The sequence below is a fragment of the Silurus aristotelis genome (assembly GCF_946808225.1).
Source record: "Silurus aristotelis genome assembly, chromosome: 6".
NCBI classification, from domain to species: Eukaryota; Metazoa; Chordata; class Actinopteri; order Siluriformes; family Siluridae; genus Silurus; species Silurus aristotelis.
Genome location: NC_139579.1, coordinates 22,929,645 through 23,001,541, shown reverse-complemented (window position 1 = coordinate 23,001,541; position 71,897 = coordinate 22,929,645). Strand labels below are relative to the sequence as shown.

The following is a 71,897-nucleotide window of genomic DNA, read 5'->3' as shown; positions in this document are numbered from 1 at the left end:
TTGTAGCAACAATATATGCTATTACACAAGTACATAATACACAATATAATACATAATACACAATATACTCCTTTTACAAACAAACAGAGATAAGGTTTCAATTAAATTCCTACCCTGTCATCATTAGAGGCTTTCCCATGCTCGTCTTTGCTTTCATCAGATATGGCCATTCGAGCAAGTGTCAAGCCATTAAGGGTCGCCAGCTTTTGCGGACCCGTCTTCTTCATCTCTGAACGTACACCTTTCTTCATGCCCTGTTGTGAGGAAAGTGGTAGTCACAGAGATTGAGAGAACATAATAGAACATGTCTGAGGAATGCAGCTGGTCATACTTTCTAGCCAGCTATACTACATTCTTCACAGGTAGAGAATGTACCTACCATCCCCTCCTATAGCTTAAATATCCTGATACTCCCCATTCAAACAATTAAAAACCTCAACTTCATATGAACTTCCGTATAAAAAAAAAAAAAGCTGCCAAACGATTATAAAATAATCATAAACAAACATTTTAGGTTTTATAACAAGGAACATCGTCACTTTAGAATATTGTAGTTAATATTCTCATCCAATTTTGTGATGCATTCTGCACTTGTTCATTTGCATCATGTTCAGTGTGAATTCTAGGTGGCTAATCACCTACATCTGTCAAATTTCAATCAATCCCCAAATAATTTGATTTATCTACAAAATTGTTACCTGTCCAATTTTGTTTTTTTATATCAAACACAAGTTACAAGATGTACGTACAGGGGGTGGAAGGCCATCAATGTTTCTTCGTGCAGCGGGTACATCAGAGACTGGTCTTTTTTTGATCACGTCTCTTTTGGGCTTCCATCGACACGGATTGCTCAGATCTCCTTCTGAAACCGAAGGCATGATGGCATCTGCCTCATTAAATGGGTACAGAGAACCCGTCTCATCCTGCTCATGAATACGAGGCTGGAGTTGAAAACCCAGAGTGTTGGGAATAACCTGATCCAAATTGGGGCTAAAAGGATAGGCAGGCAGAGTCTCTATTAAAGGGATTTCCAAAAGATTGATATGATCCTTGGGAGAAGCTACTGCATCCTGAGACTGAGGCGTGTGTCGGCCACTGTCATCCTCATATTCCTCTTCTTCACCACTACTGTGGACAAGCATGGTGGCATCAGATAGAGATTTTTTGTGCCCATAGTGCACATCTTTCAGAATCATGTTCTCAGCCTCATTTCTCTCCTGGAAGATGTCAAGGTCAGAGGAAGAAGCAGGGAGAGCAACAGGTTGAGCAAGCTTGGACGGTGTCTCGGCTGCAGAAGCAGTCCTCTCCTTGAGCCTCATGTTTTCCAGACCATACGTCAGACCAGCAAGCTCAATAGAATTGCGCTTGTGTGTGTATGGGCGGCGTGTGGTGGTGGGGATTAGTGGCTCACTCATTTCTTGTAGTGAGTGTGCCACAGGTAGACTATCTTCCTGAAAAGTTTGCACCGAGTGGTGCACACGGCGCGTGATCAGGTCAGGGCTGCTGCTGCTTGCATGAAGGTGACGCGACAGGTCTGGTGTGCTGTTGGCTGGCCGTGGGCGGTGGTAGGGGTAAGGCGGAGGAGGTCTATACACCTGAGCCCCCATGATGTTGGGTGCTGGGTAGGCATGGGCCTGAGCCAGCTGCACATCAGTGAGTTCAGGCACGCTGACTGCTCCCACCACAGGCCTCCTCTCACCTGGGTATGGGTATGGTGATGGGCTGTGAAAGCTGTAATGTAGGTGATATTGAGCTGCAGTTCCTCGAATCTCAGGCTGGCTGTACACTAGTGGATCAGGTCGGCTATAGGCATAAGAGTTTCCGATATTGAGGTTCCTCATTGAATGGCTGTGACGGTCAGGCATGGCTGCCATCGTACTGTGGTTCTTCTGGCGCATGACGCTCTCATAGTCGGGTGTGGCACGGTATGAGGGTGGGATCAGAACACTGTGGCGTTGAGAAGGAACGTATTCAGGCCGTGTAATGTCACTGCCTGTGATGCTTGGATTTGAGGACATAGGGGATGGCTGCATGTAGTGTTGTGGGTTGGTAAGGGAGCTGGTGCTGTGGGCGCTGTACACACTGCCATTTCGAAGTCTTCCATTGTACTCATGTGGTGAATGGTCTAGACTGGTTTGCGAGTGGTAGTAGTAGCCGTTGTGATTGTTTATGTAAAGATTGTCTGTGAATGTGAGAAAATAAATGACCATCGGGCATAACAATCATACACAAACGGTTGATAATAGACACATGGAAAGGTTTTGTTTTACCTTGAGATGATTTGTAAGGCTCCCGGTAATGGCTATTGTAGTGCAACTGATGTGGTGGCATCATGTATGTCTGAGGCTTGGGCTTCAGCAAGAAAAAAAGGCACCACTGTTCAGTTTATGAGCTCACCATATGTTCCAAGAGAAATCACGTGGATTTAACTCAGCCATAACAGCCATTCTATTTCCATAGAAAGATCCAGAAAGGCAAATGACAAGGCAACCATGAAAAAGCTGTCCAAATAGAAAATTACTTAGGTTATGCCTACCATTGAAATTCTTGTGGAGGAGCGTCGTCTAACCGGGTTCACTGGTGTTGGTTCAGCTTGCCTGTCAAAACAGATCAAACTGAGTAAAAGAAACCAGACTGCAGGCCATCAACTCTAATGCTATATGGCAGTTGAGGGAAAGGCAGCGTTTTCCAGAACCATCTCATCAGTACTCATCACGGTTACAGTGTATGTTGTATAGAATGAAACCATTACAAAAACAAATTAACGTTATATAAAAAGAGCTACCTTTTATGAAACATGAAAAGGAAAGAGTGGGTCTCATCTTGAAAATGCAATTGCACATAATTGTGCATATTGGAGTAGCCATGGTGCAATAAAAAAATAAATACGATTTCTTGTTAGCAATTAGTAAAAAAATGCTTTGCTTCTGTCAAATAGCTGATTTTGGAATAGTTTGTCTGTTTTAGAACATGCAGTCAGGATTTTCAGATTCACATAACACCAGGAATTAATGTAATAAAATCTACATAATTTGTGAAAATCGGGGTCTTTGAGCAGAAAGAGCAGTCGACAGCTGAAACAGTCTTGCTCACCCCTTGTTAGAAGGCAGAGAAGGACGAGAGAGCATTGGAAAGCGTGGAAATGAAAGAGTGAGAATGGACTTCTGGGAACTTTCAGAAGGTGGAGCATCAGATTCTTCTCTAGAGACAGGAAAGTAATAAGGATAAAGCAGTGAGGAGCAAAACAAAAAAAAAAAAACACCACACCATCTGGCTAAACAAATAGCTTAGACTACACACTTACAGAGTACTTTTGTTGATTTTATAGAATCTGTGCCGTGCCAAGCACATTCTGCACACATATTTGGAAGTCTCCATGTCCTCCTGGAAGAGGAAGATCATTTACAAAAAAGAGTCAGGAATCACAAGCATGACTATGCCCTATTGTGCTCTAATGAAAACATTGGCCTGTGTATTTTCAATACTAGTTACACCCAGCATTTTATATGCATGCAAGGATTTTAATTTGTGGAGGCACACCTATCTATTAATATACATAGGCATGAGCACATAACTCAAATCACATAACTACTGGCTATTCTGAGAAAAGGAAAGCATTGAACATACCCAGGATAATAGGTAGAAGCAGCATTGACTACAGAACTTACAGTCTGAAATTGAATGGTGTCTTCTTTGTTGGCCAGCTCCAAGGCAAAAAAGGACTTGTTATGAGTCATGTTGTTAATGTCATTCCATCTAAATGGGGAAAAGAAAAATCAGTCATGCAATAACCTTTAAATGAGTGCACAAAATCAGCAACAGAAACACAGACAGTAGACTGACAAAATAACTAATGTTTTAAAATTAAATAAACACAACCTCAGATGAACAACACAATATATTTTTCACTGTGCTATTGTATGTATATATATTTATTTTTTTTTATATATATATATATATATATATATATATATATATATATATGTATGTATGTATGTATGTGTATATATATATATATATATATATATATATATATATATATATATATATATATATATATATATATATATATATATGTGTATATATGTATGTGTGTATTGTTTTTTTTTTTTTTTTTGTGTGTTATTATAATTATTATTCTTTTTTTTTTTTTTTTTTTTTTTTTTTACAAAAGTCAAGCCCGAAATAGAAAATTTTTGGGGGGAAAACTAAGCACACTATATGATTCAATAGTTTCTCACTTCACTAGCTTCAGTCGCTCAGATTATTGTGGAGGAATTTTGACTCACTCTTCTGTACATCGTCGCCTTAGTTAATTAAGGTTTGCAGGAATGTGTTTATTCACAGCTCTCTTAACCACTATAATTCATTTTGATTCTGCTTTTACCAGTCGTTCTGTTGTAGATTTGCTGATGTGCTTAAGATCACTGTCCTTTTGCACAGCCAAGCGTTAGCTGTTAGACAGATGGCCTCTCATTTGACCAAACATCTCCACTTTGGTGTGATCTGTCTAAAGAATATTGTTTCAAAAGTTTTGTGGCTTGTTTAAATTTGCAAACTGTGCTAAAGTTCTTGGATAAAGCTCTTGTCTAGCAGCCCTTCCAAGCAAGCCATACTTGTTCAGTCTTTTTCTAATTGTACCGTCATTAACTTTAACATTTAATATGCAAATTGAGGCCTGTAGAGTCTCAGTCTTCTTAAGTGCTTTGCAATTTCTCAGAGCATCGCATTTCTCAGAGCAACCCTTGAGGGGTAAATTTGCTGGGACAGCCAGTCCTGGAAAGATTGGCAACGCTCTTGAATGTTATCCAGTTGTGAATAAATGTTCCTTACTGTAAAACGTTGTATTTTAAATTGTTTGAAAATGGCTTTACAATCCTTCCCAGATTAATGGGCACCAAAGATTACTGCTAATGTCTTCCCTCCTTGGTGTTATGTCAACACACACCTGAATGCTACAGAACATCTGAACAATTGCTAAAACGTTTTGTAGAGATGGTCATACTTGCATATAATCAAGCAGATTTACTTAGCAGCACCTGGCACCTACTTAGACTCTTACAGTCTAAGGAAGCAATAAAACTGTACTTATTTTTTCTTTTCCATTTTTTTTACTATTTAAAAAGAAATAATAAAAATAATGTCACAGTGTAATATGTTGTGTTTTTCAACTGCGTTTGCAGTGCCAGACATAAAACCATAAAATTCAAAGAGGGCATGTATGTAAGAATTCAACCACTTTTTGTCATACAAAATTGTACACACAGTTGTCTAAAATGTCTTTGAATGCTGTAGATTCATAATTTTTACATGGGCCACTGATCCAGCATAAAAAATGTCCCAGTGCAATAAGTAAGGTCCTTAAAATCATGGTTTGCCTTTGTTGGTATAAAAGAATGGCCTGTAACCCAGTGTAAGTGCTTTAACCTCATTAATTCTCTAGTGGTGGAATGACCATAACCACACAGCCACATTCCAAATGTGTGTTGGAGGCTGTTTAAGCAACAACAACAAAAAAATAAAAAATAAGGGACTAATCTATAATGTGATGCCAAGCATAAACATATGAGTGTTATGGTCAACTGTGCACATGTGTTTTGACTAGATTGTGCATATGCTCATGTTTATGAAGAACATTTTAATGGGAATCCTCCTCAACAATACCGACCGGAATAAAAGAGGTGCTCTGCCATTTTTGTGCTTAACAAAAATCCCTTCCAGACAGGATCCAATGAGTATATCTGCACCCTGGCTGTCCTGTGTAGTGAAAAATACAAAACACAAAAATAAATAAAATAGTTACAAGTAAAAGTACGGAAATATACATACCTGCAATTACTGGTGTAGGAGCATTATGGCATTTGAACACCAACATGAGCCATATATATGTGTGTAATTTCTGCAACATTAACATGAACTTAAATATTAAACTTGTAAACACTTTGGATGCAGAATTGTTTACCTTTGCTTGAAAACTTTCTTGACCATAGCCTTCCATCTTTTCCACTTCTTGCATGTACAACAATTCTGCTTCTGGTACTGGCATACCTCTATAAGAGGAAAATGGGAAGAACAAAAAAAAACAAAACAATTAACAAACTGCTTTTCTAAACACAAATCTATTCATTCTCAGACATGCATGATCAGAAAAACCTATTAAAACCAAAATAATTATGCACAGTTAAAATGCCACAGATTTTCTGCTGTGCAACAATATAACCTTGGCTTAAACACCTAATAAAGTCCTTGATTAATATCAGAGTTCGTATTTTATCTGATTGTCTATAAATCAGTCTTAAAATGCAGATTCTCATCAAATATTTACAAAAGCTAAAAGAAACAAACCATAAAGCGTCTCTGCACTTGCTTTCAATAATGTTTTTTAATATCCAGTGTCTGTCCTGATGTGTCTCTTTTTAGTTTAAAACAAACAATAAACATGGTATGCATGTCCTCACCGATAGCTCTGATAAAGAAGGGCAACTTTTTGAGTTGCTTCTTTAACAACCCTCTCATCTTGAATCCATTCCTATAAAGAAAGAAGAGAAGGGCGGCCGGGGGTGGGGTGGCGGTGGCGGTGTTAGTTTCTATCTGATTACTGGGTAACACATAGAAAGTAAAATAAAACAAACTCACGATGGGGAAAAGAACAAACTTTTGAAGAAATTCTTGCGAGTCATAGCGGTTGAAATCTCCAAAGTCAGCTAGAACCAGACAAAACAAAAACAACACACACAATAACATCTCAATTTTAACCCAGTTTAATATTCAGGATCTATTTATTACACAAAATGCATTTAGCCTCTTTTTCATGTGGTGTGCACATAAATAACCTTAAGCACACAAATCTTTGAGCAATGCCTTCTTAGTGAACATTTCTTAATCACATATAATGTCTTGTCCAGCAGCCCTGGAATTTTTTTGGGGGGGATTTATTACATATTAGGTACAACCAGCTGTGTAGTATTTGGCAACAAGAAAAAAGTTAAAAAATAAGAAACTTGATATGATGGAAACCATTTTAGCCTTTGTAACCATAGCAGTCGGTCATTAACAGCAAGTCCAGTCATCCTGTTAGAAATGTACACAAGCTATGCTGACAATCCAAAGTATTAGCATAGCTACAAGATTCTATGTTCAGCACTGCTCAAACACAAAAATAGCATGTGTTAAACACTTGATCTAACTGACCCAAATCAAACTAAAGGCTTTGACTGTGCAATTGTTAGCCAGTGTATTTTTCTCTGCAAGATGCACATGGGAAAGCAGTTTAGATTTGGCTGCAACTGTTAGTGAGGTCAGTTCACTGCTATGTTAATTTCCAAGCCAGTAACTTGTGCTGCCAGATAGATCTTCACCAGGAGAGTTTAGGATTCTTCCCCTTGGCAAAAACGGATGCCAGAAATCTTAAGCCTACAAGCACAGCTAGCTTAGTCTGGTATTGTACTTTAAGTAACTTAATTATAAGTGGACAAAATAGACAAGGACATAATTAAAATACAGTTTACAGAGTGGAATATCTAGTTATGGCATATGAATTAAATATTACCAGCCAAATCAAAGCATAATCCTAAAAAAGCATACTGCTTGGATACCTTGTACAGCCAAGCCAGCTAACCGGATGGCTTGTTCAATTGAGCAAGGAATCCTGCCCTCCAGAACATCTTTCTTCAGTTGGAGGTAATACTGGTATCTGTTAGAGAGCAATTGAACAATGCAACAAGAAACACTGTTAACTACATCATTTTAATTATGTTTTCCAACCATTCCAGCGGCCATAATAATTAACCATGTTATTTAATAAATAATTCCTAGCATAAAATCAATACAGACCAAGCATCTTAGTCACCTGGTTATTTCTTGCTGTAGTTGGGAAACTGTCGGCAAATAGAAAATGACTCCAAAGTAAACAGTGGGTTCCTGCCCATACTTGTCAAGCTGTTTCTTCAGAGGCTTTTCTAAATCAATCCATCGCTGCTGGTTTTGTTTGTTAAAGTACCAGAGACTGAAATACATTATCTGTAGAATGAGCAGAATGTCATTAAAATGTACAGGTTGGTGGACAAAAAAAAATTGGCTGCTACTTCAAGACACTATTGGCCTTCATGATGGCATAGAAATGTTTTAATAACAATAATTAATGAACTATAACAATTCATGAACCTTCTACAATACAGAACACCTGCTGTATTGCTGTTAATAGTTTTTCGTGGTCATTGAAGCATCTTAAACAAGACTACGATTCTTAATCTAAGTGGCATAAGGTTTAGCCACATATCGAGACAACCTTTTCTCAAAAAACACCAGCTGCATTCCCAAGGCCATTCAGCCACAGAAGGTTTTAGTGTTTATACAGTCTTACCAGTTTAATTTCACTTAGGGGATCACTTGTGTTATACCACATGACTGAAAATTATATATTCTTAAAAGAAGTAAATTTAGTTTTAGTCTTTAAACTGAGAAATTTATACCTATACACTAACTTTTTACACCATCAACTAAATACTACTCACAAAGAAAAAAACAGTTAATGAAATGCAATGACTACAAAAGTAATAACTAGGATCGCTACATTTTAGAGATAAAGCAGAGTGTGTGCAGACAGCAATGGACATATGCAGGTCATTACTGTTTTGCTTAAGTTTAAGAAACAAAAAACAATTATGATGTTTATATCAGTTTAGACAATACACACCTCTCGTAACTCGAGTCTCTGAGCAACTGCTTCCAAACATTCCTGGCCTGTGCTCTCCACAGAAAGTGTAAACTCAACAAATTCGCCATTAAGCAGCTGTATGCGTGTGACCAGACAGCTCTTGCTGGAGACAGTATATCTTCGTGTCCTCTTAAGTTTAAATACAAATGGTAAGGGCATGGTTTACCAGTAACATGGACCTTTATGGGCCAGAATGAGTTCAAAAGATTCACTTTTAAATTTAAGCCATGGGTGAACAAAAAATAATAATTCTGGCTCCAAAAGGCAGTTACATCGATATCTGGGGAAACAGAAGAATCAGAGGACAACAGATTAGAAAGCATTCTTATGGACAAATATACTATCATTTATGCCTGCTATAAGTTTTAGATGAACCCTAAGTCAACAGTTATTTTACAGTTGTGCAAACAGCATACAGAATATGAAAACTGTGTGCTACTAAGAAGGAGGTAGAAATGACAAATTACATGACAGTATTCATTTCGTATTAACCCTGCTGAAAAAACTTTCCATTAGAGAAACTACCGTGCCAGAGAGCACAGATAAAGTAAAAAATAAAAATATTATTAATTAAGAGCCAAAAGAAGTGAACTTGACTACTAAGTCCATCGGATATGAAAAGGAAAACAAAGATGCTAAATCTAACCAATAACCTATACTGAATAATAGAAGTGTTAGCAGTGCCATGCTGCTGCACAAAGTCTGATGCTGATCCACATCCATCTGCAGCGAGTTCTGTAACACAATACCACAAAACCACCAAAACCAGACACACAATTCTGTCTTACCCATGTGTCGTGTGGTGGTTTAGGTGTTAGCCGATTAGGAAGCTAGAAAACAATGTCACTGGGTTGACAGAGAGCCTGATAGATGAGGTATGAGATATGACTTAAATATGACAAACATGATTAAATACGGCTCCCTTTCAAATACAAAACTTAACACCACTACATCTTACCTGTCCTTGAAACACAAACTCCACATGCCGCAAACATCATTCTAAGCAACATGATATGTTATCTTCAAGAAAATGATCCCTAGTAAAGTTAAAATGCCAGGACAAAGAAACAAACTAGGTTCGGGGTCCAGGGTCGGGGGTCAAATAGAGGTAAACCATTTGATCAGCCCAGCTGATTATTGCCATTTTTTTTTTTTATTCAATTGGCACTGGCCGCTTCTTAGACAGGTGCATCTGACACATCAACCCATGCGTGTCCGTTCTGCGCTTGCGTGAGAGAACAGAACTCTCTCAAATAAGTCTGTATTCTGCATTCAAACAGGGACAACGGAAGTGCTACAATTGTAAATATATAAATCAAGCAGCGTTTACACCTGCCTTGATCATTACTAACAGATTTGTGTAGCTTTTGCAATCATGCCTATTTCTAAATATCAGCATTGGCTAGAGAAAAACCCAGATTGGTCAAACCTCTATTGCCAAAGAACAAGAACTTTATTCAACAAAAACTAACAAATCAGGCAATCCATGGAAGCACCCAAAACCAGTCAAAGCACAATCTTTTTTTTTTTTTACCACCTTCTGCACCACCTTTTTTCATTGTCCAAATATTCTCTAATCCACCACAAATATCTCCAAACACTTTTCAATTTAATATACTTTTGGTGGTAAAACCCATCCATGACTATTAAAAAAAAAAAACAAGTATATGTATATACTTATATGTATATGAGACAATGTCTGTTGTGAAAAAGCGCTATAGAAATAAATAAACATGATTCTTTTGTTTATTCACGGTCCAGGCTTTGGCCTGTTCATGACCCTATAGCAGGGGAACTACCTTAACCCTTGACCATGCATTCTTCTGACATATTTAATACTCTGACACATCACCTGTTTAGAAGTTAAAAGCAGGTACACTGGACTCAAATATTGATGCTTTAAAATTTTTAATCACACATTCATCACTTGATATAAACACACTGATTTGTGATACATGGTAAAGACACATAATACTAATGCAAAAGGTTAAAAGGAAGCACCATATTGTGGGAATCTAACTGCATGGCTGCTACAGCAGCAACAAGTTGGCGAACAGCTCACAAACAACTCCCGACGAGCAATGCTCAGGGCGGCGAAAGTTGCTGTTTTGCTGTTAGTTGGTTTTGAAAACAAAATGTGTTTCGGTAACCAATATGCGCAAGAGTAAATCGGTATACGGTTTATTTACCCTGAATACACGGCCAGATAAGGCTAATTTCGAGTTAGCATAGCATAATGGCTGGTTAAAGTAACGACAGTGCGTGGAAGTGTTTGTAGCTAGCTGGAAACTCCGTTACTTACCTTGTGAATAGGCTGCCTCTAAGGATCATTGATTTTTACATGTAGATGACGGACGCTTGGCGATAATACTTGCAAACCGAGGACATTTTTTTTTTTTTTTAGAAAACAAATTTGTGGCGAATCACACGTTCACGCAGACTCAAGGGTCACACTGGAAGTTTGCTCCGAAACTTTACTTCCGGCCAGAACACACACAAGCGAGCGCTTGCGACCGCGTCCGCACGCAATCACACCACGCATGGACGAGTCATCCATGTAGCCATCCGCGGGACTATTTTCCCAGGTTCGATCGGACTTTTCGCCCCAGTGCGTGCTTAACCCATAACCAACGCACACGTGTAGGACTTACCTGTATATCATTACATTATTAAAATGTGACCATGACGGGAGTTAATGCCAGACAACCAAATAAAGAAGTAACAGAGTACTATGATACACACAGGAATGAGGTGTGTTACATCAGACAGCTGTAAAGCCCCACAGTGGGAATGTTAGGAATGAGGCAGCTGCCTTTCACTGGGCGTTTTATCTAAACCGGTTACATTACGACACAGCAAAACAACACGTGTTTACACCTTTTCCACACACACACGCACGCACATGCACGCACCCAAGCAGAAGTTTATCCAGGTAGTAAAACTTTATGGACCCGTTTTCACTTTGTTTCATGTGTCGAGCAGAAGTGAGTTGAGTGCAGAATTCATCCTGCTATATGATTAGGTTTTACAGGTTATCTACTCTATACATACTCAGGCTCATCAACAAAAAGTGTATTCACTTAATCATTTACGATTTAGTTGATCCAGGATTTCCCAATCAAGTCCTTCCCTTTTAGAATCAGAATCAGGTTTATTGGCCAAGTGTGTTGACACACACAAGGCATTTGGTTCCAGCTGTTAGTGACTCTCAAAGTACAGACATAAATAAAAACTATACATTCAGCGTGGACTATACAAGACAAAACAGATAAGACAAGACAATACAGACAATGTAAGACAATTATAGACAGTATGAGTATTAAATAGGGATACAGATTATATGACAAATCAGTAATGTACATAAAATGTGAGTGCATGGTAGTGCAAATGACAGTATTGTGCGTCAGGTATGATAACGAGTTTACTATAAAACATTGTAAAATATATAACAGCAATAGTGTGTGTAACATATACAGATAATGTGATGACTGACAGTTATGTGCGGTACTTTAAGATATGAAGCAGGGAATTCATTTTATTCAATTTATATAATAAAAAATATATTCTGTACCTTCAGAAGTGCAATAACCACTGAAAAAAATAATGTTAAAAAACAAATACTAAATAAAAAACACAATACAATTGTGATTCTTCTTTGAACAAAATAACATGACATTTTGCAACTGTAAACTTACTGTAAACAAACTGTGATTCTCAGATGAAGATGGGGATCAAAATTCCAAAGAAGTCAAACAATTAATGTCATTCTGTTAATTGACTGAGCAGTCTGAAACATGTTTTTGGGGGCATTATTATGTTTCTTGGTTACTTTAAGATTGACCTTGCAGCTGTCATGAGCAGCATTCAGTCATCATTAAGACAGCTTCACTATCAGTCCTATATGTAAAAGTTAATCTGAGGTGATCTTGTTAGTTTTTATTTACCAGGACTTCTTGAAGCCTCTAGTGTGCAATCATCCATTTTATAATTAAAATAAGAAATGAATGAATCATTTATTAGTTAATTAATATTTATTAAATATACATAGGTCAGACTCTAAGAAAAAAAAAAATCATTCCATCAAGCTCGTGTTTAACAAATCTGTGTTCATTTTCAATAATGAAAATATTCTTTAGTTCTCCATGATCTGCTGTCATGATATTAGAATTGACTGCCAATCGCCAGCCGGATGCAGTCATGTGTTGTGGATATTAGGGGTGGAGCACCAGGAAAGATAAATAACATACCTGACTTTTACTTCTATATAATTGTGTCTAATACGTTAATCCCCATCAAAATATGGTGTCAGAGGTAAAAAAATAAAATAAATAAATAATAAAAAATAGTAATTGTGTCATTGAAGGTCTGGAACTGGAGAAGATTTCGGCAGAGATTTGAGCCGTAGAGGAAGCGCTAGAAGTGTATAATACCTTCACTCAGCATAAACTGGATATTGGCATGCTCGTAAGTAAGAGTAATATAACTGCGCATGCTTCACGCAACTGTGCAAGAACTGTTAAAAAAAGTTACTTTGCTAAAATGTGTAGATCGAGAAAAAGTGGACAGGGTGGATGCCGATGACCTCACAGATCAGAGATTTACCTATTTTGTTCGTGGGAGTGGTGCAAACGCAGCCACAGACGGGTGGGACAGCTGAATTGAAAATAGCACGCAAGAGTGTAACATTTAAACTTAAAACTGAAGCCCCAGCCAATGTAATACATTACAGTTTGGTTGAAAGACTTGGTAAAAAGAAAGACTCACCAATGTGAAGATTTCAATTAATGGGCCACAATTTAGCTCTAATGGATTTCAAGCTTTCTTAAAAGAATGGGAGTTTAGTCTCACAACTTCAAGCTCCCACCATGCGAAATCAAAAAGCATAGCTAAAAGACTTGTCAAGCTAATGCTCAAGAAGGCAAAGTCTGAAAGGAAAGGTCCTTATCTCTCTTTGTTGAACTTGAGAAGCACCCCTGTAAAGGATATAGCCCAACTGTTGATGGGTCGATGGGTGAGAACTAGACTTCTGACTACATCTCAGTTGTTGAAACATCAGAAAGCGACAACTGCATTACAGCAGTTGCTGAAAAAGAGGCAAAGGAAGCAGAAGGAATACTTTGACTAAGGATCCAAGCACCTCCAACACACGTTGACGATAACATCAGGATATCGCAAGATGGCACTTGGAATCCAGCTCAAGTAAGAGCACTCTCTGTGCAGCCAAGTTCCTATGTTGTCCAGTTTCTAATGCATTCAAAAGAACAGGGTAACAAGACATCCAAAGACTCAGACAAACAATTAGCCAGCAGAGTGTGACTTACAACACACAGAAAGAACATGAACTGCACACTTAAAACAAAATAATAAGAGAATTGTCTGCAAATTGACAGAATGATGCCCTGTTATGTGTTGTGCGGAGTAGGGGTTGGTAAAATAAAGAACAGGTCTGACATACAGTTCTTTATGCTTGTGTCTGCTATGTTAATCCACATCAAAAAACACCTGCCATTACCTTTTACTAAGATCAAGAGTTTTTATTGCTTCGATCAGTATAACAAATGGTTGATTTAGAAAACACATTTAATGTTTTGTCAGTAGCTCTTCTATACAGTGTAATCCCAGCCTTCAAAATACCTACTTTAGTTTTATTAACACTTACTTGGATCATATGTTGTGCAACAAAAGCAAAGTTCAAGTTCAAATTCAATTCAATATTCATTCATTCATTTATTTATTTACAGTGAGGAAAATAAGTATTTGAACACCCTGCTATTTTGCAAGTTCTCCCACTTAGAAATCATGGAGGGGTCTGAAATTGTCATCGTAGGTGCATGTCCACTGTGAGAGACATAATCTAAAAAAAAAAAACAGAAATCACAATATATGATTTTTAAACTATTTATTTGTATGATACAGCTGCAAATAAGTATTTGAACACCTGTCTATCAGCTAGAATTCTGACCCTCAAAGACCTGTTAGTCTGCCTTTAAAATGTCCACCTCCACTACATTTATTATCCTAAATTAGATGCACCTGTTTGAGGTCGTTAGCTGCATAAAGACACCTGTCCACCCCATACAATCAGTAATAATCCAACTACTAACATGGCCAAGACCAAAGAGCTGTCCAAAGACACTAGAGACAAAATTGTACACCTCCACAAGACTGGAAAGAGCTACGGGGAAATTGCCAAGCAGCTTGGTGAAAAAAGGTCCACTGTTGGAGCAATCGTTAGAAAATGGAAGAAGCTAAACATGACTGTCAATCTCCCTCGGACTGGGGCTCCATGCAGGATCCCACCTCGTGGGGTCTCAATGATCCTAATTAAGGTGAGAAATCAGACCAGAACTACACAGAAGGAGCTGGTCAATGACCTGAACAGAGCTGGGACCACCGTTTCCAAGGTTACTGTTGGTAATACACTAAGATGTCATGGTTTGAAATCATGCATGGCACGGAAGGTTCCCCTGCTTAAACCAGCACATGTCCAGGCACGTCTTAAGTTTGCCAATGACCATATGGATGATCCAGAGGAGTCATGGGAGAAAGTCATGTGGTCAGATGAGACCAAAATAGAACTTTTGGGTCATAATTCCACTAAACATGTTTGGAGAAAAAACAATGATGAGTACTATCCCAAGAACACCATCCCTACTGTGAAGCATGGGGGTGGTAGCATCATGCTTTGGGGGTGTTTCTGCACATGGGACAGGGAGACTGCACTGTATTAAGGAGAGGATGACCGGGGCCATGTATTGCAAGATTTTGGGGAACAACCTCCTTTTCTCAGTTAGAGCATTGAAGATGGGTCAAGGCTGGGTCTTCCAACATGACAATGACCCGAAGCACACAGCCAGGATAACCAAGGAGTGGCTCTGTAAGAAGCATATCAAGGTTCTGGCATGGCCTAGCCAGTCTCCAGACCTAAACCCAATAGAGAATCTTTGGAGGGAGCTCAAACTCTGTGTTTCTCAGCAACAGGCCAGAAACCTGACTGATCTAGAGAAGATCTGTGTGGAGGAGTGGGCCAAAATCCCTCCTGCAGTGTGTGCAAACCTGGTGAAAAACTACAGGAAACGTTTGACCTCTGTAATTTCAAACAAAGGCTACTGTACCAAATATTAACATTGACTTTCTCAGGTGTTCAAATACTTATCTGCAGCTGTATCATACAAATAAATAGTTAAAAAATCATACATTGTGATTTCTGGATTTTTTTTTTTAGATTATGTCTCTCACAGTGGACATGCACCTACGATGACAATTTCAGACCCCTCCATGATTTCTAAGTGGGAGAACTTGCAAAATAGCAGGGTGTTCAAATACTTATTTTCCTCACTGTATATTGTTTCTGTTAACATTCTTAGACATCAAACAGCAAAGCAACAAAACAGACAGACAATGGAATCAGCATTTTGTAATCAGTGTTATTGTCTAAGGGGTGTATATTAAATCCCTTTAAATGCTAAAGAGATTCACAGTAGTGTTCAATGTAAACTGTTTCCTGTATTTATTAAGCAGCGGTAAATAAGTGATGCTATCTGTTTAGGCCCTTCTGTTTATGATGGCTACTTTGGATTGGAACTGCAAAAATGCAGAGAGGTGATGAGGTCTCACATATTTAAAAAATTTGTAAAAATAATTTCGACTGTAAAAGTTCCACCTGAGACCAGAAAACTTTGAAATAAATACATAATGTTTTTATTGTGGTCAGTTGCCTTTTGGAAAGGCAACTGAATACTATGTCAAAACTCATCATCACTAAGGTTCACAAATGAATTTTGTTCCATGACCTCCTGTGAGTTGTGAATCTCAGATACTTTTAAGGACTCTGCCATGTTTCTTCCAAGTTCATCAACTTCATCAAGGCCCTTATTTTCTGCACAGCCATGATGCCTGTCTCCTTCGTTGAACTGATGTTTTTTCAAACCTGGAGATGCTGCATTTCTTTTTTTATGATCTCTCTCCAGGTCTATTATGCACTTTTTATCTTCTTGTCTAACAGATATAGCAGTCAGTGAAATGCTGTCATGCACTGGTGTGGTATCTAAACTAGAAGATGTGACACCACCAAGTTCCCATGTGTCCTTATCCCTTAAGGGTGTAGAAGAAAGAATACTGGTATCTTTCACAGAATTTCCTAACTCTTGCTGAAGACTTGAGTATCCTTCCTTATTCTCAAGAACGGTAACAGACGAAGAAGAAGGCTTTTGCAAATCATTATGCAGCACTTCCAGAAGGTGGCGCATTTTGTCCTAATAATAAATATGAAAATTTAAGTTAGATTAATTAGATTTACAGTATAAATTGTATAACTTTATTAAATATGTATTACACCCAGTGCATTATTTCATTTTAAAAAAGCACAAAATCAGCTCAGATCCAATTAATCTTGTCATATTGTAGAGTTTGACGAAGATCTGGTAAAGTACTATTAATCATGCATAACGAAGATGTTTGAACAATACTCACTTCAGCTAACCGATGTTTATTCATGTCAATGTGACGCTCAAACACCCGTTCAAGTACTCTGTAAAATAAAACACCATGGTTCAGAACTGGGAAAAGCTACTTGCAAATAAACAATCAAAAAACTTTAAACAACCTGTCAGAATAGAAGCCCCGTTGTACAATCTCATCTGTTACATCCGAAATAAACTGTAGATACAGTAGTTCTTCTTCTCTAATGAAAAGCACAAGGGTAAACTTTAACATCTTACTGAAAATCAATGAACAACTTTATATGAACTTTTAGAGATCTATAATAAAATCAGTTATATCAACACTTCATTTGGACTGGTAGCATCAGTTATATATTTATTTTCCATAGACCCTATATTAAAAATCATTAATATTTCAACATGTCTGAAGACAAATAATAAATTATGCTTACTCTGCTGTTACTTTTCTCATAAATGGGGACCTCATTCCCTCTGGTGATACCCTACAAAACAAATCAGTATTTGTGTGTGTACATAACAGCCCCAAAGTGCTTTATTAAACAGAGAATATAACTAATGGAGAAATAATATATATATATATATATATATATATATATATATATATATATATATATATATATATATATATATATATATATATATATATATATATATAAACTAATAAAACCAAGAATATAACTGTTTGCGCTTCCCACCGTGAGGAGCTAAGAAAAAAATCCTTAGCTCTGAATTTATTTTCAGTGCCGTGCTGTCCAAACACATTTGACTCTTCATCAGACCACTCACGGTCAGCACTGCATGGCTGTGGAATACAAGACATTTTTAACCACATAAAATAAAGACATTTTGAAAGGTGATGCTATTTCAAATGATTTCAGCGATTGTACCTGGTGTAAGTCCTGAGCTGTTGCAGATCTTGTCTCTCTACAGAGAAAAAAATAACTTTTCTATATCAAGCACTAGCATATGTATATCTGAATTATTTTGGAATAAAATGACAGTGAGTGTCTATAAAAGGCATATAAAAGGTCTCAGCTTAATAAATAGCAAGATTAATGTATTAGAATACTATATTCTAAATACATTTCCTGAACTCCATTAAAATATAAAAATGGGAACGATGACCATTTAAATGCTATTTATAATATGGTCAGGTAATGACTTAAGTAGATTTTTTAAATAAACACAAGCAGCCAAAATGCACAACTTACATTAAATTGATTAAAAAGAATGTGAATAACATAAAATCACACAAAAAAAAATCTAATAAATCAATACTGTACCTGCTAAGGTGAGGACCTGGATGATTAGATTTAGTTGGTGTTTTTTCTTCGGGCTGTTTCCTATTTGCAGGAGTGTAATACCGATAGGTAGAGAGAGTAGACTTAGTATCTTTTTTCAAAGTTCTGGGTTTGTAAGGCTTTTCTTGTGTGAAACAGTGGGCATGTTTTAGAAGAAGGTCACCACTGTAGGTTTTCTGTGAAGGGTCTTGAAAACTTTTAAACTTCTCCTGACTTGAAGATGTGGCACACGAAAGAGTAAAGCAGTTGCTTTGAGATTTTGGGCTTCTGGAACATAATTCTGAGGACGGCCTGCAGTTCTGAGACTGTGCAGCCATTTGGGAAGAATAAACAATTTGTTTACAATGGAACGAAGTACTAAACCTTGGGGAGGACATGACAGAGACACCCGAGTTAATATAGGGACTCTCAGCACCATGAGCTGAGGGTCTGGCCTGTACAGGAAAGAGAAAGCACTTTCTCAAAGAAATGCATAAAACACAATAATTTCACTAAAAATTAAAACTCAAAAGAAACTCAGTGAAGGATATCTTACATTTCTGGGTGAACAAGAGTTAATATTATCCAGCCTGAGACTCCTCTTTGAAAGGGACCTCGCTGATTGTGTCCTCTCTTTCTTCAGCTGTTCGTGTCGTTTTTGGTCGAGATCTACATGCGTAAGCAAAGAGGTGATCATGAAATGTACTTAAATAAATACTAGGTCATAATGCTTTAGTAGATGTAAGCATATACTTACATTTTACATTAGAGCGCATACTTTTGGGTATGGAACAGTCCACAACGGCTGAATACGGAGAAAAGATAGACAATTTTAAAGAAGCAATGTGTTTATAGTTGTTATCGTGTTAATATTTAATAATTAGAATACTGTTTTTATATACGCTTACTGACTTACCTTTTGCTGAGTACAGCTTTTTGTAATGAGAGATCATGTGGTCTTCGATAATGCGTTGACTAGTTAGCTTTCCAGTCGAGGCAGGGCAGAGTGCTGGAAAGAAACCAAACATATTGGGCTACCACACATATACCTATATATATATACACACACACACACACACACACACACACACACACACACACACGTGTGTATATACAGTACAGACCAAAAGTTTGGACACACCTTCTCATTCAGAGTTTTCTTCATTTTCCTGACTATGAAAATTGTAGAGTCACACTGAAGGCATCAAGGGCTATTTGACCAAGAAGGAGAGTGATGGGGTGCTGCGCCAGATGACCTGGCCTCCACAGTCACCGGACCTGAACCTAATCGAGATGGTTTAGGGGTGAGCTGGACCGCAGAGTGAAGGCAAAAGGGCCAACAAGTGCCAAGCATCTCTCGGGGAACTCCTTCAAGACTGTTGGAAGACCATTTCAGGTGACTACCTCTTGAAGCTCATCAAGAGAATGCCAAGAGTGTGCAAAGCAGTAATCAAAGCAAAAGGTGGCTACTTTGAAGAACCTAGAATATGAAATTTTTCAGTTGTTTCACACTTTTTTGTTATGTATATAATTCCATATATAATTCCACATGTGTTAATTCATAGTTTTGATGCCTTCAGTGTGAATCTACAATTTTCATAGTCATGAAAATAAAGAAAACTCTTTGAATGAGGTGTGTCCAAACTTTTTTTGTCATATAAAGGAGATTTTAATCCTATTAGGCACAGATAAAACAATCTCAAAGGAACGTGCATATTATTATTATTATTTTTTTTTTTTACAGAAACAATGATAGTTATACATCAATTTATAGCAATATATTATATCCAAAAAGGTTAGTAGAACACAATCTGCTTTTAAAATGCAGTCTCTTAAGTGCAGCAGCAGCTAGCAGTGAATACCTCGATTTCCATTCATGATTGGAAACACAGTAGAGTATCCCATGCTCAAAAGAAAACAAGAACATCTACAAACATGTACATTACAGTGTTATCTAAATATCCATCCAAAAAAAATCTCTTGACTGGTTAATTGTATTTATAAAAGCAGCACATGTTAGCTTATCAACTAGCTAAGCAATGTCGTGGAGCAAAGCTTCTTGGTCGCCATGATTGTTGCTAAGCGTGCGTCATAGAGGCACGTAGCAGTCTCGCGCTCATGAAAAATCTACGAGGGGTGGAGCAATCTACAAAACAGACGTTAAAGCAGCAGGAACAAAATCATCATCGAATTGATTGATTTTTTTACATATTTAACATAGACATTTTTTTAATACCGTCTTCTGACGCCCTAACCTAAACCCTAATCTGATTTGCACAGTTAGTTTTAATCGTAATTATGACAGAAGGTGCCCTTGCACTTGGCCGTCTGGATATTTTATGTGCAGAATCATGGCACATGGTTACATGAAATCTTTCTCCACTGCTTGATCATTATTATTATTAATAGACCTTAACAGAAGCAAAGCACAATTTCATGCATTATTAATTGGCTTTGTAAGGACCATTAGGTGGTTCCTATACAGTCAGCTTGCAACACATCATGAAAACCATACACAACCTTTAATATTCTTTTTTAATCTTATTTACCTTCCCATACACTTTTAAAACACAGAAAGAAATAACAAAAGCAATACAGAAAGCTCACGTTAATGTGCATTCATATAAGATCTAATTAGAATATTGTAGGATATTATATGCATTGTCCAAAAGTGGACATGGCCAATTTGATGTTTTTTGCACGACATTTCTATACTGTAGATACTGAATGTGATAATGGCACGAAAGCACAACTTGATTTTGTCCAATATTACCCTGTCTCGAAAGCATACTATAGGATAAACAAAAAATATTAATTATTATTGAGATGCAATCGACATTTTGATATGGCCTTATATGTATTGCATACTGCACACTATCTAACCAGTTAGTACGCACATTCAAACAAGTGCTATTTAGTATTATAACGAATAGATTATTAAACAAATAATAGGCTATTTTAATGTAACCGGGAGTCCAGACAAAATAGATGAATTGTCTAGACTATAAATTAGTGCTGTGGCTGTGTGCTATTTTTGACACTCTATTTAGTATGGTTGTACAGGAGTATAGGATTCTGGGCGCAGTCGATGTCTCAACCCCCCACGTGTGTGTATATAGGAATAGACGTTGCATCTGACGAAGGAACTGTCCACGCTGATAGCATCCACTCAGGAACCAGTAAGTACAAAGTGTTCAACGTGTCTGTTTTTTAATGCAGTTCATTTTATACTATTTTATGTTTTATATTTCATGAGCACTTCTATCGATTAAGGGTTTCACCATTGGGGTTTTGAAACAAAGTGGCTGAATGATGAGACGCAATGATGAGTAAAGGGTGTAGCACACATGCTTTCTTTTCACACATAACCCCTGCTTTGTTCCATCTGATTTATCCAATTGCTCCGTTTGTTAATTCTTTGTTAGGTACTCGGTGTGATAATAAGCTACGTAGGTGTGATCAATTAAATGACCATAGAGCTATAATACATAGGCGTGCGCGGGCACGACGCGCGCTCGCGTGCCGACAAAATTATACTCCAACCTCAGACAATGCATTCAAACGACCAGAGGGTTTGCACCCAAGGAGCCAGCTGACACGGATTTAAAATATATAAATAATCCATCAAATGTCGCTCAACAGCTGGTAGCTAATAAACTCTATAACCCCCAAAAAATCTTGTTTGGTCGACTGATAAAAAATCACGATGAAATTCCCAGTTGAGAATCCAAGGAAACAAGTCAACTGGAACCCTGAGCAAGGTGGGTGTTTATCTAGAATAATTTATTTATCAACAGCCTGAATTAATTATTGGCACAATTGTTATATCTCATATTAGTTTATTTCTTTATTACTGAAGATTATTTTCTATAATTACTTAATTTCATAAAATATTTTCCCTGGACATTTTAGTCCATGCTAATTCAATTACTCATTTAAATAATTTGGATTATAATGTGAATAATTGTATTATTTTTGTTAAAAGAATTTAAGTTTTTATTGTTGTGCCTGGGTATTAACACATTTGTGGGTGGATGCCTTGAAGAAACGTTCTGTCCATGTGGTGAGTGGTAGCTTTGATTTTATGGTTTATTATACTGAGCCTTTATTATAAAATATAAAATGTAATATAAATAAAAAGTTTAAATAATAGGATAAAGATTCGGTCAGAAGTGTCTACTACTCTCGAGAAAATGAGCAGTGAACTGCAGAGAAAAGAAGGGAATGCTTTTGCGTCCTCCAAAGGATGAATTTCGACAGTGGTCACCCGAAAGTGACGAAACCTGAACATTTCCAGTTATGAATATTAAATGTGATAATGTAATTATGGAAGTATATGAAATATGTAATTTAAGTTGTTTATGATAGTTGTTTAGTAAGAATTCTAACAATGTTATAAGCCTTTAACTGATTGCTAAATGCATTCATTATACTCAAAGTCCTTCATAGGACACTGCTTAAGGGTCCCTCCCTATCATCTGATGAAATGCCTTAAATGCCACTTTATGCAGGTGTAACTTTCATCACCCAAACTTCCTTTAGCATTTTTGAATCGATCAGGTTTATATACTGTTGGTGATACTATAAGGCAAGCACATTTCTAACATTTAAATTAATTAGCATAAATAAGTATTAAATGAGATAATTGTGTCAGTGTCAAGTTAACTTAAATAACATATATATATATATATATATATATATATATATATATATATATATATATATATATATATATATATATATATAAAATTCCTATATTTTTAAAATCATTGTATAGATAACGAGGGTTATTTCATTGTAGTAATGTAGATTTCAGTATGCTGTTAACACACTGTAAAATGACATTTTAATCTGCACATGTAACGTGTATGGTCTACCCATATTGGCAGTAGAAATTACAGGAACAAAATGTGTTAATATATCAGATTTTCAAAAGAAAATGTATCATGTTGGTCACTGGGTCAAAGCATGGTACAAATGTGCTTGCTAACGGTTTCTGCTCAGCATTACATCATTGGCGTGCTTTGACTCCACCCTCCTGCGTGCCACTAAAGGAAACAATTCCCAAAGGTTGGGCAAGGGGGTTTGTCGATACGCATCCTATAATCTTAAAATCTATGTGTCCTTTTTCTCCCCAACCCTGCCCTTTTCCAATACATTCTTTTATAGGCTGTAGTATGCCTTATTTGAAAATCAGTGCATTTTGTAATTATTTCTCTCTGTTTTGGATGTGTAACCTCACATTGCATGAACAGTAATTCCCAATGAAGCTTTTATTTAGACTCATTGTGCTATAGTATAGGAAAAAAAAGGTTAACCCATGTAATCAAAATGAAACTGTTCTAAATCTAGCCCTAGACTGAAATTGCCCTCAGAGCACTGATGGCTGCTTTAACAAGCAAAACCTTGCAGAAGCTGTATTAAAGCAACACATCATCAGTTGCAATGAATGTTACTTACAGCTTTAATTATAAATCTTCAGTGGTGTATTTTTGTGAAGATGTGTATTCCTGTGAATTTCTTTGCAAAGCTCTGATGAAGTGTACTACTGATGTGTAGTGTTGTATCAGTGGCTAACAATAAATGACTAAATAACTAACAATAAATAAATGAATTATTGCCCTTGTGTGTTTAACTTTTTAAGTTGGACAGTTAATGATACTATAGTAAAGCTAATTAAAAATCTTTGACACATTTTGCACCTTTATTTAAACATTAATAAAAATATGTTCCAGGTATTTCCAGTTTTTCATCAGTTGAATAAATCCTGCTCTTTGTCTGTTATTCTCTCTCTTTAGTGGTGGTTCAGACAAATATGGCGAATTCAAAGAAGCCAAAGCCAGGTGTGGTACAGTCCTCCTTGGTCCAGGCCAGTGTAGCTGCTATACAGAATCCCATGGGCTATGAGGCAAAGGCAAATGAACACTGCCCCCTGCCACGTCTCTCCATCTCCTCACGCTCAGCAAGCATAGTGGCCAGCATGGACGCCATAGTTGATGGCTCAGCCCTTCACTCTGTGATGAAGTGGAAGACTGTGCTGGCTGTGTTCGTGGTGGTAGTGTTCTATCTAGTGGGGGGTGGATTAGTGTTTCAAGCACTAGAGCAGCCCTTTGAGAGTGACCAGAAAAACACCATCACGCAGGAGAAAGCTCTGTTCCTCCAGGGGAACCCGTGTGTATCCCCTGCTGAGCTGGAAGCTTTAATCAAGGTAAGCATTTTGGCTGCCAGTAATTCTTGGAGAAAGCTATTTTATAATATTCATATGAAAGTGGACACATGAATATATCAACTAAATGTCTAGCTCACAAGACTTTTTTCTTCTCTAATGATAATAATATGTTTGATCAAGCCTTGAATGAAGCTGAAGTGAATAAGAATAAGATCAGTGGTTATTTGAGTTACTGTTGAATTTCTATCAGCTCGAACCAGTCTGGCCATTCTCCTCTGACCTCTGGCATCAACAAGGCATTTGTGACCACAGAACTGCCGCTCACTGGATATTTTCTCTTTTTCGGACCATTTTCTGTAAACCCTAGAGATGGTTGTGCGTGAAAATCCCAGTAGATCAGCAGTTTCTGAAATACTCAGACCAGCCCGTCTGGCACCAACAACCATGCCACGTTCAAAGTCAGTTAAATCACCTTTCTTCCCCATTCTGACGCTCGGTTTGAACTGCAGCAGATCGTCTTGACCATGTCTACATGCCTAAATGCATTGAGTTGCTGCCATGTGATTGGCTGATTAGAAATTTGCGTTAAAGGGCAGTTGGACAGGTGTACCTAATAAAGTGGCCGGTGAGTGTATATAGAATGACATTGTATATTGCAGCATTACAATTACTCTTAATTGAACTAAGGGGCTCACATCTTTTTCAGCAATGCATGGTTTAACACACACATATAAAATCAGCTAAAATTCTGATCCGTTGTCTCATATTCCTCTTTTGAGAGCAACAAACACCACATGTATGTGTATGAGATATACTAAAGAGATTTAATATCTTCAATCGATAGCAAAAACAAAAGAATTGGCCTTACTGTTTCACTATTTAAAACTATATGGTCAAAAGCGTGTGCACACCTGTCTATCAAATCTCCTTTTCCAATACATTTGTCTTAAATATTTGGTTAATCACATTTTTTATCATATTTCTCACATTTCTGTAGCGGATACTGCTGTTTAAAAAGCCTATTTTTTAGGCTTAGATTTTGGACTGTAATTGTGGAGATTTGTGCCCAATAAGTCACATTAAAACTAGGCCAATGCTCTGTTTGGAGCAAATATGTTCTTTCACACCAATCTTCACAAATTCTGTTTTTATGGACCATAATGACATTGATATGCTGGAGCTTGTCACTCCTCTGTTATTCCTAAAAGATCTCTTACATATTCTCTATCTCCATGCACTGCTCGTATATGATCAGGCAACTGACCATATTTACAATCTGCTGAAATTATAACCCTCCTTCAATAACACCTTTGGATGCAAGAGTGCACTTACATGATTCACAGGATGTTTCAATAACATCACATCATTTAAAATCATATTAAAATCTCCCATTACTGTTCCACAGCTTCATACACACAGCCTGTGACCTAGTTTTAACAAAACGTTTTTGTCAACAAGAGTGAATGTTAAGTAACTCAATTTTAATCAAAGTAGCCTACAGATTGGCCGCAAAAAATTATTGATGAGTTTTCTCCTTCACAGGGTATCTTGTAATTTGATGCCTTGTCACGCTTGTTATGGTGTGTTTGTCTCTTCCTGGTGTGTAAGACCAGTTGGAGTTATGCAGTGCTGTGATTCTGCCATGGAGGCAGACAGAAAATGGCATTTTAAGGGGGCTGAGCAGTACTGACTCAGAATGTCCAGTATATATTTTGCAATCCTTCCAGTATGCTGTTTTTTTTTACCTGGGTGGAGAGATGACTCAGAGAAGACAAAGCATTCTTAATTACATGCTGTATTACATTCTTTTAGCTCTGAGCTGCTTTAATTCTTTTTGCCTTACTGCAGTAACAAAATATTATTTAACACCGCCTCTCTATTTATTATTAGCTGAAGCTCTTATTTGATTGATTGCTCTTGCCAGTTTTTTCAGGCTCAATAACACTACAATCATGAATACAAAGTGTTGTTATAACTGTATAAAATAGCATACTCTGTTAAGTAAAAACTAAAACACATTGGGACAGAAAATTGTCTCCTTATATAGAACATTTCACCACTTAAATGATTACACACTTTTTAATCTGGTTCTGTGGGGCATATGCCATACAATTATCTTTTAATCTTAACAAAATTAGAAAATATGTGATCAGTTTACACTCCATGACCAATCACAAAAACTTTTACCTTGCTGAAGCATGCTTAATCCTGATATTTTGCTTTCTCTTGTGAGTTTCCTTCTGCACCATTGTGTAGAGAAAAAATATTGAAAGAGAATTATGAGAAACATGGACAGTGAAAACTGTAGTAAAAAGTGTACATTGCCAGGAATCATATGTTTTTTTTCATCCATTTTCTAACAAACAATAATTTCATATGGAAGACTTGTGTTTACATTTTGCCCACTATACCCCCTTCTAATGTAAACAGATGGATCATAAATTGGATTCAGGGATTGTAGCACATGACAGCTGAAAATAAATTCCTCACAGATTTTCAATGTGGTTTTTAGCACTGTCCTTGATACTTGCTGTCAGGAAAATTAAACTTGCTTGAAAATGCTCTCACAGACCAAGAAACTCACATCACATTAGATTTGTCAGTCTATTGTTAGGAGTCTCTCCAAACAAGCCTGCGATAGGGCTAATCGTATAGTGTGCAATTTGTTTAAACAATTTCTACTTCATGTTAAAAGGACAGGAAAGCAGTTAGAAAAGGCTACTTTAATTTACTATAAATGCATGTATACACAATACAAAATGTTAATGAGGTAAATTGCTAAGACTGTAGTGAACATTAAGAATCCCTTCTGCTGAGTGTCTTATTCATCTCATTAAACAGCTTCAGAAAAATATTAGGGATGCAATATTAAATTGGCATGTTTATCCCGCCAGTGTGTACTGTATATTTAGTTTATGAACATACATTGTAGTTTTATATGAAAGTGTATGGTTTATCTGTAGCAAATGCTATTGGTTGCTTTCTGGTAGTCTTAACACAGTAATATTCTTTAGAAATACCAGAAATATTGACTATGGTGTAGTCCCTAAACAAAGTGGCATGTTTTATTAGGATATATATATTTAAGAGTCACACCCAGTTTCCTTACCATGATTAGTACAGGAAAAAGTGAATGATGTTGTGTGACTGCTCTTTGCCCTTTTCTTCCTCTTATTCACTATGTTACATCTGCAGTGATGATGTGATCAGATACATCATCCTAATTTATTTTAGCAGACCTGTCTACTGCTGCTATTGTTTTACAGTAAGATGATGACAGACCTGAGTCCCTCCATCTATCTATCTATCTATCTATCTATCTATCTATCTATCTATCTATCTATCTATCTATCTATCTATCTATCTATCTATCTATCTATCTATCTATCTATCTATCTATCTATCTATCTATCTTATATGAGATTTGTAGCTGTATCTATTCATATTGTCTTTAAATGTCTGTATGGTTTTGTCCTCTTAAGCATTCAATAGATGCGGTCAGTGCTGGGGTTAGTCCTATGGGAGATACGTCCTATAACTCTAGCCACTGGGACCTCGGCAGTGCATTTTTCTTCGCTGGAACCGTCATTACCACAATAGGTAACATTTATTTTAACCTCAATTAAATTACTTTCATAATTTGAACCACTATGTGTACCTTCTTTTGTTTCACTCTGTTATTGTAAGAGTCTGGCATGATATTATTTATTTGAGCCATTAAAAAGTAAGAAAAGGTAACTGAGGGCATCTTATTTTGCTCTTGTTTATAGACTCTGCTAAATCAAGTGGAATCATGTGGAATGTTTTGTGGGATTGATTTAATTTGGGAAGATAACAGTGTTTCTGTTATCTATCCATGCAGATAGTGAACACGAAAAGTATACACCAAAATGGAAGTCAATAAACACACTGAAATGTAGTCACAGGTAGTCGGATCTAATGATGTAGTGTGTAACCCTTAGTTCATATTATACAGTCATATAATATTGACTATAATTTGGACTGTTCTGATTCTATTTTAACTTCTTTTCTTTAAGCAGAGATTTTATAAAGATTTGAAATGCACACAAGATACATCATCACATGGAAATTAATTCATCTGTTAATGTTTCAATCAGAATTACATGTTGTAGCTTTTGTTACCATCAAAGTTTAAAGTTTTTTATGGACAACACATGTTTATTTAATTTAATAAACAGAACTGAACATTTTGTTTTTTGATATTAAAATGTCTTATTGCACTTGATGACTGTTGTTTTCCAGTAGCTGCATGACTTCGATGAGCATGTTTTGAATTCATTTCATTTCAGCAGTCTGTAATTTCTGCCATGGTGTTTCAGTAAAATTTTATTTCCTGCAATGACATAAAATTAGTTCTCAAAATAGTTCATGAATCACTGACGTGTTACTTATTTAGAGACAATATTAAAATAATCACTTTTTTTTTCTACACTCATGTGTACAGGCTATGGGAACATTGCTCCCAGCACTGAGGGTGGCAAGATTTTTTGCATCCTGTATGCCATATTTGGAATTCCTCTGTTTGGGTTCCTACTGGCTGGCATTGGTGATCAACTGGGGACCATGTTTGTTAAGAGCATTTTAAAAGTGGAGAGAATTTTTCGGGTAAACTTTATTCATATTATTGTTGTTGTGGTGGTGGTTTTTGTTTTTGTTGTTATTTAGGATTCATGGTATCATCAGTTTGATATGATCTTTATTGCAATTTTATTATATACCAAATTGTTATGGATTTTGAATATTTTTTTAACTATATTCTACTTTTTATTAATTTTTTTCAGCAGAGACATAGGCAGATTAGCCAGACTAAAATTCGTGTTACCTCCACTATTCTCTTCATCCTGGCTGGGTGCATTGTCTTCGTCACTATTCCAGCTGTCATCTTCAAACACATTGAAGGATGGACTACACTGGAGGCCATCTACTTTGTTGTCATTACTCTCACAACTGTTGGTATTGGGGACTATGTAGCAGGTACCGTTGATACCAACATAATGTGTTTAGGCCTACACTATAGCTCATTGCTCATCATGGCTAATTTCCCTGCTCAACCATGTCTGATTCCATTCATCATATTATACCCAGGTGTGTTGTAAAATATTAACTTTGGTTGTTTGGGATGATAAAAAATTTAATGAGATACAATTAATTTGGGGGAATTTCATGACTCATTTGAGGTTTGGCAAAGAGAAACAAATCATATTCGGTTATTAAACATATAATTCAATATTATTAATTATTCAGTTACTAGGAAGTTATTTTTAAATGAAACACCATATCATTCTGGCACATCCCAATGTTGAGACACCTAGAAACTCCTGAGCAAGGAATGAAAGAAAAGTATATGGTGTAAGTTTACTGTAATTACCAGCAGCATTTTACCAACAGTTTCAGGTTTACATTAAAAGCACAAATCAAATTCAAGTGTTAACATTTTGCTGTTTATTTACAGGTGGGGACAGAATGATTGAATACAAGAAGTGGTATAAGCCACTAGTTTGGTTCTGGATCTTAGTGGGTTTGGCGTATTTTGCAGCAGTTCTCAGCATGATAGGAGACTGGTTAAGAGTCCTTTCCAAGAAAACTAAGGAGGAGGTAATGAAATGAAGAACACTGCATTATTTTCCTTCTCTTTTATGACATCATCACAGAGTCTTTTTAGAACAAAGGATTAGTTATTCAGTAACAATTTTCCCATTAATCATTTGAATCCAAAACTCTTTAGTGGGTAGAAAATATTCTGATGGTAATGATATCCTGCAGATGAGTTGATTATGATTTTTTTAATGGATTGACAATAATAGCAACAAAATGGTCATGATCTGGGTAATTATTGTACAGTACAATCAAAAGTTTAGAAACACCTATTTTTTTTTCATCATTTTTGAGACAAACACGCATGTTCCTTTTGTATATATGCAACAAAATAGGTAATTTAACAGAATTATTTTAATCAGACTGTCTGCTTAGGCAATATTAGTATAATTTAAATTAAAATACATGTAGCTATATAGTTCATGATTATATTAGAAAATATCCTAACCTATTATATACATGTAGGTTAAATGGAGGGTAATGGTGAAAAGAAATACTAAACCAAAATGTCTAATATTTCATATTTAAACGGCATGCAATGCCAATTCGATTGTGGTTCATTGTAACCAACTTACATATAACAAGACACTAGCCACGTTTACATGTACACTTTTTTGTCATTCCGATTAAAATAGTTCTGATTGAAAGATTTGATGGACTGTTCTGTGCTGGTACTTTCAATATGGATGACTTTGTAAAATACACACATTAGCCCATGCGCGTTTTGCCATGTTTTTTTCATGTCCACATGGAGTCTCATTATTTATTATGCGTGCAATTTTTATGTTTTTTTTTATTATTTTTATTTTTAAGTGTTTCTCTTAATCAAATAACAGCAAAAATTTATAGGCATAATACTGCTGGAGGTTATGCGGAAAAGACGGATGCATTAAGCTGAGCTTTTTGGTGGCTATGCATCTCTTAGGAGCATCTCAATATGACCCCTCCCTCCTACAAAAATCAGAAGCATTTGGATGAAGATCTGTAGTAAGAACTGGTGCGAGCGGGTTATATTGTTGGAATTTAGTGACCTGGAAAGGAAACTAAATGTTTGCACGAGTCGCTAGTCATTTACATGTTTGTGTGGACCAGTAAAGAGATTTATGGTCCCAGAAATAGAGACTGCCAGAAATCCAATTCCCCTAATTATGTGTGTCACGGTTGTTTTATACAAAATCGGAAGCAGAATACCGTGCTGTGACATATCAATTCCATGTTCATGAGAGCAGGGTAAAAAAGTGTATATCTTCTGCAAGGGAATGATGAATAATAGGCCGATACGAGATCTGATATGGATGCCAGTTCAAGAGAGGCATCCGAAATTGCATGGAGATTTCAGAAAGAGTGTTTTGTCCTATCAATGGCAGTAATCAGTTTAACACATTTACATATCAATATTTTGTTTGGTTTATAGAAAGGTTTATCCCACAGCTCTCAAACCGATAATAATTCAATTTGGTTTGGGCACTTTTATTCTGATTGAGGTATATATATATAAGGAGCATTTTTATTCGGATTGGATTGCACATACTAACCAGAAGCATATGGCCTACCTCTGTAAGCATAATTTAGAGAGCAAATAGTCAGCTAAAGTCTTAAATATCATGAAACAGCCTGCAAGTCACCAGTCATTGAACTGCTCTGGGATGAACTGGATCACAAGGACAGAAAGTAATATCCAACGATTGAAGCCTTTGGCAAATTTTACAAGAGGCATTTCAAAGTATTTCAGCTGAATATTTGATGAAACTAAATGTTCAGATGCCAAGAGTGAATAAAGTGGTATAGGGAGGGTTTTTCAATGAAAATGAAGTTTATTACATTTTCTTTGCCAAGATTTTCTTTTTGAAGTATGAATTAAATCTTATTGTTAAATTAGTTTGTTGCATATAAAACAAATGAACACTCATGTGCCTTTCAAAAACAATAAAATACTGGGTGTTTCCAAAGTTTTTTGACAGGCACTGTGTGTCAATAGTAAGATGACGCAAATAGACTTGTGTTTTATATACCTTGTGAATATTATGTAATCATAAATCAAAATATTATTATTTGTAACGCATATGTGTATGACATGTGCGTTAAAATGACTGACTGTGTGTCTGTTAGGTTGGGGAGTTTAAGGCCCATGCGGCTGAATGGAAGGCGAACGTGCGTGCTGAGCTGCGGGAAACCCGGAGACGCCTCAGCGTAGAGCTCCATGACAAGCTGCAACGTGCTGCCACAATTCGCAGCATGGAACGTCGACGCCTGGGTCTGGAGCAGCGTGCACAATCTCTTGACATTCTCTCTCCAGAGAAAAGAGCCATCTTCTCCAGCTTTGACAGAGGTCGCTTTACCACATCCTCACAGGAGAGCATTGACACAAAGCTAAGCAATCTTCAAATGAAGGCAGAGCCCTATAACAAGGACATGGCCTCAGAGGAAAACATCTTCAACCGCTTTGGCTCTCTCAGCAAGCTGGCCAAGCGCAACAGAAACAAAGACCTGCCACCAAATATCACAGAGGATGCAATGCGACTCAGCAGCAACAGCAGTAATAACACGCTGGCTGAGGAAAGACAGGAGGCTCATGAAGCAGAGGAGCAGGAGGAGGAGGCGACAGAGAAAGAGAACAACACCACGCTCACCAGTCTGCCACAATGCACTGAGCAGCCTGAGCAGCTAAATGGTTTTGTGCCTGCTCAGGCCAAAGAGAGAGAGGCAGAGAAAATGGTGGTATAGAAAGAGCACCAACCATAGACAAGTCAATGAAAATGGGCGGCAAGTGATTCATGAATGCCACAGAATGTGCCTTTCTGTTTTGTATGATACGGCTTTACTCATTCAAATGAATCATAGTCAATGTCTCTAATTCTCAATCATCTTGGTTGCCAAAAATGTGAGCTATCAGGGGTCATACATTTGTCATTAAAATTAATGAAGCATGCTGTGGGTTTACATTTTCGGAATTATTCATTGCTATTTACAGTGCCTGAGACTGTGATATAGCAAGATTTATCTTCGTTTTAAAGAGGAGCTATGACAATGGCTTTTCAGGAGACATATCCTTGAAGAGAAACTGCTGTCCTTTGTGTTCAGTCATATCTAAGCTGTAAGTTTACAAGAGAGCAATTCACAGACTTTAATACATTTTTGGCTTTTCAGAAATATAAAGTTGCAATCTGATTCAGTAACATTCTTGTTGATTATTTGCCAAAATTCCATCAATAAACAAGATTACAGATAAAGATATAGAATTGCTATCTGGAAATAAATGATCAATGACTGTCAGAATGTTCAACACAATGTATTTACATGGAAATGCAAATCAATGTAACATGGAATATCTACACATCTGTTTTACTCAAGGATCTGTTTGAATAAAAAAGTGGTTTGTCCAGGGCTTATGCAGAACATATATCATGGGCTATTACAAAACTCTTCTGTCCTTTTATTGTTTTACAGTTTTTCTCAGTTGCTTTGGATCGTTTCTCAGATCCGAAATGAAATTCTCAAGACAACTTGTTTAACCTCCACATAATTTTTTCACTTGTGCACATCATTAAAACATTTCTTGTTGCTTTAATCAAATTGCGAATGCTTTGGTACATTCACTAAATTGATTGTGTACAAATGTCTGCTATTTCCTACATTATCAATTGTCATGATCTAAATATATAACACTGGTTTCACCTGAATGGTCTCAACCCCCAAAACATTTAGTCATCAGTTCATGGCATAAGTCAATAAATGCAAAATGGTTAAACCAGTTGTCATCATCTGTCATCTAAAATTTCTATTAAACGTTTTTTTTGTAAATGTGACTTGAATTGATAAATTGTGCAGATGAATCTTGAATGAAGGAGAGTGAACGCCATCAGATCAACCAATGATCAACTAGTTCTCTAAAACAGGTCAATAGGTGAATCTTGTAAACCTTTAGTTGTTGAGCGTATACAGACAGAGCAAACACAGAATTACAATTTCCGAAAATGAATGAACAACCAAGAAATTAACGAACACTAATACAGTATAGTAAAAGTGTGAATCCTGTCAACTCTCATGAAATCAATATAAATCATATATGCAATTAAATGAATAAATATGTGCTGCTGAAATCCATATATACCATACAGAATAAATTCAGTCTTCTGCATTTTCAATTATTGTAATCCAAACTGTAGTTTACATTAGGAAATGCTGAAACTGTGCAGCGTCATACTCACAAGGTGACTAAACATTTTGACGATCTTGTTTGTGAACAATGAAAAAAGTACTTGTTCTGATAGCAATGATATGTTCATTGACAAAATACTTACTAAGGATGAACTAAGGATTTTGAGAAAAATACAGGCTTTTGTAAGAAATCCAATGTATTGTGCTGGTTGTACGAATTGTTTTGAGAATGCACTTACTGGTTTGCAAATATTAAAGATCTGAGAAAGCAACTGAGAAAAACTGTAATTAAATTGCGGGTGGTAGCTTTGTGGCTAAAGCAATGGACACCTTATTGGAAGGTCATGAGTTCAAATCATCAACAACTGTTGGATCCCTGAGCAAGGCTCTTTACCCTCAACTGCTCAGGTGTATGTCTATTTAGGATCTATAACTTTAATAATTAAACAAAATAATATGACATAATAATGTCATATTACAAACCTTCTCATATGTGACTAACTGAAAATCCAACGTATTTTTTTGAAAATCTGTTTTTACAGCCATTTTCTGAATACAACATTTACAGTTTTGCTCAGTTGCTTTGAAGCATTTCTCGAATCATCCTTAACATTTGTGCACAAAACAATGTGCACAAACAGCACAAAACATTGGATTTCTTTGCAAAAGCCTTTACTTTTCTCAAAGTGCTTTGTTCCTCTCTCAAAGTAAATATGTTTTAATGAACATCTTATTTCTATCAGAATGAAAAGTCCCTTTGTCATTGTTCACAAACATAATCATCAAAATGTTTAGTCATGTTGTCAGTATGATGGTGCACAGTTTCAGGATTTCTCGATATAAACCATGGTTTGGATCACAGTGACTGAAAATGGATAAAATTTGAATTTCCTGTTTGTTTGGCATCGATTAATTTTAGCAGCACAAATTCATATCTTTGATTGCATATTTGATTTATATTGATTGCAAGAAACCAAACAGAATTCACACTTTTACTCTACTATACAAGTGTTCGTTTGTTTCTTAGTTGTTCATCAATTTTCAGAATTTATAATTCTTTGTTTTGCTCTGTCTGTATACACTTTAAGCTTGAAGGTTCACCAAATTCAAATTTGACCTGTTTTAGAGTTGATTATTGGTTGATCTGATGCTATACAATCTCCATTAGTGACATTTAAGATTCAACTGCACAATTCATCAATTCAAGTCACATTTACAAAAAAAGTTGAATAGAAATTTTAGTTAGATGATGACAACTGGTTTAACTATTTTGTATTCAATGACTTATACATTAAACTGATGCTGAGATGTTTTTTGGGTTTAAGACCATTCAGGAGAAACCAGTATAAAATATTTTGGTCAAAACGACATAAACAACTGATAAGGTAGGAAACAGCAAACGAATGTACCAAAGCATTTGCAATTTGTTCAAAGCAACAAGAAATGTTCTTATGATAAGCACAAATAAATAAATGATGCAGAGGTTGAACAAGGAGTTTTGAGAATTTCATTTATTTCCAGTAATTTCAGTGTACTCTTTATTTTCCATTTAACAGATGCCAGAACAATCAACATAAACTGCACTTTTGCTAGTTTTAGTGTGTATTAAGCTCAACATATTATAATTCACCTTTGGGCTATGTAAAGAGTCTTTTATCACCTTAGATGCTGAATTATTCAACCATCCTGATATCTGAAAAAGGCCACCTGATAGATAGATAGATAGATAGATAGATAGATAGATAGATAGATAGATAGATAGATAGATAGATAGATAGATAGATAGATAGATAGATAGATAGATAGATAGATAACAGATTTAAAACTGGAACTAAACTTAATAGAAGTGATAATTCATTTGGAACATTATTTCTGCTCAGTGATGCAAGATTAAATGACAGCATGGACACTCAGTTAACATGTTGAGCACAAAGTTGGAACACTCAGTATCATAGGACATGCCAGTCTATGTTTTTCCATCTTAAAGTGAAGCATATTTTACTAGAGCTTCATATTCCAACCACTAGAGGGCCTAGAAGTATCAATAAAAGTGTAGTTTGTTGTGTGAAAGTCTGATAAGAATCAGAGAAATGAGCTTCAACCAAGATGCCCTGCTTTTTATGACATGATTTCCTGCTCAATTTCTGATTAGGAATTCAAAAGTTGCTTATTGGGTCATATGCACTTTTTAACTTTACCTATTTTTAACTGAATCTTATGGGGTTTATCTATATCGCTTTTATTGAAATGTATAATATGCATTTTGGGAACTGTTTTTCTATCATTTTACAAGGTTGCTGACTGCTGACAACACAATCTCTGGATCTTGTACCTGAGCTTATACAGAACTCAGCTGAAACAGCCCACTGATAACTATCATGTTACATGAATAAATATGTTTGTGTTTGAAGGGGCCTTACTCTAGCTTCATCTGTAAAAATATAGGAAAAACACATGGTTTAACATTGTCAATTCTTTATTAAATTACATTAGCAATGTTACATCTCTGTGCCAGTCTGGACATAACTAATACAGCAAAAAGCCGAGTAAGGAGAAGGAAAGTAAGGAGAAGGAAATGTTTGGTGTAAGGAGAGTAAGGAGAAGGAAATGTTTGGTGACAAACTACAGTACCTACATGTGGCAATGGGAACAGGACTGCCCTTGTTCTATCAGCCGGAAGGAAACAGCATAAATGGAAAGGCCAGATGTTTAGTGATTAAAAAGGTAAGGGTTAGAGTTGATTTGGGAGGACAGACAAATGAGCATGTCTGATGAATATCTGTATTAAATGAAGTCAGATAGCTTGGCTTGTACTAATATGTCTATTACTTAGAAGTTTTGGTATGTAACCTGATAAGCATTCAATATTCATTGCTTCTTATTGCTCTTTATGACTATACATACAAATGTATTAACCCTTGCTGTATTATTAACACCTAACTAAAACACCAATTACTACTGGTGCTGCTAACAACAACAATAGTGACAAAAATAATAATGGTTCTGTTATATAATATACTTAGAGAAAGCAATTAAGCAGAGAAAAAATAGAAAACCACTTTTATAAATAGTAAATCACTTTTTGGCCTTCTCCTTAATAAAAGAGAAAGCTTTCAACACTGCTGAGTCATCTAATTTCTAAAAGCTTCTCTGGCAGCGAGCAGTCCGGCAATGTCCCCATATGTTAAGGACAAAGATGATGTAATCCACAAATTAAGATCAGCAACAAGATAATGTCAAGGGCAGTGTGGAGGATGTTAGAATGCAAGATGGAATACAAAGAAGATTGCAAGAGAGGCATTTAAAAATTTACAGAAATCCTACTCAGAAAAATAGTGTCACCAGGAAACCCATAGATATCTATTATAACATACATCTCCAGCACCTTGAACATTTAACAAACTCTCACCCTTTCTTTTTTCACCATCCTGTGTGTGATTTGTGTGGAAATGGAAATAATATTTTGGCACATGTTATAAGATTCTATTCAAATAAACTTGATAGCTTCAAATATACAGCAGTTAATTGAACAAAAGGGTCATCATATTTCTTCATTAACACATTAAATATCTGATGTGGACTTTGAATGATTTATGGACATGGTTGATATGAATTGTTTTTTGAAAGAACCTAATAATAGATCAGCAAAAGGAACTGCTTTACATGTCAGCAGACATTCATATTTAAAAAAAAAAATTTGAAGGGTGTTCAGCTGCAATATGGAATAGCCTTGTTCAGCTGTGTAAAAGTGAAATACCTGAATTGATATAAAAGTATGCTACACATTTATATTTTTCATGTTTTGACACAAACTTTTGGTCAGAATAATAAAACTGATACATAAACTGCTATATATATGATAATGACAATATGGCAGACATTTGGAAATAGAATTTATTTTTGAAAGGATTGTATCCACTTAAATTGTGCTTGAAAAATTCAAACAAATACAGTAAAGTGACTACTAAGAAAAATAGAAAATTAGGAAGAAGAATGGAATCTTGGAATCAGTATGTGCTCAACAAATGTTGTTACAAGTGATCCCTGTCAAGCATTTTAACCAGAGATTTTAGCATACTGTTCAAACTATATACTGTAACTATAAACCTATAGAGCTAAAATATTTTGCTGTGAGGTACAGTTTGGTGTTGTGTTGCTATTAGGGTTCAGAACTATTAAAGATACAGTATATACATAGTATATCATATAGTATATGGTTCACAAAATTATGGCTTACACCATTCAGTGCGCCCTCTTGTCTGATAGACTGTGGTTAATTGCCAGCTCTCAGTATGATGGTACAGACAACTTCCATCTTATAAGAAACAAGAAATAATAAGAAACTTTAATTAGTGGTAGGATAAAGGATAAAATCAGTGCACTGATCTGCAGTGAAACTTCTCTCTAAGTGAAGAAATGAAGCCAAGCCAGAACAACAAAATGCCCCTGGCACAAAATATACATAAATGCACTAAATGATGTTTTGCAGAAACAAGAGTTTTCAGGCAAAAATCCTTCATTGGCAGTACAAGCAAAGCTCTTTTGTGGATGTATAATTGAAATATGTTACTATATAATCGATGTATTTATACTGCTAAAGCAAATTGTATCTTTAGTATTTATGTAAATTATTTGTCAACTTATTTAAGTTTTAAAAAACCCTTTTTATATCTTTTTGCTAGAAAACTTAAACGACCCTCTAATCTTCATGTTGCAGAAGAAAACATTAGATATTTTAAAAAACGAATGTAATTTAAATTCCTTTTAATATGTATTATGTAACATAAAACTGAGGTTTTAAAAGAGCTGTTTAAACTAGGAACTAAACATGTTTGCAGAAGCTGCAGGAACTAAAGGTCTGTTTGACTCCATCTAGCGTTCAAATAATGAAAAAGCACATTAACCTCATTAATCTCGTCAATTCGAATCAACAATGACCTTATTTGTCCTCCTTTAAACAGAATTGAAATATACAAACGCAGATATACAGACACATTTGTATAAATCTACTGTCAAATGCGTTGACTTGTTGATATGTTTATCAGGAATGTTTGCAATGTACACTTAAAAATGTATTTCAATGTTGATAGGTTCAGAAAAAATATATTCAGTGTACATTAATTGCAGATGTTTTGCAATGGACAATAAATCACAATTGGAAAGCAGATTTTTAACATCTTACAGGATAAAAATATTGTGTCTGCCTTCCCTCTTTCTGTCAAACGCTAAACGCTAACCGTTTGTTTTTCCTGGTCTTACAGTGTCCACAGACTCAGTGTTGAGTGGAAGTATTACAACACGTAATAGCACATTGTGGGTGGAAAATTCCGTGTTTATCTTTTACAGTTTTCTGCACCTTATTAGTAAGCAGGTAATTTGAGTAATGTTGTATTTTCCCTAAATTGTAGTCAGATTTAGTCATTGACTAGGGAAAAGACATTGAATATTTCTTTATTTGATTTTCTTGTAGAATAGAAATTGATTTATTGAATTATTATTTTAATTATTCTGTTTTCAATATACGGATCTCTCTCTCTCTCTCTCTCTCTCTCTCTCTCTCTCTCTCTCTCGCTCTCTCTCTCTTTCTCTCTCTCTCTCTCCTTCCTTTTACATTTAACATAAATGCATAAACTTTTAACACGCTTCTTGAGAGCCAGGATTTTTTTTTTTTTTTTATCAGTACCTAGAATAATGAAAAGTGCAGCAGAGTACTTTTCCCTGAGTTTTAGAACTGCATTCCTGTAAATTGTTAGAAAACCTGAGACATAAAACAGGGTTTGAATGTTTTGATGCTGTTGCTTCCGCACTCACATGTAATCACTTAGGCCTTTTGGGACGCTGATATCCCAGGGTGCTGATATACAATTTGGTAGAAATGGTACAAACACAATAAAATTCTCAGAAAGCATTATCATGGGTTCACACAACTTTATCTGAGTTATACACCTAGATGAATACAGAAGTTAGTTCACCACCCCTGGAACACAAAATGCAAATTTCTTTGAACAGGCAAATAAATGCAAATGATAAAACTGATTTTGTCAGTGTTTAAAAAACTTGAAAAATAGTAATTAGTACGGAAAACAGATATAAGTTTAAAATTCATCACACAAAAAACTTGTACAGTTTTGCTAATAAATATTAATCTTGTAGAGATGAAAATGAATAATTCCATTTGCAATTCTTTTTTCTTTATTCTTTAATGTTTTGAGCCATATTGATTGTTATGCAGATATTCAAATGTGGATTTGATGTAACGAGTGTATACTAGTAAACAACTTGCTTAGAGCATGTAAGTTTGTGCTATACATGTGCAAGCTACAAATTTATTTGTTTTATTCAATAAAGCAGATTCAGTGGAACTTTGTTTATTCCACATTTCATATTGTAGTCCACATCGAACATATTGCAATGGCTTTAAAGCAGTCAACATGAATTCTATATATATATTTTTTAAAAACATAAACTACCTAGGATTGATAGTTTACTGTGGTTTGGCAGTTAGTTTTATTAGATCCATGTTCAAAATGAGATATATGTCAGTACCAATAATCATATATCTGAAATATTCATTATTGTACAGTACAGTAAAAATGTTACAGTATGTTGCTTTAATTTAATCAGATCAGAAGGTCATAGATTTAATGTTGTAACTCAGAATGAATGTCTGCTTAAAAGGGACAATGAAGTTATAAAATTATTGCATTATTATGATTCATTAGAGGAGCAAGATAATCTCAGTAGAGAAACAGCCTTATTTAATTGATACTGACAATTCGTATAAATCTTTAAGATCTCAGTCTTGGCACTTTCAGTCATTAAGCAATACACTATTGGATCTAACACACTATTAATTGTTGTAGTTGCAACAAACACCATGTAGGTGTTTCTTAGTTGTTTGAAAATGGTGCAGTTATCAGTCTCCAACAACCCCATGACAAACATTACAGCTTGGTATGGGGTGAATGAAACAATGTATACAAGCAACAGAAGCAACAACAGATTGCGGAGCTTTTCACGCTCGCTGGCCACGATGGATACACTTTTCCTGACACACATTAATATCTGGTGAAAAGAAAACGCCATCAGAAACAAAGGAATAAGAAATGAGAGTACAACCCGTATTATAGCCATGTGGGCTGTTCTTAAATCCAAAGGTATCTTCACCTCACATAGTCGCTTGGAAGAGAACTGTTGCAGATTTTTTGTGTATGCCAGGAGGCCGATGTGCAGAGCGATCTCTGTGAGCCACACTAGCATGCTCACCAAGGCTGCTGTTTTCATCTTGTGTGCTCTGGCAAAGTACAGAGGAAAGACCACAGCAAGGTAGCGGTCTATAGAGATACAGCAGAGCAGTCCTGAACCCACATAAAAACTGTTGTACATGATCACTGCGATAAGGCTGCAGAGAGTATCGTTGACTGTCTGCCGCTTAGCCAGCATGATCCATACAGGCAGGCTGATAATATATAACAAGTCAGAAATGGACAGATTGACCAAGTAGACTGCCAGGCTGTTTCTTCTACGCATAAGCACGCATGCTATATACAATGACAAACAGTTAGCTGGTAGTCCAAAGATGAAAAAGAGAGAGTAGGCTGCTGGGTACATGTAGGCATCCACTGTGTCATTGTACACACATGAAGATTGGTTTCCATTGAAGGATGTATTTTGGTCCATGACTGCTCCAAGCAAGTTTGTGTCTGAAGAGCACAAGGAAATTATTTCCATGTAGTGCTGCTGGGCTGAATAGGTGTTCCAGTTTATGCAAATTCATAATTTGTTCCCTCGTTTTAATAATCAGGTGAATATTCCTTCTATCTTTCTGTTCTATCAAATGACAAAAAAAAATGTCATTTGATATGGAACATGTTTTTTCCTGGAACTAACTGATGCTCCTAGAGCAAGTTAATGGGCATGGAAACAAAGCATGCATATAAATGAACAAAATGGGCCCCTTTTTTGAATTAAGCTCTGGGCCACAGACAATGTAGGAAAGGAATTTTTTGCTCAACTTGGGTTCCTATAGTTTAATCTCAGCTTCTATAGCCCTTTACAGTCTCTGTATAGGGGTTATTTGAAGATGTCAGACTACTCAGCCAAAAATATACACCAAAATGTAGCTGTTTTGTGTTAAACTGACATTACTTAAACATACCTAAGCTTGAGGAGGAGCATTAAAATCCACCAGAGGAAGCAATAGATCATCTGTAACATGTCAGAGAGTGTACATCTGTTTCTTTGTCTGCTTATTATTATTTTTTTTTTTTATGATGCTCTTTATGGCAAAATGTTAACAATACAAATCCCTTACAGACTTTTTTACATAAGTGACATTTAATATTTTTTAAAAACACAAAGGTTACAAATATGCAACTCTTTTTCTGACCTGCTTCAATACAAGACAAATTAAAGACATATTTATTATTTATAAACAAATTTGCTCTACCAAAGTTCACGTTAGATATTTCATGAAAAGGAACTTTTCATGAGTAGGAGTGCACAGCATGTTAAATAGGTGGTGCACAGGTCAACACAAGGTCAATAAAAACCAGCAATATTATATGGAAACAAACTTCAGGGAATGCCTAGTATGGTAACTGTTTAGAGACAGTTTACAATTACTTACAAGTGCTGTTGCAGATACATGTAAATGTTTGAGTATATCCAGGACACTCCGCTTGCCATTGATTATAAACATTTGTGTAAAAAAAATCATCTAAAACATACATATGCAGTGCACTACAATTTGTTTTATTGACCAATTTACCCCCACCCCCCCCACCCACCCACCCACACATACACAAACACACACACAACCCACCCCCACACAATATGTGCACATTTTCTAGTTACAAATCTACGACACAACTGTTTTTATTTGATCATTCCTTTGGACATATGTTGATATAACTGAGCGTTGTAATGTGGTCACCACAGACCCAGTAGAACTCTTTCTTCTTTTATAGATATCACTGATTTTCCTCTTAAAGTAGCGGCCACTGCAAACATAAAGCAGTGGATTAAGACAGCTGTTCAGAAATGCAAAGTATGTGGTGTATTGGGATCCTATATCTAAGACATGATTCCAGCTATCCATATCCAGAAGATTAAGGTCACAAAGTGTATCCAGGAAGGTAAAAATATGGAATGGAACCCAACAAATAAAGAAAAACAGGGTAACAGCAGACACCAGCACTGTGGCCTTCCTGTCATTTCTGTCCTGTGGGTAAACACCATCCGTTCTTTTGTGGAGAACACACAGAATATTACCACTACAGTAAACAATTGCAAGAAGTGGAAGGGCAAAGCCCAACAGGTTCAGTTGAAGATGATGGGCAAGTTTCCAGGAGTTAGATGGGTAATGTATAATGCAGGCTGCTATCTGAAAATCTGGGTCATACTGTACTGTTCTGAAAGTTGCAGTGGGTATGCCCATGATCAGTCCAAAGAGCCAGAGACAAAAGCAAATGGCCTTTGCATTTCGTCTCCTCCGCAGCCATCTTGCTTTCATAATCAGCACTAAAGCAAGGTATCGGTCTATGTTCACCATCACCAGCATGTAAATACTAGCATACATGTTGACAATAATGGAAAGGTTAACAGCCTTACAGAGAAACTCTCCGTATGACCAGTAGAAGTAATTGAGAATGTTCATAGCCCAAAATGGTAAACAGGTCAGCAGGATCAAGTCAGCTAGTGCAAGGTTGCCCAGGTAGATCTCAGGCACGTTCCATTTACCCCTCTGGAGAAAGAACACCAACAGTACAAAAACATTGCCTAGAATCCCTGCCAAAGATACAATAAATATGTATGGTGGTACAATAGCATAAAGAATATGCCAGTCTGATGAGTTGAACATTGCAGCAGGGGAAAGTGAAGAATTTTCTAGATGGAATGTTGTTTCAGATTCTCCTTGATCCATTACTCTAAGAATAAAATGCAATTTTTAAAAAGAACATTATTTATCAGCATAACATTACAATATGTATTCCTATTAGGTGAGGGAAAAAATGACTTACCCTCCTAGTCAGTTTCAATAGTTATCAAACTACTAATGTACAGTATCCACACTGGGTAGGCTCTCCTCAATTTCTCTCAGTGCAAAGCTCTTCCTGAATGACTGAGAAGGGAGTAAGCATCAGGGTGTGCATTCCTCCCCTCCCAAGAGTCTCAAATGATGAATCTTGTTTATAGTTTAGCCTTCGCATACTTAAATTGCGATCCAAAATGAAAAAAAAAAGCACGAATATTGGATGTATAATAAGGGTTTCTGCTGCCCTTTTGTACATTGTTGTATATCTGCACTATTTTGTATACTATGCACTGTATGTGGTATACATGCATACTGTAAAATATAATGGTACCTATGTTTTATATTAATATACTAGGAGGAGTGGTCTTGTACAAACTGATAATGCACCCTGCCACAGTCAATGGGGTCTCACTATAATGGGTTAATGAGGATAAAAATGATATAAATCATATACCTACTGTTTTTACAAACCCAAACAAACACTTATGAACGATTTTGGAGTACTATAGTGTAGAGTGGTGTTCATCTCTCCTATACAGTTTCACATACTTGTGGAATCTTTGAATCTAAGACCAAGAGGACTAAAGTTGTTCTGGCAGCTTCTAGTAGCCCAAAACATTACTGAGACTGTTTGTTAAATTATATCTCTATCTCTCCATCTCTCTCTATCTATCAATCTATCCAATATAAACAATATAAGCAAGGCACAGATAAAAACTTTTTTGAAAGGCTTTATTTGCACCTCAGAAACAAGGAGGTTTATTTCATATATTACAGCCATTTATAACAACAGATCTGATACTTATCTTAAAGAGCATAAACATGACATGTGATAGTAATACCAAAGTGGCAAATTATAAACAAAAGAAAATTATTTGATAAAAATTGAGACACTGAACAGCTATAAATCAAACCGACTGTGTCGTGTTTCAAAATTGAAATGAACATTGATAGATGGAGTAACAGCAAACAAAGAGAAGCAGTAGATATGTCAAATATCCAACATTCACATAACAGTAGGTGTCACTGTAGATTCATCTTATGAATCTCATGCTACACCCTTGCGCTCTCTGTATATTTTACACTGGAGTTGATTTTGTGAACCGGATAGACACCCCAGCCCCCCCAATTCAGAATCTGTACAAATACTCCTTTAGCCCTTTGCCTGAAGTGTTTTCCGACTATTACATAGAGAAAAGGGTTGAGCGAGCTATTGCTATAACCAAGATAAGTAGAGAGCTGTGTACCTAAATCCAGACCATGTATCCACAGACAACCAGAGATAACATTAAAATAATAAAGTGTGTCCAGGAACATGCAAATCTGGAAAGGAAGCCAGCAGAGAATGAAAACTGACAGGACAACAAGCACCAAGACTGCAGCCTTCCTCTCTTTTACTACTATTGAGCACCTCCTCACCTGTTTGTCACTCAAAATTGTTATGATATGGTAACTGCAGTATGAAGCAAGGGGTACAGGAATGAGGAAACCCACCACGTTGGCTGTCATGTTGTAACGTAGTCTCCACCCGTCATGAGGGTAAGCCATGTAGCATGCCTCTGCCTCAAGGTCAGGAAAAAACTGCACAGAGCGAAACAACAATGCCGGAAGACTGAGCAGAAAGCCTGTGAGCCAAATGGCCACACAGATAGCCTTTGCATGACTGGTGCCTTTCCGTCTACCCACAGACATAGGCCTCGTCAGAACTAGGTAACGGTCCAGACTGACCAGTGTGAGGAACAGCACGCTGCAGTAGTAGTTCATACCAATTATGAGGCTGACCACTTGGCACATGGGCTGTCCAAAGTACCAGTTGAACTTGTGAATTATAGTAATGACCCAGAAGGGAAGGCAACACATCATGAGGAGATCAGCAGCAGCAAGGTTTCCCAGATAGATGTCTGCCACAGAGCAGTGGCCTTTCTGAATGCAGAACACAGCAAGAACAAAGGCATTGCCGATTACACCCAGCACACAGATGATAGACATGTAGGCTGGCTGTATGGAATAGACCCAATCCCAAGCCTCTGTGCGGTTACATTCCAGTACCTCCCAGTCTGAGAGAACCAACGATGGAACTGTAGTCATGTTAAAAATCATCATAAAGTCTGCTCCAGTGAATGGATAGATTGAGAAAGAAATGTCACGTTATGAATAATATTTAGGTGCAGAAAGAAAAAATTACGATGTAGTGAGAATAGAAGCGAAAGTCTAGAAGAACTCTGGAAGTCAGGGCTGTGCGGGGCACTGCCTTTATTATAGAGAGGACAAAGGTTGTGCTTGGTTGCTAATGGAGCTAATGAACTCTTTAAATAAATGATGCTGTGATGAACATCAAATGGAGGCAACAGATGGTCAATCTTATCTGCCTGATTTCACACTATGATAACTGCCCTGCCATAGACCTTTTACTTGTTGCTGGAATAATGAATATTAAATGATAAATCAAGAATCATGTGATCTGTTTCACTTTGTCTTTTATGTCTCATTTGTAAAAGTCAATTTATATCAGTGTTATGACCAATTTTGGGAACTCTGGGAACTCATCCATCTACTGTTATGAATCATAAAATATATCTTATATTGTTATTTGGGCAAACTCTTTTTAACCTTCAGGTCTACTATCTAAATATTATGCCCTTAAGCTGTGCAGTGCTGGAATATGAAAATCTAGTTCTTTATAGACTTTGGGTTTGGATTGGATACTGAAATTTCTAGACATAATATTGCAACATATTATTTCAGATTGTAATTACAAGACTTAGATTATTGTTTACAAATCATGCTCTTTACTAAACACAAAAAGAACATGTTACAGGCATAACAACTTCCAGATTACCAGTATTCACCCATACAAAATGATGATAAACTCTTGTTTATTACTAACTGTGGTCCTTGTGGTTATGCGTGGGTGATCCACTCACCAGCGTCTGCTTTGACAGCATGTCTCACCGACGGCAGCCTAAGAGAAAACATAAGCCACAACACTTTCCATGTGCGGCAAGACTGTGACACATTATTCAGTGTCACCCATCCTTTAGTTTCTGGAAAATCACTTTAAAGTCTGACTAATGTCGTCTTACACATTTTCAATCCAGGGAATTTAGAAACTATTTCAGACACCAGTGTGATTTTTCCACTGTAGATTTCAGTATTACAATCAAAGACACTATTACAAAAATATACTTAAAGTATAATATTTGAAAAAACAATTAGAATCTGTAAGTATTTTTTTATTAACATATTACAGTAATTTTATTCTCCTGTCCCTTGGTAACAATGACAATAACAATAAGGTGCATTTTGTTACTTCAAATATAATATATAATTAAGCATACTAGAAATAATATTTGTTTGTTAATTTGTTCATAATTCTTCACATTGACAGTAAATATATATACTATAATTATATAATTTCTTCATTACAGATATGTACATAGGGCTGAGCTATTTATTATTTTGTTCATCATTTCCAATAATGTTTTCATTGTATACATTTCGTTCCATAAAACATTACAGAACTGACACAATTTTTTTTTAAATAAATCATTATATGAAACTGTAAATTTGTAAATGTATATAGAGATATCATCCTAACACACAGTGTTAATTTTCCGTCATATCTTAACTAGCCTGAAAGCATTATACTAGTATGGATCTAAATGTATTGTGGTATGGCTGCTACTGCATTTGGTACATAATACTATGCAATTCTGTGATAACATACAAATACAAAGGCTGTTAAATATCAGAAGATTTTCTTTAAGAAATATACAGTATATTGACAAACATTTACCTAACTAATTAAAAACCTTGGTTTTGGTTTTATATATTTTACAAGCAAATACTTGTTGAGTGATTTATACTTTCTGCTTTTTATCATGCAAATGTTTTCCGTGTTGATGAGTGGAGCTCCTTCACTTTCTTTCTGAAGTTTTTGCCAACTATTACATATAGGATTGGATTGAGCATGCTGTTACTCAATGCCAAATATGTGAATATCTGGTTACAGATTTCCAGGCCACTTTCTAGTGGACACCCACTTAACAAATTAAGTCTCATTAGGATATCTAAAATGGTTACCAGGTGAAAAGGAACCCAACACAGCAGAAAAGCCAGAAGAACAACCAGCACCAGCACTGTGGCTTTCCTCTCTTTCTTGACTGTGTGGAACCTGTCCATTACTTGCCAGTGTAATGCTTTTATGATCTTGCAGGTGCAGTAGAAAATGACAATTACGGGGATGATGAAGCCCAGCAGGACTAGCAGAATGTCACAGGCCAGTTCCATTGTGTAGCTGGGGTAGGACAGTATACAGGCAGTGACTGAGTACTCTGAGATGTATTTCACCTCCCTGAAGGTAAGTGTCGGGACACTCAGGATGATTCCCCAAATCCACACAGCCAAGCAGCTCAGCTTGGCATACCAGGGCCGCCTCATTCTTCCATAAGTCAGCGCAAATACCAGCGCCAGATAGCGGTCAGCACTCACCATTACCAAAAAGTAAACACTGCAGTACATGTTCAGTTTCATGCCTGTGTTAACCAAACGACACATTAGGGAGCCAAACTGCCATTCGAAATTACTGGCCACAGTGATGGCCCAGAAAGGTAGGCAAGACGTCAGAAGGAGATCAGCTGCTGCCAGGTTACCGAGATATATGTCTGCCACAGAGCAGGCTTTCTTGTGGAGGCAAAATACTAGCAGGACAAAGACATTTCCCAGGATTCCAAGCACACAGATGGTAAACATGTATACTGGCTGCATGGTGTACAACCAGTCCCATGTGTCTGATTCGGGACATTGGCTTTTATTGGTAAGATTGGTGGGAAAGGCTGGGGGTGTTGTTCCTGAGACTTCTGATTCCATTTGGTATCTGTCAAGAAAATATTTTTTTTCGTGATTATTTTCCTAAATTTAGCTAGAAAATTAGCTGATAAGTAGCTCAGACATTGTTTGTAATTATAAACCTGTACATTAATTCTATAATCCTGTATTCTAAAACTTTATCACAACCACAGTTTTAGCAGTTCTCTTTGACATAAACAGGTTTACAGGATCTATAGAGGAAACAATTAATACTTTTAACAAAACTATTAATAAAAACTGAAAGATGCAACTTCCCAATCTACATAAACAATAGTATCTAATTTTTTTTTTTTACTTTTTATTTAAGCCTTAGAGATTGTCCATTCTGGTAAATGATTTTTTTATGTTCGTGAATTACCATAAGATCAAGGCACAGTTGAGGCTTTATTGTAATATTGTTCTCAGCAACAGCGGTGTCAAAAGTACACACATCCTTTACTTAAGTAAAAGTACATATACTCATGTTTAAAAAGACTCTGGTAAAAGTGGAAGTACTAACTACTAAGTACTTTTTTAATTCTAATTTATTTAAAGTATGGGCCCTGAAATGTACTTAAGTAAAAAGTAGCCATTACTAATACCTATTTTTGTGTCACGCGGGTAAATGGACTTTTTGTCCTATTAATATTATTGCTGTCAAGCGACAAATTTTTTTAAATTGTGATTAATCGCACGAATGTCATGAGTTAACACAATTAATTGCCAAAATTTTGATCTGTTCTAAATGTACCTTAAATTAAAACTTTTGAAGTTTTTATTACTCTAATCAACATGGGCATGGGCAAATATGGATGCTTTATGCAAATGTATGGTTATTATCAGTGAAACCATACTCAACATAGACTATTTAGACAAAATATTCTTCTATGTTTTATAGTAATTTTTGTGTTTTAAATTATGAGGTGATACCGGAGAAACTGAATATATTGCATGAAAATCGATTACATAAACAGAGAATATTTGTTTTCGATGTAAATTGATGTATTTAAAAGTTGGCATTTTAAACTTTCTATTCATATATTTATTATGTCTGTGAGGCCAGTATTCACTAACATTCAGGTTGTTTTATTTATGTGTCTGTGAAGAGAGATGACAGGCAGAGACGGCGGAGATTGCACCCTGTCTGTTTTCTTAATTTCCAAAAGCAAAATGTTTTTCTATTATGAGTGTATACAATTAAAAGTAGACACTTCACAGATTCTAATGATGTATTGTTCTTATCTGTATAATCAAAAAAGACAGCAATTTAAGTTTATTTCGATGTTATGCCGAAAAATGCCATGCCGGCGCGTTTGCCGACCCCAGAGGGTTAAATGCCGAATTTTGGTGCTTGATTTGAGACTTAGTGCATCGGTAAAAATGTTTACTGATTAGAATTTTCATTTTTTTTATTTTTTATATTTAAGTAAAGAAAGGACATCAGGAATAAATGGTTTTAATTTTGCCTCTTATATTGATTTATTTATATTTTTAATACAACTAGTCAAACAGAAATGCACGCTGCATTAATCGCATATTAATAAAATTAGTGCAGTTAATATGAATTTGAGGCAAACCGTTATTAATGTTTTTTCTCATTTTGTAACCTAATGAATGTTTTCAGGTTGAATAACCTGATTTGTACTTCATTACTTCCCACCTCTGCTTACCAATATTAAACTATTTCAGTATAAGGATATTTTAATGCTTAAATTTTTATTTTTGTATTTTATTTGAATCATTATTTTCTAATGATCTAAGCAAGTCCAGAGAAACATTACTTATTTAGAAAGCTACTTTGTGTAAACAAGTCCACTATTATGATCCAAGTAAACAATTTTTTAATTGCTAAAACAACAATTATCCTTTAAGCCTATGGGACACACAAAAGATGTATACGCACCTAGTCTGAGTAGGATTGCTCCAAAAATCAATCTAGATGTTCTACTTTCCTCTGACGGTTTACCACCACTTTCCTTCCCGCTCTACTGTGCACACCACGTCTGACCGCTTTTAAACACAGTGAGCTGAATTTTAAAGCATTCTGAATCTTTTCCCTCCTCTTTCCTTTTTTCACAATTTCCTGGGCCAAAGCAGAAAAAGATGTGTTTTTCCCTGAAGCCAAATTTAGTCAGAATCTTTGGTTTAGTGTCTACTTTTATATATATTTTTTATTTCTTTACTTTCTTTTTGACCTTAAAAGACTAATTGTATAATGGCCTAGGTCTGTATTTTAATTCATGATGCTGTAGTAATATGTTTAGATATCCACCAACGCTCCAACTGTTGCAAACATAAATATTTGTGAGATGCAAGAGAGGTTGTTGCAATAAAATGATTCAATGCTTTGATGCAATAAATAATGATTTAGTGGGGGAAATCACATGTTTTCACAATCAGTACTCTTGGCTTTACTTTGGCAAGAGACTGAAGAACCTGAACCAAAATTAAAAGGGAAAAATGGGGAGAGAATTAAAAATGAATGAAAAAAGCATCTGATTTTGATCTACTATGATCTGTTAGTTAGTTATTTTGTACATTCAGGCATGTACAAAATATGTTCCCCATGCTTGAGTTGAATAAAACATATTTTGAATCCAAATGAATCCAAAGAGCTGTGTCGAAACGCTTTGGGAACGCCTCGCGTTGTCCATGCTCTGAATCACGTGTGAATTCCGGCCAATAGGCAAGTTGTGACGTCATCGACCGTTGACGTCGCGTAAACCAGAAAAATACAAAATGGCTAAACGTTGGTAGCAACATTAGCTTCTGAATGTTCAGGTATGCGATTTTTGTGTGAATCTGTGCAACTATGGCTAAAAAACACTTTCTTCGAGGCAAAGCGGTGCCAACGGTTGTGGGGCTTGCAGGCTGACCTAGCAGAAGGCATGGAAACAGATAAGTTCTCTCCAGCTTCCCCTGTTGGGCCGAGCGCCCGTTCCCTGAAGAAAGCACTCGCTCCGGTGTTTTCTTTTCCCGGTGCGTGCGACGTGGAGCTCCGGGTTTCTTCCTCTGAGGAGGATCCCGTGGTGGCTCAGAGAAAGAGGGTTCTCCCGAGGGGGCAGCCCACTCCGTACTATCAAGGTCTCGAGGCGAGCTCTTCGAACCTTATATATATATATATATGGAGAGAACACACGTTTCTGTCTCAAGGCCCCGTCCTGGGAGTGCCTTGTCATCGTGTAACGCTACACCTGTCCAACCTGTAGATTTACCTTCCTCTACCCTAAAACTGGGTATGTGCCTACAGCTCCCTCACAACCTGTCGTTTTGCAGGCATTCTGCCCTTCCCCTTTCCTAGCTCCAGACCAGGAAAAGCAAAATCGACTGTGTCCAGTGCGACTCTGATATGACCATTTCTGTCCACACAGGCTGCCCAGGTGCTTGTTCAGTCTTTTGTCATTTCAAGACTCGACTACTGCAACTCTCTGCTGGCAGGTCTTCCACTGAACGCTATTCGTCCACTGCAAATGATCCAAAACGCAGCTGCACGACTCGTGTTCAATCTGCCCAAGTTCTCCCACACCACCCCACTGCTGTGCTCCCTTCACTGGCTTCCAGTAGCTGCACCTATCAGATTCAAAACACTGATGCTTGCCTACAAGGCCAAAAATGGACCAGCGCCATCTTACCTCAGTGACCTCATCATATCTCGCACTGCACCACGCTGTCTGAGATCCTCCAGCACTGCTCGACTGGTACCACCGTCTCTCTCCGAATGAAAGGTAAGTACACTTCAAGGCTCTTCTCTGTTCTGGCACCGAGGTGGTGGAATGAACTTCCCCTAGATGTCTGTACAGCAAGTCCCTGACTATTTTCAAGCGACGACTGAAGACCTACCTCTTCCTGAAATACTTAAATTAGCACTTTCCAAGTTTGTAGAATTCAAGGGTTATATTTATTAAGTTTGTAATCTGACATACCAGTGCTAAATGCCGCAAATGTAAATGTAATGTAAATGTAAATGAGCAGTTAGATAGTGGATCCTATTACCACATGTTATGAGTCCTCTGGTCTTCCCACTCCTTTCGGAGTCTGGGCTCATTCAACCTGGAATATGGCGGCCTCTACGGCCGGGTCCACGGGGGTTCCCCTACAGGACATATGTAACACTGGGGGCTGGTCCACCTCTTTGACCTTTGTCAGGTTTTACGACCTTGACGCCAGAGTCACTCCTGGCTCCTTTGTCCTGCACGCTGGTGGTGCTCAGACACTTTAGGAAGGGACTGGTCAGTATGGCATGATTGGACACTCGTTCCCAAAGCGTTTCCATGCAGCTTGAGTTCCCGAAAGAGAACGTCTCTATGTACGTATGTACAGTTACATATGTAACCCTAGTTTTCTGAGGGAACAAGATGCTGCCTTAACAGGCCATACTCCCTTACACACTCCCATACTCCCGCTTAACTTCTCTTTTTCATAAGCTAATGTCGCTAACATCACTCAGCCATTTTGTAGCTTCCTGCGTGATGTCGCCCGCTGATGACATCACGACTTGCCTATTGGCCGGATTTCACACGTGATTCAGAGCGTGGACAATGCGAGGCGTTCCCAAAGCGTTTCAATGCAGCGTCTTTTTCACTCAGGGAACTAGGGTTACATACGTAACCTAGAGATGTTTTTGTGGTCATTGTCAGTGATCATATTCTCATTACTGGCTTGTACATGTCAACTTGTATTTAATCATCTGTAATGATAGTAACTTAAAATTCCGAAAAATTTATAATGCTTAGAATAGCAAAAGTAGCACTGTTTTCCTTTTGTTTAAATTTCACTGTCTCATACTACCTGAAACTTATAATAACAAAGTTGATACTATTTAAAAAAAAATCCTGAAAACATAGATACAATCTGATCAGATCCTGTTGGGATGTAAATCAAGAAATTCCACAAACAGTGTGAAATTTTGCAATTTCACCAGAATGCCCAGCTAATATAAATTGTTTTCTAATTGTTCATGACAAATTAAAGTAAAAATATTTAAACACTAGTAAGGTATTAGGCCTCCACAAGTCATCAGAACAACCCTGAATGTCCAATGTCTTAATGGAGGGATTGTGTCAATATTATATATGTTTAGATTAGTTCTCCAAATCCCTGAAACCAATCCTTCATAAATTATTATTATTCCAAGTTCACATCTTCACATCCTCTGCAAAGCAATATGGACAAGTTGGAGGTTTTTCTGTAACTGCAAAGCAACACCCCAGTCCACTTGCCATATGGCAATTGTCAAGCAGAAAGACCTTCTTTGTCAAATGCACCTGTTTCCATTCAAGTATGCACAGAACTTTTTTCTTTGACTAGTTTATTGTTTTAACTCTTGTATAACCTATTCATTAAATACTGGATACATAGCAAAATAAAACACTTTACTTTTATTATTCACACAAACATGTACCCTGTATTACAACTTCTTAACCGCATAGTTTTTAGTGGCACACATGGAGCCGTTGGGAATGTTGTGGGGCTTTTCATTTGGAAGTTTTGTGTGATATATCAGTGTATGATTGCTTTATTTTCTAAAAATGAGCTTTAAAGAAGTAATGAAATATTCATTAATTCATATTCACTAGTCTTCTTACACTAATCATTGTTGTAGTACAGACTTGAGAACACTTGGTACAAGTTAAAAATACACCATGAATGAGATGCCAGTCTACCGCAAGGGCATAACACACATGTTAGCGGTAACAAATGTTTAAAGAGCAAACACACAGGAACAAGAAAAAGCTAAACTCCACAAAGCTGGTGACTAGAGTCTAACTAAGATGGAGCACTGAAAGTGTGAGGCTTCCCATTAATTGCCTATTAATGTAACAATGATACTATATACTGTTACTTTGTGAAAGCATAAGTGGTGCTAATAAAAGTTTTATTTTTCTCCTACAGAGGAAATGGCATGCACTCAGCTGGCTCATGTTATCTCTAAATGTGCACATTATTAGCTGTTTCTTAGTGTTACATGCCTTCATTTAATTTGTATGAATGTTGTATGTTTTGCTAACAGCCATATGGTGTAGTGTTTTCAGGCAAGTGACGTAGCAACCTTTACCAGGTCAATAAATTTTGTTTGCATTTGGTGACATGGGCTTTTATTTCAGAGTCAGGTAAGAAGTAAACACTTGACATAGTGACTCTTAGTCATAGTAAAACAAATATATGACAATGATACTACTCAAACAATAAAAACATTTCTTTTATTTGAAATGAAGGACACACACTGAGTTTGTGTGCTTTCTGATAATTATATATATTTACTGTAGAACTTAAGTTTCCACACTGGTAATTTTTTTTTTTTACCTCTCAGAACGCAGAAATCAGCCAATTCTGCCATTCTTTCATTTTTTTTTAACAAAAAAAATTATATTTTTAAACAACTAGCAAATAATGGTTATTTACCGTTGGCAAACCTTGTGGGACACCAAAACTTTCCATTCCAAACACTGAACTGTCCCCATGTTTCCACAGGAAACCTCAGATGGGTGCACTTTCCAAGCACGCTGACACACAGGCACCTAATTATGGCTATTTAAAATAACCCTGAAAATGCTAAAAAGAAGACTATGTAAGATAAAAAGCAATTTTAATTCTGCACTGAATACGCATAAATCTGCATTTAAAGCTTAAAAAACAGACAACTATAACTCTAATTTAATTCTGTCAAAAGTATCAAAGAAAGCCTTTTTTTCCAGTAATCTTGGTTGAGCTGGTTGTAAATAGTTGTAACTGCATTGTGTTATTGTTTTTCCTAACACAAACTGTTTCCAATAAATCACACTAATATGTCTGTAAGCTTTCTAGGCGTCACCACAGGGGTAAATTATGAGGCTCTGCCAACTTCCACAAGGGCAGGCAGAGCAAAAGTCAGCAAGATAGATTTAGCAACAAACAGAGGCAGAACACCTCTGGAGAATAGATTATCCTAACCCTATATGAGATATTTGCCAATTTTGCACTGTAAATCAGTTTTTGATATAAGGTAGTGTATTAGCACTAGAATGTTATTTACATGTAAAAAAAAAAAAAAAAAAAAAAAAAAAAAAAATTATAATATATATATATATATATATATATATATATATATATATATATATATATATATATATATATATATATATATATATATATATATATATACAGTACAGACCAAAAGTTTGGACACACCTTCTCATTCAAAGAGTTTTCTTTATTTTCATGACTATGAAAATTGTAGATTCACACTGAAGGCATCAAAACTATGAATTAACACATGTGGAATTATATATGGAATTATATACATAACAAAAAAGTGTGAAACAACTAAAAATATGTCATATTGTAGGTTCTTCAAAGTAGCCACCTTTTGCTTAGATTACTGCTTTGCACACTCTTGGCATTCTCTTGATGCCTACTTTGAAGAACCTACAATATTACATATTTTCAGTTCAATTTTTTGTTATGTATATAATTCCATATATAATTCCACGTGTTAATTCATAGTTTTGAGGCCTTCAGTGTGACTCATAGTCATAGTCATGAAAATGAAGAAAACTAAAAAAAAAAGCAGGTGTGTCCAAACTTTTGGTCTGTACTGTATATATAATATATATAAAGTTTTGGTCTGTACTGTATATATATATATATATATATATATATATATATATATATATATATATATATATATATATATATATATATATATATATATAATGAGTTAGATTTTTAATGTTTGGATAACTGCAACATTTCATTACAAATATTTGCAAATATTTCCTTCCAAGTATTTAAAGTCTCTGTGATTAATCAAAAAGGAATGCCATCTGTGCAAAAATGAATTTTGCATATGTACTAAAAACCAAGTATTAAGATGTGATGTTTAAACCCATATAAGTACAGGAACACATCGTATGCGCTCATCTTTCAGGGTTACGACACTGTCCAAAGTGAGATTATGAAGTTATGTAAATAATGCTAATATTATCATCATTTACAAAAATGATGCTCTATTAACCCAAAGTAGACACTTTGGATTGTGCCTGAATGACGTCAAATGCGTCTAAACAAAAACCGAGCCCAAATATTTGTGGCGTGCAGAGGTGGGAAGTAACGGAGTACAAATACTTCGTTACTGTACTTAAGTAGATTTTTCTGGTATCAGTACTTTACTCCACTATTTATTTTTCAGACAACTTTTTACTTTTACTCATTACATTTTTACACAAATATCTGTACTTTTTACTTCTTACATTTTCAAAACCGACTCGTTACTCCACTGATTTGGTGAAATATTTAATTTTTATTTTCACTGCGCGCCGATTTCAGCCGAACAACCGATTTCCTGTTACGGCGCGTCTTTTTCAATCCGCTGGTGTATAAAGTCCTGACTCTCACTCTTTACGAAGATAAGAATCAGCAGGCAGAAGGCATTAAGAAGTTTGGGGTTAACGTGGATGAGACAGAGGGAGTCAGTGATGTAAACATGACTGAGAACAGACACATTCATGATCATCATCATCTTCTCTCTGCTTGTGTTCTATATGTGGATGTTCAGACTGGACACATTTATTAGGTAACAACATTTTTAATTAGTTTTGTATTAATATATATATATATATATATATATATATATATATATATATATATATATATATCATTCATTCATTCATTCATTTTCTCCCGCTTATCCGTAATTTGGGTCGCGGGGGCAGCAGTCTAAGCAGGCCCCCGCCTTCGACTGCTGCCCAATCCTCACAGCACCGTCCCTTACGGTCCCTCCTGCAGGTGGTGAGCCCACGGGAAGCATATATATATATATATATATATATATATATATATATATATATATATAAATTTGGCTGTCAAATTTATTGTAAACGGCACTAAATGTTATTAACACGCTATCAATTCAGCGCGCATTTCTGTTTTTACCATTTTTATAAAAAGTATAAATACATAAATAAATAACTAATTATAAAAGAGGCGAAATTAAAACCTCCAGCAAAAAATACATTTATCCACGACATCCCTTCTTTACTTAGATATAAAATAAATAAATAAACTCCACCGAAAAATATTTTTAATCAGTAAACTTTTGTTTTATTTCTGCGCCAAGTCTCAAATCAAACACCAAAATCCGCCATGATTCACACAATTTACCCTCTAGGTGGCGTTTTGTGGGTTTTTCCTTCATAATGGCGACACGAACTAAAATTACTGTCTTTATTGATCGTACAGATAAAAACAATACATCATTCAAATCTGTAAAATGTCTATGATTATATATATAAAAGCTTCTTGACTTAACTTGAAGAGGTGCAGTTTCTCCGGTATCACCTCATTAACTGTCCGTGTGGAAACATAGCAAAGGCTCCTAATAATGTCCACACGTCTCTGCACTGTTATAGCCTTTATATTTAATCACTGTACATATGCTTACATACATATCACATGCGGTACATATGATACATATGTACCGCATGTGATATGTATGTAAGCATATGTACATACATATGCTTACATACATATCACATGCGGTACATATGATACATATTTATCTTTATTATTTGAACAATTGCTACTTTTTGCACTTCTGGTAGATGCCAAACTGCATTTCGTTGCTGTGTACCTGTACTATGCAATGACAATAAAGTTCTATCTATCTATCTATCTATCTATCTATCTATCTATCTATCTATCTATCTATCTATCTATCTATCTATCTATCTATCTATCTATCTATCTATCTATCTATCTATCTATCTATCTAATATGAATATGATGTGAGTTCCAGTTAACAGCTAAAACAGGTAGAAGTAATAACTACTTTTTACTTAAGTACATGTCAGAGCCAAGACTTCTTTACTTTCACTTAAGTAAAAAGGTATAATCAGTACTTCAACTTTTACCCGAGTATTTTAAAACATGAGTATCTGTACTTCTACTTAAGTAATGGATGTGTGTCCTTTTGCCACCTCTGGTGGCGTGATTGAAAAAAAGTGTAGAAATTACTAATTTAACTTTGAGAGCTTCATCCTGTTTACATTCTTTATATTTTAGTGCCCTCTGGTGGCTAGAAAAGGTCTCAGTTCACACCATGTATGCAAAAGTAGATTAAAGGAGTTTAAAATAACAAAACAATCAGAATAAAATTCATACATAGGAGATTGCTAGGCAAAGTAGTCTTATTAAAGTAAAAAGTTATTTCACAAGAATAAATCACCTGCTACTTTACTTTCAAAATCAAAATTACTTTTTATTAACAATTTGTATACTTTAAACTTTTCTTTCGGCTTCTCCCGTTAGGGGTCGCCACAGCGGACCATCCGCATGTTTGATTTGGCACATGTTTTTACGCTGGATGCCCTTCCTAACGCAACCCTCCACATTCACAACTTTTATAATTGATGTTTTATATTAGTATATGTATTTGTCACTCACAATGAAAAGAATAATCCACGAAATTGTGTAAATTAGATTAAAACACATACTGATTACTTTATTACCAACATTTATACACCTACTCAGTCATGTAATTTATTTTATTAGCCAATGGAGAAGCAGCAATTTAATGCATCAATTCGTGCAGATACAGGACAAAATGGTGAGCTAAATGATTTTGACCATGGCATGATTATTGGTGCCAGAGAAATGGATTTGGGTATTTCTATTACTCTTGATCTTTAATTTTCATGCACAACAGTCTCCCTCAGAGTTTACTCAAAATGGTGCAAAGAAGGAAAAACATTCGCTGAGTGGTTGCCCTGCAGATAAAAACACCTTCTTGATGAGAAAGGTCAATTGAGATTGGACAAAATGGTTTGCGGCCAGTTGTGGTGAGTAGAAAAACATCATCGAATTCTTGAGGGAGACAACCTACAACGGTAAAGGACCACGCAGGTTTCCACTTCTGTCAGCTGAGAACAGAAACCACAGCAGTTTGCAAAAAAAATAAACTGAACAGTTGATCACTAGAAAAAAAAAAGCCTGGTCTGATTAATCTCAATTACTGGGTACACATGGAATCAAAATTTGATGTCAACAGCAAGCATCCATGGACTCAACCTGCTTTGTGTCAACAGTCCATGTTGGTGGAGGTGGTGTAGAAATGTTTTTTGCACACTTTGGGCTTAATGATTAATCATTGCTAGAATGCCACAGTCGATTTCTGTGGATCCCCTTATGGCCCGAATATTTGAATGCCTACTTCCAGCATTGTTCTTTAGTGATGTTTCCATCTTGCTGAATTGATGGCAAACATTGTATAGAGTCAATAAGTGCTCAATGAGTGTAAATATAATGTATTGTGTGCTTTTACAGATAACAGATCTAGAACCTGGTTATGTAACATTTGTACATTTAAATAAAATATTAAATATGTAAAATATGTCTGTGTCAAGTTCAAAGATTCTCAAACTTTGTAATCATTACTGTTATTCAATTCAACACACAAATGTGATTGTCTATAAATGACCTGCATTTACTGAAATTTTACAATGTAATATTAATATGAATATGTGCTGCATAGAAAGGGGAAGTTAAACATAAGTATTTTTGGTCACACTGTAAAACAACTTAATAAAAGTCAAATGGAATGTCTCCTTTTGTTTCTGTCCAAATGAATTGTACCTTTGCCACGTCTCCAAACGTTGTATAATGTGTCACCAGCTGAGAAATAAGAGACTTTCTTTTGGGAAAAAGTACATAGAAGGTCGATTTTTAGTCTAAGCTCTGACAGATTGAGGCAGTGTGGGTGGCTGTCATTTGAGAGCAGCTGGGATAAGATTCAGCTAAAATGTTTTGAAAAATCTACATACATCTACATTAATATTTCAATATTCATTTAATATTTTTGACATAATTATGCAGGAATAATGATGACCAGTGTTAAGCACTGCCAAGATGTTTTCATGTCTAAAAACATTTTTTTTTTTTACTTCAATCGAATCAGCTTGCAGGTAACCTACAGTAGTATGAACTACATTATGATGCAATAGATGTAAAGGATTGCTATGGTTTCGAGAGAAATTCCTGTGTTATTACTGTAGGTCTGAGCTGACAGAATGTGTCCAAAAACACTGACCCACATTAGCATATGGAAACAAAAAACTGCCTGTACCTAGCTGTCAGACTGAAGACAGAAAGCAATGTAATGGTGCATTTCGGCAAGTTCCATGTTTTAGTGCACACTCTCTGCTTATCGTTATAAAAACTTAAGGGTTGTTTCTAACCAAAGCAGTCTATTAATTAATATAAATGATAATAAGAAGGAATTTCCACACCATGATCTGCATCTTAGGAACTTAGTGGCAATTTATTAAATGTGAAGTTGTAAATCAATAACAACAGCAAGTGCATCATTTTGGCAAAAGAGGGCTGAGTAGAGGGTGGCCTCCAGAAAAAAATTCCCAATAAATCACTTTAATCTTCAAATCAATTATAATCATAATTTCCATTATGACTAAAGTCCATTACTATGTAAACAGTGTTGGAAGTGTTAAATTTCTTTTGTTACCAATAACGGTATATTACGATTTAAAAACTCTAAATATATTTCAATAGATTGCTTTTTCTTGAGCTTGATTATAGGTCTGACTATTCCGCTGTAACCATTTCCCTTTGGGAGCCCATTAGAGAGCCAGAAGCAATTTTAGTGCCCTGTCTACATACCCCACCTAACCTTCTCCATGGCAACTCATTTTAAAATACCACTATAATTGAACATAATGCGGGTTAATGGCTTTTTTCCTGGGTGGTTATCCTCATCGAGAAAAAGGAAAACAGCTGAATGAAAAATGAAAGGGTCAACAGCTAGGGCACCATCATCTGGAGTTTCCGTGGCTGAAGAAGAGTCATCAAATGTCCTTAATTAGACAGGCTTAATCACCATAGCAACAACTGGATTGCATAACAGATTTTAACTCACACAGAAATTGGATTCTAGAATAAGGAGCTTTGAATAATATTTACAAACAACTTGAAAAAAGGGTACCTGATGCAAAAATATTTAAATATCTACCTTTTAACATCAATCAAATAGCATTTTAAACATAAAGTGTTATACAAAGTAGCGTTGCAGGATTTTATACTGCAATAAATGTTTAACTGTTGAATTTTTTTTTATATAGAACACATTCACCTTTTTATCATAATAACTAGACAAGTGTGGCTTTAGTGTTGTTAATTAATACACGAACCATTGTGTGTGTGTGTGTGTGTGTGTGTGTGTGTGTGTGTGTGTGTGTGTGTACACGCCCCCTTCTTCCCTTTAATGTGTAAAGATTTGCTGCCCTGTCATCCAAATAATTGAGGAACACTCCTCTTAATTGCTTCTAAGGTCTTCAGGGATACTGAAGTAGGTTCAACACATAAAGCCAGTTAATCCATATTCAGAATAAACAAACACTGCTCACTGAAGTGTAAGCTTCCAAATAATGTTGCAAAAAGTAAAAATGTTGTGTGCAAATTCTGATTATTATTGACCCAATGGATTTCATCACAACTAACCCCTCAGTCTGTACAGTTCAGTTCAAGTAAAATGTCTTCAAACGGACAGATCAGAAAGTGAACGCATAAACAACTCCCACTACCACAATGTTCCCAATGGTGGCAATGATCGCGATCCACAGCCAGATAGCATCAGTGGAGACCCGCTGGTGCTCATCATGTTGAGTCTGAACTAAGGTAATGGGAGCTGCATTGACACTGGCAGACGAGTTGAAGAGGGAATGTTCAGTGCTGTAGTCATCATTGGGTGATGAGTCCATGAATGCTCCTGTCATAACTGGGATCTGTATAAAAGAAATGTCAAAAAGGTTCAAATTGAACTCATGTTAGCTTGACTACTGGTACATAGAACATGCTTTTCATGCTTAAATAGTTAAACATAAATACACAGAATTTTAATCTACTAAATTCATTCATAGATCTGTGCTATGCTCACTGAGTTCAAAAGAGAGACTTAATTGTCCATTTAGCTTAGTGTGTCATTAACAAGCAGAACACATTAAGTGAAGGACACATTTTGAGAACAAGTCATTTTATTGGCACACTCTCCATTTAGAAAAAAAAAATACTATTCCATTAATTCTTCTTGCAATACATTTGCATATGCTTATGAAACTGATTATTTAAGCTTACCTAAATCATATCAAAGAGCGGTTTGCAAATTGGAACACACCTTCTATATCAAGCATTTTATTTTCACACAGGCAGGGCCAGTGGTGTGAACTTATAAGTATTTATTGAGTAATTAATATTTTAAAAGAAATTTAAAGTAATTTATTCAAAACAATTACTGTCCTTAGGAAGGCTTAGTTCAATATCTCAAGCATGGGATATGATGGGACATGATTGGAAGAAGCACAATCCTAACCTGGAAATAACTGTTTGACAGGATTAATTCGAAGTTATGGAAAGATTCTAAAAAGTTTTTTGGCATGAAATTGGATGACTCATCCTTACATTTAAATTCATGGCATGAAAAGATGTTAGTGTCCTTTGCAGGTTACTTGTAATCTTTTTTATAGTTTTATGACTTATGGCAAAGCAACTACAGGACTATGTTTTAAAAAAGTTAAAAAAAAAAAAAAAAAAAAACAAGGAAAGAAAACAGAGGGGCCAAAGACAGAGGAATAACATTAGCAATACTGTACAGTTTATATTTTTTACATATCTGTACAACTAACACATTTCATGCTCATAAAATAATGACAAAAATAATCACAGTTTCACAGTGAAATGGGCTGATTGGCTCATTAGTCACTATAGGGGCTTCTTCAGCATAACCTTAACACAGAGTAAGTATGAAATAATTTTGATTATGTGAAGTATTTTTGAAAATGTAATTATGATGCAACTATTGTGTACAACAGGTAATGTGCCAAAAGACATGGTTTAACGTGCCTTAACCTTGACTAATGCATTGTTAGTTATTGATTTCTAACCTCAAAAATTGCTGCTGTATAGTTAGTGGTGTAAGCTCACACCTTGCTCATGAATGCAATATAATTATTCTTATTTATTCGAAATCAGTATACAGTCATGCCATGTGTGGTGTTATTTTACAACATATTAAATTGGAACAGGTTGGTACTCAGTCTATGCAGTCTACATAATATAGCATAAAGTCTATAAAAAGTGATCAAGTAATTTACTATATTTGTTTAGGTTACTTCAATCTAAAAATATATTTTAAGTTATCTTTTTGAGACTTTAAGTCAGAGTTTATGCAAAATGCTCTATCTGGGAATTGCATAATGTGGTTGTCTCAGTGGTAATAGAAGTAATTAGTATAAGTCCTGTGTGACCATCCGGAACCACTTTAGAAATTATGTAAGAGCAAAGACTCAGTCATTTAAATTTTCAATACTTTTAAGACCCTCACAATGTTTAATTGGAAGTACTATACCACTGTTTTGCTTTTCGTTATCCCTGTTGTAACATGTATGACACTTGTTTAAGCAAAGGACTATTAGGTACACAGTATAAGCCATGAAACACATTTTACATTCTTCTTGTTGTTGTTGCTGTTATTGTATTATTTGTTATTATTTATTATTTCACAGCTTAAATGAATTAATAATGACGGTTATTATTCTAGGAGTTTAAGATGTTCAGATCAGGAGAGAACAAAATATTAACATGTAAATGTTAGTTCACTTTACTATTTTCACATAGCTATTACAACTAAGCTAATGAAGCTGCACAGGGTTATTTCAAAAATGTAATAAAATTACTATATTAATCACATACATAATGTTTTACATATTTTCAATATTTACTCATATAAACCCTGCTGTCAATTGATCAGGCAGATTTTCATTCATTTATTCATTCATTTATTCTTTCATTCATTCATTCACATTATGTAACTGATTTAACTATTTTAACATGCTTTGAATGAGGCACAGCATTGCAAGCACCACTACTAAAACATTAAAATGCAATGGTAGCACAGTAAAAATTTCAGGAATGGAACAGGAAGAAAATTGGATGAGAGCCACTTTTTCTGATTCATTATGCCTTTTCAAATAATGCATGACAATATGGCTAAAGAAGTGTGCATGTATTAGATAGACCTCAGATGTGAAAGTGCTGCTAAGATTTATAGCCTGTCACTTTGATTATTTCATGCACATTGCCTACAGATTCAACCTTAAAATAACACAATGGTGGCATCCTACTACTGCCATTGTCACAACACATAAACTGAAGCACATTACTCCTTAGTCCTAAGTGTTCTACCTGCTCTGCATTATTCAGACACTTGTTCTTTCCCTAATATTAATTATCCGAGGTGTAGTCATTTCAAATGGCCCTGGATTCCCTTAGTGTCTAATTTTCCCCATGCACATATACAACTGTCAAATTTTGAGGGAATGGTATCGACTATTAAAGGAAAAAAACTTAAATAAACAAAATTTTAGAACAATTTCTAAATCAGCTGAATTAGTGGTGCTTTAGAAACATGTGAAAGAGAAACATGTGGGCATTTATTAAACTTTGGCTTAATTCAGTAATATTCCTAGCCGATTCTTCAAGGTATATTTGGTCAGTGTTATTTCTCAAAGGAAACATTTTATATGCCATTATGAATATTTAATATATGTTTTATTGTCTCTAATTTTATATCTATTTTAGCCTCCATTTTTTAAACCTGACACCACAATCATCCTTTTCACTTGTGAGCAATAGAACGTTACTTTGAATAGCATAATACTTTGAATAAACTGTAGTGTATAACCACATTCATGTAAATCTGTGAACGCGCCTGTCGGTCCCTTTAAAAGTGCTCTTCACGTAGTCAGTTGTCTGAAGTCTGTTGCTAGGGTGACACGCTTAGCAGCAAAATAGATCTTATTAATAACTGAAGGAGGCAGACAAAAGAGAGTTGTGTGTTCTGCAGCACTTAGTCGATACTATTCTTTTGGATGCTAAGTCACAATGCCAGAACTGCAAATGCCCTTCTGAGTACTGAATACAAAGGAGATTTAGTGATGTTTTATTTAATGTTACTGTTAGAATACATTACTTACATTTCATTTATTGTGTATTAAGTTTTTGATAAAAAGAGAATTAAAAATAAATATACAAAATGAGAAAAAAAGTTTTAGTAAACATTGCCATACTTTTAAAGTAATACATATATTTATTGTTATTGTTTGCTTCATTGTAAACATTATTCTATGCTTTGGTAAGCTGCTGTGACCAAATTGTGGTACCAAATTATATTTGGGTTGAATTGTGACTGTTTTTTTTAATATCTTTGGTTTGTATATCCCACACAAGGTATTACTGCAGAACTCCAGCTCTGTCAAAAAATGAACACATGCAGGTGTAAATTTAATGGGCTGGTATCTGACATGGTGAAACAATCTGGACCTGTTATTTAACAAAAAAATGTGTTTGTCTAATGTCCCCTCTGTAAATATTCTAAAATAAATGCAAATTCTTGTTTTTTGCTATTTTTGTTAATACATTTTGGGTTTGATATCAAAAGATAAATATGAAATATTACAACAAGATGACAACTTTTAACATGGTGCCTTCAATGGCAGCTCACCCAATTATTAGGTAAGCTAAGGTACCGGAAATGACATACCTAATATAAGTAAATCACACTTAATATTTGGTCTTATATCCCTTACTTGCAATAACTACATCGCAACCAACTCACATATGCAAACCTTTTCTGAATTCTTCTATTATGATGCTTTACCCTAAACATTGTCCTGCTGCATGATGAAGTTTCTCATAATTAGATTCAATGCACTTCTCTGTAAATTGGCCCACAGAACATTTCTGTAGACTTCTGAATTCATTCTGCTGTTTTTTCATCAGTAAAGATTAGTGAGCCAGCAGCAGGCATTTCATCTCAAGCCATGACACTAACACCACTGTGCTTGACTAATGAGCTCATATGTTTTGGATCATGTGCAGATCCCTTTATCATTACTTTGACCTTTCCAACATTTGGTAGAATTAATCTTGGGTTTAGAGCTTTTGTAGCTCATATCACTATTTGTTTGTGAATTCCAGCCTGGACACATTGATCTTGATACTGATGGATTTTTGCATCTTGTGTTATGGTCTCCATATTACTGCTCTTTTTTAAAAGTGCATTGTAATACCAATCACCAAAAATCAAATCCAGTCTAGTGAGTATTTCCCAACTGTGTTGAATGTTGTATTAAATGCTTGTTATGTGGATACTGATTAAGTCTCTGAAGGCTAAGCAGGCAGAACAATTCTAAATGTGCTCTGATGGCATTGTACTGTCACTGTCAAAGTCTTAACCACATCTTACCCAAGGCAAGCGCATACATTTTTCATGCAAAATTGATATGTGCGTGGGTGATTGTTATCTAAATGCACATCAACATGTATTTGAGGACAACCAGGTCATATTGCTGCTAGCTTAAAACTACAATAAGCACTAGGATTGCAAACAGCAAGGTCTAATGTAAAATCTTATAACATTTCATGTTATGTAAAGTGCACACACCAGTGGGGATAGAGGCAAGTCAGTGATATGCAGTAATGCAAGTTAGTAATGAAAGAGAGAATAATCAAAGTGTTTAACTTTCATTGAATAAATGTTAAGCTGTATGTTAATATTCAAAATACTGGTAATCAAATGATAATTTCAGCTTTTGCTGAAAATTGTTTGTTTCCTATAAAGCCTTGTACCCTACTCTAATCCAACATCTACATATCACAAAAAAATCACTAGAACTTTCTTTCTAATGGTATGGGCTTGATTCATACAATCCATTTGTTATTAAAATAAAACTCAAGAAACAACAAAGGTAGTGTGTAGTCCTGTTGTACTGTAGAATATTTTACACTATTGAGATCAAGGAAAATATATGCTTTTTATGGAGCTTTTGCTTTATTTTGACATTCCCTTCTAAGTGCAAACATGTGGAAAAAACTGTCAAAGCCAAATATAACATGCATTCTTTTTTTGGCCAAATGTTTTGCCCATCTGTCTATTTCTCAGTGTTTTTGTTTGAAGAGCCATGGAATATGATAAAAGAAACACAAAAATACAAGACAATGAAGGCAAGCAATGAATCATATTTCTTCTGTCATAATACAGACCACTCACGCTTAGTGTTTTTTGACCTTATGTGTTGTGTTAAAAATCTTGCATCATGTTTTCCTATGTGAAAGCTTGCCTCTGATTGCATGTTCCTCAGTATTACATAATGCTACAGTACTGCACCTTAAAGACTTTAGAGTCTACACAGTGCAGGAAATGCAAAACAACAGATTTCTCATTATGACTGTCAAGATATATATATATATATATATATATATATATATATATATATATATATATATATATATATATATATATAAAAGTTTATGTTGTATGGTTTAAAGACAGTGGCATTGACTAAAAGACAGGAGGCGGAGCTGATGATAGCAAAGTTGAAGATGTTGAGATTTTCATTGGAATAATGAGGATGAACAGGATTAGAAATGAGTTTATTAGAGGGACAGCGCATGTAGGACGTTTTGGGGAGTGAGAGAAAGGTGAGAGAGGCCCGATTGAAATGGTTTGGACATGTGCAGAGGAGGGACATGGGGTATATCGGTAGAAGAATGCTGAGGATGGAGGAAAAGAGGAAGACCAAATAGGAGGTTCATGAATTTGGTGATGGAAGACATGCAGGTAGTTGGTTTGAAAGAGGCAGATGTAGAGGACAGAGTATTATGGAGACGGATGAGCCGCTGTGGCGACCCCTAATAGAAGCCGAAAGAAAAATATATATTGTGCAGAGGTGGAAAGTAACAACGTACAAATACTTTAGGTAAGTATATTAAGTAATAAAGTAGATTTTTCTGGTATCACTACATCACTATTTATTTTTTAGATGACTTTTTACTTTTACTCATAAAATTTTGACATAAATATCTGTACTTTCTACTTCTTACATTTTCGAAACAGGCTTTTTACATTAGTTTTAATCTCATTGGACATATGCACAATATTTTTTCTTTTCATTGCGCACCGTTTTCAGCCCATCAACCTATTCCCTGTTATTGCGTGGCTTTTATAATCTACCACTGGTGTATCATTTCCTGATTATCACACACCACAGACGGAGGCTAGTTTATAAAGCTAACAATTAGCGAGGCAGAAGTCAACAAGAAGTATAGTTAAGGTGTATGAGACAGAGGGAGTCAGTGATGTAAACATGACTGAGAACAGAGACATTCCTGATCACCTGATCATCATCATATTTGCTCTGCTTGTGTTCTATATGGTGGATGTTCAGCCTGGATACATTTATTAGGGAACAAAATAAAACATTTGTTTTGTATTAATATATTAATTAGGGCTGTCAAAATTAATAATGTTAATCAAGTTCATAATACATTTTAACCTCACTAATGTGGCGTGCATTTTGGTTTCTAAAATAAAAAATATAAATAAATAAATATAACCGAAGAAATATTTTTAATCACTAAACATTTATTTTACTGTTGCGCAAAGTTAAATAAAATCTAATAGTTAATTAATAAGACGTGATACAGAAAATTTCTTAAACATTTATTGAACAGAAAAAGCCTCTTCAATTAATGCACTTGTTATCAAGTTTTGGTACCTGTGCCTACCTGTAGCCTAAACTACAGCTGCTTGAAGACTCACTAACAATAAACTTTCTTTTCGGCTTCTCCCGTTAGGGGTCGCCACAGCGGATCCTCCGCACGTTTGATTTGGCACATGTTTTACGCTGGATGCCCTTCCTAACGCAACCCTCCCCCTCCCCTTGGGACCGGCACTAAGAGTGGCTGGGGATGGTTCCCTGACCGGGAATCGAACCCGGGTCGCAGCGGTGGGAGCGCTGCATCTTAACCACTAGACCACCAGGGGAAGACTCACTAACAATACTCACTAACAATACAGTTCCAAAAATTTACTCACTGTCTTTGCAAATGTTATTCTCATTATCGCCTCAAAAGCAGCATTACATCTAACTAATAAAACATATAAGGCTAGATTAAGAAATATTGAGATGACGGTCGGCCGTCTGGACATTTTATTTTTTGTTTTTCTGGGGGGGGGGGGGTGTTTGAGTTTAGTTTTAAGTTTTTGTTCTGCATTGTTTAGCTCCATTTGGACAGCTTTAGCTGTTTTTCGGCTGATTCTGTATGTCAATTTGGCGGCGAAGCTCGTCAGTGAGAAAGAGAACTCCGATTGGCTTTTCAGTTTAGCAACTAAGCACAGGAAAAAAGACACGGAACACGCTTATTGTCATTCGTACTCTTGTCTTTGCAACTTAGTAAACATGACTGAAAAAAGCTAGTGAGTAATGATCATGTCAGGTGTAAACACTGCTTGCTTTATTTATTTACAGTTGGTGCGCTTCCGGTATCCCGGTTTGGATACTGAACACAGACTACTGCCACCTGCTGGTATGGGAGTGTTACGTGTCCGACGCGCCTGCCTAATAATCAGCTTAATTTGCAGCACAATTGTCCGAAGCAGATTAATTAAAAAATGCCAAAAATTGGCCTGATTAATCGGTAGACCTCTGATATTTTAGATATAAAGAAATTACATATATATATATATATATATATATATATATATATATATATATATATATATATATATATATATATATATATGATAACTATGTCTATGTAGGTTCTCGCTGCCTGAATAACAAAATTACTTACGCAGTACTTTCATTCATCTGTCTCTACCTCCTAGAATTACTAGGATTCCTAATGTCAGTTAATGCAGATTTCTGTTCTTCAGGTTTTATCGAGGAGATAACTGCACTTTCCAAATGAGCTTTGAAACTAAGTCAGACAGCATCAACCTCAGACTGCATTAGACTGTTCACATTGAGGAGAAAGTGCTGTCCTTGGGTTCTGTGCCCAGTTAAGATATGCATTTGTTTTAAGGGAACACACATTGGTGGTGGGGGTTACATGGATTTTATCCAACATATGTACACTGAATTTTAGAACATATACACATTTAATATGGAATAACTTCTATTATTCACGTTTCAAGCAATGAACAACACAACAAAATACACATTGGCAAATTACCCCTGACTGTGTTATTCATAAACCTACATGTATGAATATTTTGAACCCCCAAGCCATGAATTTGAATGTTCAGCAAGCGTTAAACAAAGTGCACACACACACACACACACACACACACACACACACACACACACACACACACTAAGAGTAAATTTAACACAATAACAAAATACAGTGGGGAGTTCATTTAATATTGCATGTAATCATTTGTGGGTATTGACAATACCAAATATGTAGTCAGATTTTTAAAGATTATGATATAAAGGATTTGTTGATTTTTTGTTTATTTTTATAAAAAATGCATACAGTGGAACGTAAAACAGGCAACGAATGATTGGGGTTGGATCGTTTGCCTTTAAATAATAACACACACACACACAAAATGATTAATAACACGCTGCACGTGCAGAAGCAGAAGGAGAACAATAAAGAAAATAAGCTAAAAAGAAAAGTGCATGTATATCTAAAGTTCAGGAACATAGAGAGCACACAGATTGTACACAACAGCGTACTTGTACTACACTAGAGGTTAGATGAGCTTTTGTATAGAGAGACT

The 71,897-nt window shown here is 35.8% G+C and overlaps 7 protein-coding genes and 1 long non-coding RNA gene across 11 annotated transcripts in view; 2 read left to right on the top strand and 6 right to left on the bottom strand.

Moving 5' to 3' along the window:
- ptpn21 (protein tyrosine phosphatase non-receptor type 21) overlaps positions 1 to 11,464 on the bottom strand; it is a 13,961-nt gene extending 2,497 nt beyond the window's left edge. Inside the window, exons 1-15 of one of the 2 annotated variants that reach the window (XM_083544035.1) lie at positions 11,019 to 11,267; positions 8,696 to 8,996; positions 7,850 to 8,019; positions 7,596 to 7,693; positions 6,637 to 6,704; positions 6,459 to 6,529; positions 5,963 to 6,050; positions 5,669 to 5,757; positions 3,669 to 3,756; positions 3,305 to 3,384; positions 3,094 to 3,201; positions 2,537 to 2,597; positions 2,271 to 2,352; positions 750 to 2,182; positions 114 to 254 (exon numbers count right to left, since the gene is read on the bottom strand). In XM_083544035.1, the coding sequence (XP_083400161.1) occupies positions 114 to 254; positions 750 to 2,182; positions 2,271 to 2,352; positions 2,537 to 2,597; positions 3,094 to 3,201; positions 3,305 to 3,384; positions 3,669 to 3,756; positions 5,669 to 5,757; positions 5,963 to 6,050; positions 6,459 to 6,529; positions 6,637 to 6,704; positions 7,596 to 7,693; positions 7,850 to 8,019; positions 8,696 to 8,875 (2,757 nt within the window). In that variant the 5' untranslated portion in view covers positions 8,876 to 8,996; positions 11,019 to 11,267. Of the gene's footprint in view, positions 1 to 113; positions 255 to 749; positions 2,183 to 2,270; positions 2,353 to 2,536; positions 2,598 to 3,093; positions 3,202 to 3,304; positions 3,385 to 3,668; positions 3,757 to 5,668; positions 5,758 to 5,962; positions 6,051 to 6,458; positions 6,530 to 6,636; positions 6,705 to 7,595; positions 7,694 to 7,849; positions 8,020 to 8,695; positions 8,997 to 11,018 lie in introns of both variants that reach the window. The other variant, XM_083544036.1, reaches the window with a different exon arrangement.
- On the top strand, positions 8,409 to 11,110 carry LOC310727509. Its single transcript, XR_014534036.1, has 2 exons — positions 8,409 to 9,096; positions 9,166 to 11,110. It is a non-coding gene; the product is annotated as an uncharacterized lncRNA (long non-coding RNA).
- A 4,997-nt stretch (positions 11,465 to 16,461) lies between the features above and the next one.
- On the bottom strand, positions 16,462 to 20,537 carry spata7 (spermatogenesis associated 7; the record flags this gene model as incomplete). The annotated part of the gene is made up of 11 exons (XM_083544494.1): positions 20,321 to 20,537; positions 19,375 to 19,467; positions 19,216 to 19,263; positions 19,015 to 19,127; positions 18,462 to 18,913; positions 18,066 to 18,102; positions 17,874 to 17,980; positions 17,610 to 17,660; positions 17,322 to 17,399; positions 17,189 to 17,246; positions 16,462 to 16,971 (listed from the first exon to the last, which is right to left on the bottom strand). Exons 1-11 carry the CDS (start codon positions 20,361 to 20,363, stop codon positions 16,462 to 16,464), a joined length of 1,590 nt encoding a protein of 529 aa, XP_083400620.1. The 5' UTR covers positions 20,364 to 20,537.
- A 971-nt stretch (positions 20,538 to 21,508) lies between these two features.
- On the top strand, positions 21,509 to 33,643 carry kcnk10b (potassium channel, subfamily K, member 10b). 2 transcript variants are annotated; one of them, XM_083543899.1, is made up of 7 exons: positions 21,509 to 21,637; positions 24,257 to 24,666; positions 28,110 to 28,227; positions 29,093 to 29,253; positions 29,430 to 29,622; positions 30,101 to 30,243; positions 32,353 to 33,643. In XM_083543899.1, the coding sequence occupies exons 1-7, from the start codon at positions 21,547 to 21,549 to the stop codon at positions 32,965 to 32,967; spliced, it is 1,731 nt and encodes a 576-aa protein (XP_083400025.1). In that variant the 5' UTR covers positions 21,509 to 21,546; the 3' UTR covers positions 32,968 to 33,643. The 2 variants fall into 2 exon arrangements, with proteins under 2 accessions (XP_083400025.1, XP_083400026.1); XM_083543900.1 differs by having other exon boundaries at positions 21,613 to 22,219.
- A 6,499-nt stretch (positions 33,644 to 40,142) lies between these two features.
- Positions 40,143 to 42,149, bottom strand: LOC310728208 (G-protein coupled receptor 4-like). Its single transcript, XM_083545407.1, has one exon. It carries the CDS (start codon positions 42,130 to 42,132, stop codon positions 41,110 to 41,112), a length of 1,023 nt encoding a protein of 340 aa, XP_083401533.1. The 5' UTR covers positions 42,133 to 42,149; the 3' UTR covers positions 40,143 to 41,109.
- Positions 42,150 to 43,244: 1,095 nt separating this feature from the next.
- Positions 43,245 to 44,517, bottom strand: bdkrb1 (bradykinin receptor B1). Its single transcript, XM_083545346.1, has 2 exons — positions 44,424 to 44,517; positions 43,245 to 44,330 (listed from the first exon to the last, which is right to left on the bottom strand). The coding sequence occupies exon 2, from the start codon at positions 44,324 to 44,326 to the stop codon at positions 43,262 to 43,264; it is 1,065 nt and encodes a 354-aa protein (XP_083401472.1). The 5' UTR covers positions 44,327 to 44,330; positions 44,424 to 44,517; the 3' UTR covers positions 43,245 to 43,261.
- Positions 44,518 to 45,354: 837 nt separating this feature from the next.
- Positions 45,355 to 51,293, bottom strand: LOC310727750 (uncharacterized protein). Its single transcript, XM_083544493.1, has 4 exons — positions 51,189 to 51,293; positions 48,323 to 49,313; positions 47,362 to 47,399; positions 45,355 to 46,574 (listed from the first exon to the last, which is right to left on the bottom strand). Exons 2-4 carry the CDS (start codon positions 49,304 to 49,306, stop codon positions 45,491 to 45,493), a joined length of 2,106 nt encoding a protein of 701 aa, XP_083400619.1. The 5' UTR covers positions 49,307 to 49,313; positions 51,189 to 51,293; the 3' UTR covers positions 45,355 to 45,490.
- An 11,382-nt stretch (positions 51,294 to 62,675) lies between these two features.
- The window catches only part of LOC310728299 (uncharacterized protein C14orf132), a 9,682-nt gene continuing 460 nt past the window's right edge, over positions 62,676 to 71,897 (bottom strand). Inside the window, exons 1-2 of one of the 2 annotated variants that reach the window (XM_083545571.1) lie at positions 70,203 to 70,233; positions 62,676 to 63,054 (exon numbers count right to left, since the gene is read on the bottom strand). In XM_083545571.1, coding sequence (XP_083401697.1) covers positions 62,821 to 63,054; positions 70,203 to 70,226 — 258 coding nt within the window. In that variant the 5' untranslated portion in view covers positions 70,227 to 70,233 and the 3' untranslated portion in view covers positions 62,676 to 62,820. Of the gene's footprint in view, positions 63,055 to 70,202; positions 70,234 to 71,897 lie in introns of those variants that run through there. The other variant, XM_083545570.1, reaches the window with a different exon arrangement.

Coding starts and splice junctions, on each gene's coding strand:
- kcnk10b (XM_083543899.1), top strand. CDS start 21,547: ATGTCTCAACCCCCCACGTGTGTGTATATAGGAATAGACGTTGCATCT. Junction 28,228..29,092: donor AACCGTCATTACCACAATAG/GTAACATTTATT, acceptor TCATGTGTACAG/GCTATGGGAACATTGCTCCC. Junction 30,244..32,352: donor CCAAGAAAACTAAGGAGGAG/GTAATGAAATGA, acceptor TGTGTCTGTTAG/GTTGGGGAGTTTAAGGCCCA.
- LOC310728208 (XM_083545407.1), bottom strand. CDS start 42,132: ATGGAAATAATTTCCTTGTGCTCTTCAGACACAAACTTGCTTGGAGCA.
- bdkrb1 (XM_083545346.1), bottom strand. CDS start 44,326: ATGGATCAAGGAGAATCTGAAACAACATTCCATCTAGAAAATTCTTCA.
- LOC310727750 (XM_083544493.1), bottom strand. CDS start 49,306: ATGGAATCAGAAGTCTCAGGAACAACACCCCCAGCCTTTCCCACCAAT. Junction 47,400..48,322: donor CATCAACACGGAAAACATTT/GCATGATAAAAA, acceptor GTTTTCTCTTAG/GCTGCCGTCGGTGAGACATG. Junction 46,575..47,361: donor TGCTGTCAAAGCAGACGCTG/GTGAGTGGATCA, acceptor ACGTGACATTTC/TTTCTCAATCTATCCATTCA.